At 42.1% G+C, this 72,089-nt stretch overlaps 1 protein-coding gene across 1 annotated transcript; it reads right to left on the bottom strand.

The window, feature by feature from the left end:
* Positions 1 to 20,359: 20,359 nt before the first annotated feature.
* LOC147892759 (uncharacterized) lies at positions 20,360 to 57,714 on the bottom strand. The gene is made up of 3 exons (XM_087387770.1): positions 57,073 to 57,714; positions 56,695 to 56,948; positions 20,360 to 20,625 (listed from the first exon to the last, which is right to left on the bottom strand). The coding sequence occupies exons 1-2, from the start codon at positions 57,451 to 57,453 to the stop codon at positions 56,706 to 56,708; spliced, it is 624 nt and encodes a 207-aa protein (XP_087243896.1). The 5' UTR covers positions 57,454 to 57,714; the 3' UTR covers positions 20,360 to 20,625; positions 56,695 to 56,705.
* Between the last annotated feature and the right edge of the window lie 14,375 nt (positions 57,715 to 72,089).

Below are 72,089 nucleotides of genomic sequence, written 5' to 3'. Positions count from 1 at the left end.
AGGACACTATCTCCACCAAGGAAAGGCCAAATAAAAAATCCTCCATTCTTTTAACATTTGCCCACTTATTCCTATTGGCTTCTTTCTTAATCACATTTCTTAAGGGCCTAATCCAAGAGGCTATTTTTGAGTCCAAAATTCCTCTAATGTCTACTATATAATATACTCTTCTTTGTAATTACTTGTGGTAGCCTTGATGGGAGTATCATCAGATGCATGCCTTTGCTATTTCTCAATTTTGAACTTGGTCTTACAGTTTTTTACATTCATTCTCAAAGTTGGAATACTAGCCACAATGCTTGTAATTGCCCTTCTTTTAAAATCAAATTTTGGAATCTTTGTTGATGCTGATGCATGTAAATATAGTTATGAGTCACTTGATCCTAAGGATGGTAAAGAAAAGGTTGTGTCTAGCCTCCTCTACCTTACCTCTATGCCCCTATTGAAGTACCTACCTCCTTGTCTACCATGTTCATGAGAATAGAAGGCCTAGTAGCATGTGCATATGACTTATTAGCATTTTGTGGCATCTACTCCTCTTAATAAAGCATCCCAATCAGCATGTTTATTGTAGGCATCATGAAACACTACTACACACGCATCCTATTGCGACGTTTACATACCGACGATTAGCGCCTGCTTAGCGTTAATCGTCGGTATAAAAATCGGGTTTCATAAATCGTCGCTATATAGCAACTTTTGCTAAAAGTCGCTATATAGCGACGTTAGTAACAGTCGCTATATAGCGACTTTTAAAAGTCGCTATATAGCGACACTGAGACAATATATTATAGCGACGTTTTACAGAGAGGTTTTTTTTTTTTTTAAGGCCTTAAAAATTATTTTTTTCCAATGACAAAATTTTTTAAATTTTCATACATGTTTGAGCTCATAGAGAATTAAAAAATGAGAGCATGTACATCAAGCCTTTGAAGCTCATATATTCATGTCCAAGTTTGAGATGAGAAAAATCAAATAAGAGCATTTACATCAAAACTGTTTCATCTTGAGCCAAGTCTAAGGCGCCAAGCAAGTCTATCTCCAACTCTATACCGAGTTGATCTCCTATATCATCATCGTACTCTAGTATCGTACGTTCACCTAAAAGTATTTGATCATCTTCTTCAATTAAGCTTAAGTGTGGTGATTGATCTTGATGATTGTTGTCTTCCTCGTCAATATCGTGATCTCCATCCTCCTCCCGTGCGATGTCATTATGGGAATCTTCCTCTTGCCTCATATGGTGATCTACATCTTCTTCGCTAGATTCATCAATTGGATCTGGCATTGGTAGTGGCATCTCCATATCCACATCTCGATCTTCAAAAATCTGCTTACTTCGTGGTGCAACTTGGATCACGTACCACCATCTTGGATCAGAACGATCTAGATGAAAAACCACCTATATTGAAGATGAAAAATCACGTGCCAAATGTCGTCAATTATATATATATCAATGGACTTAAAAAACGAAAGCTTCGACTAATTAAATCATTAGTATGCACCTGCTCACAGTGCTCGAGAAGAACAAAAGTATCACTTTCATCGGTCCAATGTTTGGTGGAGTCTATTGCAAAGAGACCGCTACTATCTTTTCTCACTGTCGCATGGGGACCGTTGTAAGTAGTTCTAAACCATTTTACATCAAGAATGAAAATAGTAAATCGTCTGAAATCAATTTCATAGATGTCGCGTATGGTTCCACAATAATCCAACTGTGAGGAGAGAAGATTGGTATCTGAAGCACTTGCTCGGCTATCTTGTGTGAAGTTAGCCATGACTCCACAATCATACGTGACTCTCTTTGAATCGATGCGTTCCACGCGAAAATGTCGTCCATATGACCATAATGCACTGTACTTTTTGTACTGTAAAAGAGCATCATTAAAACAATGAAGATGCACCTATTTTATAGCATATATTGCCACAAATAATTACTTAATTACGTCAAGAGATAAGAAACTTACATGCACCATACATCCAGATGATAACTCCCGCTCGCGCTCGTTTATTGTCTCTCCATCACGTTCGGCTTTACGTATAGCTAGTTGTAGCCAATCAAGTGACATGTGAGTAGGGAGAAGAGCCAGATCTCGTGGATATGGTTATGATCGCCTGTACATTACTCTGAATCTCGTCCTTGCATTTATTCTTTCTGCTTTGGCCACTTCATATCTCTCAATCCACTTCTGCATCTCAGGGCTATTGAGGATACAAAACTTATTGAATTTCTCCATTTGCTCTTCGCTCATCTTTCTTTCAATCCCTTTTCCTTGGGGGACCTCGCCAATGATGCGATCATCATCCTTGTTGTGCCAAGCTTCTGGCATATCAGGATCCGTGGATGCAAGAAACTCTGTGATATATACTAATGACTCTTGCACAAGCCATCCCTCTGCCATGCTTGCTTCTGGTCTTGCTCTTTGTCTTACAAACCCCTTTAAAGTTTTCATAACTTGCTTTCAAATATGATGGTGGTGGATCAAGCTGACCTCCACGTGCGAGATGGTCGAGCGGAAGGTATCGAGCATGATCTTCATAAACATTTTTCCTCATATGTTTGGAGTAGCGTGCAAGCGATTTCAGAGTGGGTCCACAAACAGGACAAGCATGGTACCCACTTGTAACAAGTCCTGCACGCGTGCATGAATATGTTAGTACAAGACATGCGTGCAAAAGAGAGTAAAAAAAGCATAATCCCTCATTGTACATGTAAAGACATAACCACGTACCTGCGCACTCTCCATATCCTGGGTAGTCATGCATGGTCCACATCAAGATACCCCTGACCAAAATATCATTGGTATGCCTAGGAGCTCTGGAAATATCAAAGACCTGCACTCCTCTCCATAATATCTGTAACTCCTCTATCAAAGGTGCCATGTACACGTCCATGTTTTTTGCCTTGTACTTTCCTGGCACAAGTAGTGCAAGCATGAGGTGTCCCTTTTTTATTTTTAGCCATGGTGGGATATTGTAATTCACCACGACTATGGGCCATGTCGACTATGAGCAACCTATGACAAAGACACTATCCAAATGATGATTCTCAAAACAAACAATATCCAAATAATGAGTCAAATTAATGCAAGGGCTAACCTCATTAAGGCTGAGACACTTGTATCCGACCACCCATACTGTACTTGTAGATTCAAGATTGAGAGACAAGCATGTAGTTTAGACATCCTAGCACCCTCGTACAATTGTGTTGATTGCAACTCTCGCATTTTCACCTCAGACTCTGACATCACATGTACGTGGGATGTAGTGCCCCTAAAAATGGAATCCATCATGTCGACCATACCCTCGTCGTCATCCGGGAGACTATAGTCTTGTTGAAAGTGAGAAGGTATATGTGTACCCTCGTCACCCTCGTCATCCTGTCATAAGCTCATTCGTGTAAATAGAAGATCTTCTATTTCCGGGTATACAATAAGATTGCGAACTTAAATAGCTTTGACTTACCGATGATCCATCAACATGTGCAACACCAACGGGGGGTACTGGTTCCGGCTCCTCCCCATACATCCGCAAGTGGCACATGATAATACGACGTTGATGTCGTACTTCTCGCTTGCAATGAGTGCAATGACAATATAACCTCTCCGTAAGCCACTTCGTGCTCCCGGGCGTTGGCGCATCATCGGATGAGCTTCCACTCGTCCCTTCCATCTACACTTATAAAACCAAAACATAAGCATGAAGAGGAGATATTGACAATTATGAGCATAGCATGTTTAATTTGAGCTTCTCTTGAGGCCATATAAAAAGAATGACGTCGCTATATAGTAAGGATTGAAACAAAAAATCCTATATAGTAAGGCTATATAGTAAGAGGAGATATTGACAATTATAAGCATAGCATGTTTGAGCTTCACAAGAGGCCATACAAAAAAATAAACAGTAAGCGTCGCTATATAGCGACGCTCTGTTCCGTCGCTATATAGCGACGTTTTTAATTTAAAACGTCGCTGTATAGCGATGCAATAAATTAAAAACGTCGCAATATAGCGACGAAAGAGCGTCGCTATATAGCGACGCTGTGGGTTAAAACCCGAAACGCCGAAACGCGCGACGTTTTGCTCAAGCCATTCCTAATCTCTCAAGTAAGCAACCCAAAATCTCCTCCCACCTATTTTCGACGACCTCCCATCTATTCCAAGCAACCTCCTACTCTATTTCCCACTCCTCACCTTCTCCTACCTCTTGTACTCCCTCTCTCTCCTTTTTCCCTCTTTGGTTTCCAGAAAGAAAGTTCTTCAAGAGGTGAGTTTGTTTCAACAATGTAGGTTGTTTGTTTGTTAGCTTTGGTTTTGTGAGTGTTTCTACTTGTATTGCTAAAGTTTTAAACTAGTTTTCATGCTTGATTTGAAAGGATTGAAACAAAAAACGAAATTTCAAGAAAGAAAGAAAGAAACTCACCTCTTCTTCCTGTATTTCTCTTCCTTCTCTTTCTCCTTGTCTCCTCAATCTCCTCCTTTCCTTGTCTCCTCAATCTTCTCTTTCCTTGTCTCCTTTCAAGAAGTTGCTTTTGTGATCTCCTCTTTCCACTAACATCTTATTTGAAAAAATGGGTTGTTTTCTCTCTTTTGTAGGGCCAGTCCACTACACCGAGCGGGACATACTCTCTCTTTTGTGGGGCCAGTCCACTACACCGAGCGGGACATACTTTTACAGGTAAGTGCTTCCTCTTCTTTCCATTTAATATTTTTGTTATTTGCATTGGCCTGCAGCTAGCGCCTTAAGCGCTAGCTGCAGTGATGGGCGTAGGAACCCTCTCTTCCCCTCTCTCTCTTGCCGTCTTCCCCCTTCTCTTTTTCTCATTTTTCCCCCTTCTCTTTTTTCCCTCATCTCTTATTCTCTCTTTCCCCTTTCTCTCTTTCCCCCTCTCTCTTTTCCCTTCTCTCTTTCCTTTCCCTCTTATTCTCTATTTCCTTTCCCTCTTATTCTCTTATGCTTATGCTTCTCTCATTCCCCCTTCTCTATTTCCCCCTTCTCTCATTCGCATAAGCTCTTTTTCCGCATGAGCATAAGCTCCTTCTCTATTTTCGCATGAGCATAAGCATGAGCTTATGCTTTAGCTTAAGCATAAGCATAAGCATAAGCTCATGCTTATGCTCATGCATGAGCATGAGCTTATGCGGAAATAGAGAATGAGAGAAGCTTATGCTTCTCTCATTCTCTTTTTCCGCAAAAGCTCCTTCTCTCTTTCCACATAAGCTCCTTCTCTATTTCCGCATGAGCATAAGCTCCTTCTCTTTTTCCGCATGAGCATAAGCATGAGCTTATGCTTATGCTTATGCTTAAGCATAAGCATAAGCATAAGCTCATGCTTATGCTCATGCATGAGCATGAGCTTATGCATAAGTTTCCACATAAGCTTATGCGGAAATAGAGAATGAGAGAAGCTTATGCTTCTCTCATTCTCTATTTCTGCATGAGCATAAGCATGAGCTTATGCTTATACTTATAAGCATAAGCATAAGCATAAGCTCATGCTTATGCTCATGCATGAGCATGAGCTTATGCGTAAGTTTCCGCATAAGCTTATGCAGAAATAGAGAATGAGAGAAGCTTATGCTTCTCTCATTCTCTTTTTCCGCCTAAGCTCGTTCTCTCTTTCCGCATAAGATCCTTCTCTATTTCCGCATGAGCATAAGCTCATGCTTATGCTCATGCATGAGCATAAGCTCATGCTTATGCTCATGCATGAGCATGAGCTTATGCATAAGTTTCCGCATAAGCTTATGCGGTTACGCATAAGCTTATGCGGAAATAGAGAATGAGAGAAGCTTATGCTTCTCTCATTCTCTTTTTCCCCATAAGCTCCTTCTCTCTTTCCGCATAAGCTCCTTATCTATTTCCGCATGAGCATAAGCTCCTTCTCTTTTTCCGCATGAGCATGAGCTTATGCGTAAGTTTCCGCATAAGCTTATGCGGAAATAGAGAATGAGTGAAGCTTATGCTTCTCTCATTCTGTTTTTCCGCATAAGCTCCCTCTCTCTTTCTGCATAAGCTCCTTCTCTATTTCCGCATGAGCATAAGCATGAGCTTATGCTTATGCTTATGCTTAAGCATAAGCATAAGCATAAGCTCATGCTTATGCTCATGCATGAGCATGAGCTTATGCGTAAGTTTCCGCATATGCGGAAACATGAGCATAAGCTCCTTCTCTATTTCCGCATGAGCATAAGCTCCTTCTCTTTTTCCGCATGAGCATAAGCTCATGCTTATGCTCTCTCATTCTCTTTTTCCGCATAAGCTCCTTCTCTCTTTCCGCATAAGCTCCTTCTCTATTTCCGCATGAGCATAAGCTCCTTCTCTTTTTCCGCATGAGCATAAACATGAGCTTATGCTTATGCTTATGCTTAAGCATAAGCATAAGCATAAGCTCATGCTTATGCTCATGCATGAGCATGAGCTTATGCGTAAGTTTCCGCATAAGCTTATGCGGAAACTTACGCATAAGCTCATGCTCATGCATGAGCATAAGCATGAGCTTATGCTTATGCTTATGCTTAAGCATAAGCATAAGCATAAGCTCATGCTTATGCTCATGCATGAGCATGAGCTTATGCGTAAGTTTCCGCATAAGCTTATGCGGAAATAGAGAATGAGAGAAGCTTATGCTTCTCTCATTCTCTTTTTCCGCATAAGCTCCTTCTCTCTTTCCGCATAAGCTCCTTCTCTATTTCCGCATGAGCATAAGCATGAGCTTATGCTTATGCTTATGCTTAAGCATAAGCATAAGCATAAGCTCATGCTTATGCTCATGCATGAGCATGAGCTTATGCGTAAGTTTCCGCATATGCGTGAGCATATGCGGAAACATGAGCATAAGCTCATGCTCACCCATGAGCATAAGCATAAGCTCATGCAGAAAAAGAGAAGGAGCTTATGCCGAAATAGAGAATGAGTTTCCGCATAAGCTCCTTCTCTTTCTCTTTTGCGTGAGCATATGCGGAAACATGAGCATAAGCTCATGCTCACCCATGAGCATAAGCATAAGCTCATGCGGAAAAAGAGAAGGAGCTTATGCGGAAATAGAGAATGAATTTCCGCATAAGCTCCTTCTCTTTTTCCGCATAAGCTCCTTCTCTTTCTCTTTTGCGTGAGCATATGCGGAAACATGAGCATAAGCTCATGCTCACCCATGAGCATAAGCATAAGCTCATGCGGAAAAAGAGAAGGAGCTTATGGGAAATAGAGAATGAGTTTCCGCATAAGCTCCTTCTCTTTTTCCGCATAAGCTCCTTCTCTTTCTCTTTTGCGTGAGCATATGCGGAAATAGAGAATGAGAGAAGCTTATGCTTCTCTCATTCTCTATTTCTGCATATGCGGAAACATGAGCATAAGCTCATGCTCACCCATGAGCATAAGCATAAGCTCATGCGGAAAAAGAGAAGGAGCTTATGCAGAAATAGAGAATGAGTTTCTGCATAAGCTCTTTCTCTTTTTCCGCATAAGCTCTTTCTCTTTCTCTTTTGCATGAGCATATGCGGAAACATGAGCATAAGCTCATGCTCACCCATGAGCATAAGCATAAGCTCATGCGGAAAAAGAGAAGGAGCTTATGCGGAAATAGAGAATGAGAGAAGCTTATGCTTCTCTCCTTCTCTTTTTCTGCATAAGCTCCTTCTCTTTTTCCGCATGAGCATAAGCATGCGGAAACTCATTCTCTATTTTATGCATAAGCTCCTTCTCTATTTCCGATGCCTATGCTTAAGCATAAGCTCATGCTTACGCTCATGCATGTGCATGAGCTTATGCTTAAGTTTCCGCATATGCTCATGCTTATGCGTGAGCTTATGCGGAAATAGAGAATGAGAGAAGCATAAGCTCATTCTCTATTTCTGCATAAGCTCATTCTCTATTTCCCACTCTATTACCCCCTTCTCTCATTTCCCCCTTCTCTCCTTCTCTATTTTCCCTCATCTCTTTCCCCTTCTCTATTTCCCCCTTCTCTCATTCTCTATTTCCTCATTCTCATTCTTTTCTTTCCTTTACATCTTCTTTCCCTCTTATCTTTCCCTCTTCTTTCCCTCTTTTCTTTCCCTCTTCTTTCCTTTCCCTCTTCTTTCTTCTTGCCTATGCCTATGCCTATGAGAATGCTCATGTTTGTTTTTTGTTTTCTGTTTTCGTGTTTGTGTCTATGTTAGACATGGGATCACGTCGCTCATCGGACGAGTACGGACAGCCTCGCAGGAGGAGAGCTCACGATCTATATGCTCCAGAGGACTTTGATTCCTCTCAGGCGACTACCCCGAGGACTACCCCTGGTCTGACTCCTCTCGGTCCTAGCACTGTGACTACCCCTGGTCCGACCCCTCTTCCACGTAGCACTGCGACTACCCCTCAGGGGACTCCTTTGCTAGCCGCGCATGGCTTTGTCGGGACTCCCGACGAGTTTGTAGTGCAGATGAGCGATGAGGAGGCAGCGAGATTCTTCTCTCTGCTCTCTCAGAGGACCTCTGCAATTCCTTCCCCTACACCGACGGGTGGACGTACTGCCCAGCCATCCCCTCGTGCCCCTTCGACCGCGGGATCATCACCTGCGCATGCCTCCCGCAAGGGAAGGAAGAGTAGGATGGGCGGCTCATGTTGTGCTGACTCAGGAGATGTAGACGAGTCAGCACACTCACGCTCCTTTAGGTCTCCACTTGGTCCGGAGACACAGTATCAGTCAGGTCCCTTTCCCTCTCCTACTCCCACAGCTACTCCTCGATCCGGAAGCGGTCGCGCAGCTTCCAGTCCTTCAGACTCTGCTACCGTCAGTCCCCCTTACTCATCAGGGGATCTCTCCTATCAAATCACATCTACCGGAGAGATAATAGAAGACAAAAAGGGCAAAGCAGTGATGGCCGCCATGAGGCAGTTGATGAGTCATCACTTCAAGAGCAGCATAAATATCGATTGGCGGTATCAAGATGCCCAAAAGAAGCACTAGGCGGTGATCGATGAGTTAAAACAAAGATATCCTAATCCGCCAAATGTGGAGTTTAATAACAATTATATGCTCGAGTGCATGGGTTTGGTCCTAAAGCATCGCAGATCAACCTTGCGTACTTCCATTACAAAGGGGTTGGCTAAACCCAGCTGGGCAGACAAAGCTGATTGGAAGTACTTCAAGAAGCAACATAGGGACCATCCCGAAATGTTCGAGGGTCAGAGGAGGGCTGCGAAGAGACGGCTGGATGTCGTAGGTACTTCGCACTTTGGTGCAGGCGGACGGTATGCGTTCGAGGCAACCGTGGTAAGTCTACTTCTTCCCATTTAATGTATTGTTCTATTTGTTTTACTTACATATTACATGCACTTTAGCTAACTCTAACTCTCGTAAATTGGATCCACAGCAAGCTGCGATGGGTCGTCTTCCTACGGATGCAGAGACGCGGCGCGCATTTCAGATTGGGACAAAGCCGTGGTTCATTGAGCAAGAGGCAATGGGAGCGACAGTCGATTGGGCTGAGGTGGCTGCTCGCACGGCTGCTCGCACGGTATAAGTTTACTCCTACTTGTAATCTCACTTTTTAATTCAAGTTCCAATCTAATTTTTGATTTATATGGTTCACTCTTAGGGTCAAAGCTCAAGCGTCCCATCATCAGAGACGAGCGATCAACAGGGGCAAGGATCGTATGCAGGTGCCGAGGACGAGGGAGAAGACGCAGGTGTCGGGGACGAGGGAGAAGACGCAGGTGTCGAGGACCAAGGAACAGGCCAACAAGACGATTCGGATTCGGATTCGGATTAGTAGTGGTAGTAGCATTTTGTATATCCGCTCGTTAGAGCAATTTTGTATCGCATTTCTTCCTCATCGTTCACAAGAACAATTTTGTATCACCCTGCAAGCAAGGGAAATTTTGTTATAAAAAACTTTCTTTTGTAATTACAAAAAAAAAAAAGGATCAGTGGGGCTAAACAGGGCCAAAAGGAAGCCCTGTTTAGCCCCACTAACCCTTTTTTTTTACTTCTGTTAATCGTCGCTATATAGCGACGTTTACCAGTGTCGCTATATAGCGACGATTAACAGAGTCGCTATATAGCGACGTTTGCATCGTCGCTATATAGCGACGATTAACAGCGTCGCTATATAGCGATGGTTTATAGCGACGCTCCTTTTCCGACGATTTTAATGACTTTTATAGCGACCTTTGCGCCCGTGAAAAAAAAAAATTTAATGTAAAAAGCGTCGGTATTTCCATCGGAAAATGGCCTATGCCTTGTAGTGAAATGAGAAGGCATATTGAAACTCAAATGAAGTTTGAATCAGATGGAGACAAGGAATACATTTCCTTCTTTAACTGCCAACTACTTATCAATCATGATGATAGTGATATGGGCGCATATGCTACCCCCTGGTCACATGTGCAAGCTATTCACACTACATGGTATTCATCGATTTCCAATGCAAATACCCATGATTTTTTTTTTAAAAGGCAAAGCATCGGTAATACCATCAGTAAAGATTAGCCAATATTCGTGTCGGTATATATTGATACTAGTAAAACATCAATATATACCGACACTAGTAAATCATTGGTGTATACCGCCGCTAAACAAAAGCTTTAAAAAAATATTGTGGGGCAAAATAGGACTTGTTTCAGCCCCATTTTACCCCACAGAAGGTAAGTCAGTATTACAACATGCCATCCAAGATAGAAATGCATAAAATTGCATGAAACTCTCAAATCATGTCTCATTACAAAATTTTCCTTTCAAAGAGGGTAGTACAAAATTTGAATAAAAGATATAAAATGGTAAAATTGCTGAAGGTATGCGAAATACAAGGTAAACTACTATGTATCCTCCTCCAAACCACTTGATGATGAAGCCTCCAAACCACTTGACTCATCCTCACCCATGTCCTCGCCTCTATTGGATCCCTCAACATCTCTCTCTCCAAAGTCCCCACCTACAAGCTCCTCTTCTTCTGTGTCACCTAGGTTTTGAGTGGGGTCAAAATTTCCACCCTAAAAATGAAACAATTTACAAAATGAGATTACAAATTAATTGTAAGATCAATGGTACAATGATAAAAAAGATGATTAGAGTAAAATTACATGATGAGTTGCAACCGTAGCCCAATTGACGACTTATTATTGATGTTCCATCTTTGAAGCATGGCTTCTCTCCTACTTCTTGTGCATGTTTGTACTCCTCATTTGTAGGACATCGACCAATGATATTTTCATATGGAGCCTAATAAGGAGAGTTAGATGAAGTTCCATATATGGATAATTAAGCAAATAGAACAAAATTATAAGAGAAATATAGACTTACCACCCATGCCTTGTTGCCTTCCCTTTCATCCCTCCCAACTTCAAAGCACCTATAGTGTTGAGATGTCTCCTTGCCAACCTCTTTTGATTCGCCCACTTTTTTTGCATTTCTCTAATCTATTTCTTGGCAATCTTCCAATCATCTTTATGCACCCATGAAGGCCTAGGCCTTTTGCCTATCTCTGATCTCTAAACTTTGAATGATTAGAGCGCTATCAGAGTCCCATATGTACTTATCATCAAAATTTTATCCCAGGAGGTTTGGACATCTGTCCTTGAGTTACGCTATTAGAGTGCTATGAGAGTCCCATATGTACTTATGATCAAAATCGTATCCTAGGAGGTTTGGACATCTGTCCTTGAGCTATGCTATTAGAGTGATCTGAGAGTCCCATATGTACTTATTTGAGTATGAGTCCCATATGTACTTATCATCAAAATTGTATCCCAGGAGGTTTGGACATCTGTCCTTGAGCTATGCTGTTAGAGCGCTATGAGAGCATCCTTTGTTGTATTATCCTAAGTGGACAAGTCTATAAATATAACTCTAGGAAAATTTGAGGACACCATCCACATCATATGAATGATGATTTCAATCCCCTTTGCATTCTCAATAATCTCGCGCATGTCATTCATCATATAGTGAAGGTCCTCGGGCATGACAAACTCCCCTTGCTGGAGCGAGGGGTAGCAGAGCGCTCCATGATAGGAGTGGAGAAGGAGCTAGTGGCAATCTATGTCTCATCTACATACACACTTTCCTTTGGAACCAAATCAACCATTCTTATTACTCTTCCTAGAGCCAAGCCGTTGGCCCTTAGGCGACGATGCCTCATTAACTATGGTAGGAGACCCCTATCGGCAGATAGGCATACCTGATGGCCTTGGACTAGGGAGAGCCAATGTGGCAAGAGGGACACAAGATGAAGAAATCTGAGACTTGATAAGAGACTAATATCTTTCCATCTTGATTGGGCTCATATGCAAGACAAAGTCCTCTGGACTCATCAATCCATGGCCTCCCCTCAAATGGGCACACAATGGGCATCGTGATTCATGCTTTATTTGAAGATGTTGCCCACATCGAGAGACAAAGCAAAAAGGATGTTGACAATGGTTGGTATGGATTATGACACCATCCATGGTTGTCCTCATGATTGTATTCTCTTTCTTCATGAGCATAGAGATTTGGTTAGTTGTCCAATGCGCGGGGCACAACAATATATAGAGGATTTGTAGAGTGAGAAGATCCTAGTAAAGTTCTTGAGACACTTTTCTGTCATTGCTTGAATATAGAATATGTTCAAATGCAAGGGAATTGATGACATGGCATGCTACAATCTGGTCCATTGATGACACTTTGAGGATTCCTCTAGATTATGCTGCTTAGAAGTATATAAACAACATGTGACCTAACTTTTCAAGGGATCCATACAACTTGCATCTTGGGCTCCCAATGGATGGCATGAATCTTTTGAGTTATGATCAACATCTTCGTCAACATGGCTTGAAGACTTGGTGAACTATAATATCCCACCATGGCTTAATAATAAAGAAGGGACACGTCATGGTTGTCCTACTTGTGCCAGGGAATTTGCAGAAATCCCTCCCATGGTCATTTCCCTAAGGACATGAAAATTTCCCTAAAGATACCAAAGAAAAATACGTTGATGCTTGTAAGTAATTTCGCCCACAAAGCTTTACCTTCTTGTCTCATGACAAAAATTATAGAGAGCAACATGGTAGGATTGGAAGAGCTTAATGATCATTACTTTGGTCTAGCATGCAATATGCCAAAGAAAGCTTTTGACGCTAAGATTGATGTTAAAAGGATGCATTTATTCTTGTAAGGCAGAGCGACAAAATTTATCCAATATGGTTAGGAGTTGCAATGTCTAAAATTGTTCCAATATGGTTAGGAGTTGCTAGAAAAAGGACTTGCTATGTAACAAAAAATATCCACAATGATGGGAGCATGTTAACATGATTTTTGGAGCTAGATAGCTGGCACGAAAAGACACAAAAATGCACCTATGAGAATACCTACTAGGGTGTGAAGAACGCACAAGAAAATCTTTGGTTGCAAGGGAATGATGACATTACAATAGAAAGTTTATATGCCCTAATAAAAACAAAATTTTGAAACACTTTCCAAGATTTGAAACTTTTATGACAAATTTTAAAAGTTTCACCATGATTTACATATTTTATTAGAGAACATATAAAATAATACTATGTTTTGTCAATGTCAAGAAACTAAAAAAGTTGGCTTGATAAACTTTTGCCATGATTTTATAATAATATAAAAGTATAGATTCAATAAAATATCCATGGATCCCTCATGGATTTCTTCTGCCATCGCCAAGATGTGCCTCTTGGCTTGAATCTCCTACTCCATAAAGTCTATGGCCTCCTCAAGGACCTCCACATCACTCTTCTCCAAGTCCTCTAGATTCATGTCAATGTTGAGAATAATAGGAATTAGGTGTGACCTAGGAACTAGAGCCCAATGTACCTCAACATTCTTGATCCCACCATATTGCCTATACAATGACTCTAACTAGCTCCATACCAATTTTCCTTTTGCATACATAGGGGCCTTGCTACTTTTGGTACATGAATTCCAATGCCATATTTACAGCACAAGTCCTCTTACTACTCTTCCACTTGTGCATTGCTAAGGTTACTTCCATCCATTCCTAAGAAAGAGTAGGAAATGTAAGTCGCCTTTTTCTCAATCTCTCTCTCCATTTGTGCCAATAACTAAAATAACCATATAGATGGTGGGTTGAGGAGACCAAAGAATGCATTGTGGAGATCAATCCAATCCTATTGATCAGAGAGGGGGAGAGAGACAAAAATTTCAAATCAAACCCGACCAGTAAGACTTGGGAAGGAAAATCTCACACAACGCGGTTACTCCAATGACAATAAGGGGTGGTAGATTAAGGGGGGATGGGCTTTGGAGGGAGGGCTCCCAGTAGATGGCATGCATGCTACAAGTAGTTTCCAATTTAGGCTAAGAAAACAAAAAACTAACCAAGTCATATATTTATTTCCTTTTGATATTACTGATTGTCTATTCATCATGTTGTTTTTCTTATTTTTGGCTTTTATAACAAAGAATCACTAGTGACCAACCCTTTTTAAAAAAACAGCAAAAAGAAAAAATAAAAAATTCAATGTTGAATATGAAATTTGATATCACATGATATGTTTTAATCCAAATAACTTTAATAATTTTAATTAATTCAAATTCTAATGTAATAATTAATTAATCAATCAATCAATAACATATTATTGATTAATTATTAAGAGCTTGACAAACCTATTGGTAGCTATTTTTTGGGTGGCGTGGATGGGAGTGAGAGGGTGAATTTAAGTTGTCCTTGGTATCACAAATGATTCTATCAAATGTTTAATGCGGGAAATATAAAGAATGGCACTAAAATATGAGGAGACTTGCTCTAATCTCATAGATAATAAGGCCAAGTGTGACTAGTATATCAAACAAAGGTCTTGAAGGGCGTTGGCTCCATGTTGCTACTCAAAAAAATGTCACTCTGTCTAGGAGGAGGAAAAGCCTAATAGATGTGATTATGTCCTAATGATTGGGAGTGTACTTGGCATATCAATCAAAATTTATTTTGTACTAGCCACTTCTTCCAAATAATTGGAAGGTTGATGTGTGAATGAATTTTACATCTTGAGAGATACATCATTTGCAAAGAGTTGGGGTTCAAGCTACAAAACATGAAAACACACAGGATTAGGTCATCTCTTCAAGTGTACCAAAGACCGTGGCATTCACATATTCAATTTATGAGTTGAAAGAAATAATCAGAGGTCAATAACTAAGGTTGTGTAGGAGGCATGAATAAATAGATTTAATACCAAGTATATATCACTAAAAACATATATTAACCCAATTTATTTAAAAATAAATTTTTTTTTTTCAAAACAAGGGGGATGCACAAGGGGAAGAACGTGAGAGGGGAGGTATATTTATCCAAAAATTCTAACAATTTGCAATGCCCTCTAGGGAACTTACAAGAAGTAGCATATGTCACCCAAAGGGAGCCATCTTTATTAAAAATCTCAACTAAATGAGCTAACTCCATCGAAGGGACTAATAAAGACAATTCATAGTAATCTTCAAAAAATGGTATTATATGGATATTAGATCTGGAACATCAATTAAAAATGGGGAACCAAGGTACTAATGTCCACCATGTATCATTCTTCCATTAATGAGGGGTTGGGGGGGGGGATATTGTACATACCTAACTAGTCATTGTGCCAACTAACACAAATGGTTTTCCCAAGCCTTTATGGCAAAAAAGATGGGAACATTTCTAAGCTAACACCCATGACAAGCCATACAATTTCATCAAAATACAACTATAAAGTTTTTAGAGCAGGAACCTCAAACAAACAAGTAGGGAACCAAAAATTATTATCATTCATATATATATTAAGGCATATGTCTACCACCACCAGCAGTCCCTAGGTGGTACTTTTTCTAGATTTTGCTTGTGTGTGGTTGGGTGGCATCAACGGCATACATTTCTTGAACACCATGCACTATTTTTGTTTCTTCCTTCTCCATTGTTTTCTCGTTTCTTTCTCCCTCCACCTATTGATGCATAGCTTCCTCACTTATCTTCAACTTTCACTCTGCCATAGCACCTGCCGATTCCTTGGTCTGACTTAGCCATCTTTTACTACCCCATTGATCGGTGGACTTACATGCAGTCTGGTTCTAATACAATACCACAAATGACTCCCTTCGCACAACTTTTACTTTCTCCTCTATCTTTTGATTGAATCTCTTTGTTTTCAACCTCGCACCGTTAAGAACTCCTTCTTGTGATTTTTTCTCTAGAGTAATGTATTGTTTGACTATCTTGGCCACATCTACATCAAATATAGGTATTACAGATGGGTTTCTTCTTAGAAAGCTTTCTTCCTCATCCTCCTCAAGTTTAGCCACCATGTTTACACCTTCTGCTTCCAATGGCTGAATATGCCAAGGAAAACTTCTTGTAGATGTTAGGAAAATTTTGAAGTTTTTATTTCCTTTCTTGACAAGGGTGTCACCAACCGAAAAAGATGGACAATAATGTTCAAGGTATGTTGCAGTAGAGGAATATCTATCATATGATGCACAATCAAAGAGCAATCAAAGAAGACTGCATAATTAGGGTTGACAGAGTGATCCAATGGCTGAAAATTTGGGGCCAAAGGTATGATATATTGATTTGTTAACGAAGAGGCCCATAAAACTGATAAAGTACGACAATCGGTCAAACTTGTATGCTCAACTATCATGAGCTAAAGGTGGTCTAATGTGTGCATTAATAAACATCCATTGGCATGGGATGTAGTGTCAATCATTGGCCCATCAAGAAGGATTTGAAAATATAAAGGCCCAAAAGCCTGAAATACAACTAAAAATGTATACAATATCCTTGAGGTTTATGAGGTGCCAAATGTTGATGTAGGGACTTATTTGAAGTCCTAGATCCAACCACTAATTTGCATCAAGTATGGGTTGTATACAACAGCCATAAGTGCATGCGGGAACACTGAGTTTTCCCAAGTTGCGAACATGATGATGTCCACTACACTAGGATAGGACTACACATTTTGATGCATAAACGTCCTTGTTGAGGGTTAACTCCACAACCCAAGTCACTACTTCCAAGAATAGAATATAGTTTGTAACTAAAAAATGGTTATAACTATTTCAAGCACTCTATTGGATTTTGTCTCTATAATGATGTATGCAACCGATAGTTATTAGACTACTGACGGAGGATTTAGTCTGTTTTTGGCTCAAGATGAGCTGATTTGTTGTTCAAGAAAATATCAAGAAGAGAAAATTTTGTGTTCAACTCTCTTGTACTTGTGAATGTCTAGAAATCTATTATCTTTAGTCCTCTTTTGAGATAACCTGACTGGGAACACATTTGGTAATCCTACTCAAGGTTCAAACTCACAACCTAAGAAGACTCGTGCAAAAACGTGATAGAGGACAATCAAGAGATATTCTGATTCAACACAGTGCGAGGTGACCAATAGACAGCTTCGCCACACAAAAAAAAGACGAGAATGACAAACTAGAGAACTACAAGACAAGGAAAGCACAGAAAGAAGAAGACAATTGGTACTACAAAAACAACAAATCAAGACCAAAAAAGAGAAACAAAGATACGACTTCATTCCACCACACGGTGAGTCGAGCCAAAGAGCAACACGATTCAAGAACTGGATGAGTCGATAATCAATAAGCAAAAGAAGAGGAAATAGCAAATTTGACAGAGATCCGACAAGCAGTCATATACTAACTAGTCGGCACTATCAGTAGGTGAGCAAAGACCCCAAGCCACTAAAAGAAACAAGCACGAAGGTGACAAAACTTGCTACAACATTTCCAAAACATGATGGACAAGCGGAAACAGCTATAAAGGTGTTACGAGATGTGCTGAGAAACTATCTCAAGCAACAAGCTGCAACCAGACGGAACAACTACTCTACTCCAGAGCAAGAAGACCATCCGAAATACAAAAGGCATGGAGTAGGCTAATAATTTCTTCAAAGAGCTATTACACTCCAAAGTGCAAATCACATTGGATCAACTATTAAGTCTTGTACCAGCATTCAAGGAACAATTGTTGCAAGGTTGGAAGCAGACAACCAACCCAAGGCACCAATGACTATGATAGAGGAAGATGCAGAGGAGTCTCGACTCCCCAGATATATTACATCAACCATATAAGAGGTGGATTACAGAGTTCCCACAATTAATGTTGAATACAAAAGGCAAAGAATACCAGATGTCCTGATTGATGGAGGATCAGGTGTTAACATATTATCTGAGGAATTATTCAAGGCTACAATGAGTTAGGTCCAGCACCATCCCAAGTGAGAATGGTTGATCAAAGAAGAATCCAACCACATGTTATCCTCACAGGCCAAGAAATTAGCATTTGGAGATTGAGTTTCACTGTTACATTTGTTGTACTCAGGATGGAAGAGAAAGATAGTTCCTACTCCATGTTACTAGGTAGACCTAGGCTAAGAGCTACAAGACTGAAATAAGATTGGCGAGTTGAAATAATCACTACACAGTCCATGGCAACTTATGACATGTTCTGCATGTAGCCATACATCTCGGGGGGTTCACCTCACAAAATTTTAGTATACCACGGGCATTCAAAAAGTATTTTAATTTAGCTTTTAAAACTAAATTAATAGGATTACAATAACAGAATGGGTTTTTTGAATTCAACTTTAGAAAAAAACCACTTAGTTCATAAGTAAAGAGGTGTTTTTTTATTAGGGGGAAAATTTTAGTTGAGGGGTTTTTTAAATGCCTCAACGCACGTGATATGTAGGTTTTCTTAGTAGTGCACCCTCCGAGCCATACATGTAGTCATGTATGTAGACATCTTTAGATGGGCCAATCTTTGATCCAAGTGGACTTTACTTTATGCATATTTCCTTTCTCTTTCATTTGCCCTATCTTTTGGGTTTTATTCCCAAAGGTGATGGATGACCAACAAATTAAGAGGGGAAAATGCAAGTTATGTACAGGATGTAATAAGTTGTACTCATTGTACATGTATATGCTACATAGTCACTATGCTCACACATGCACATACAACTCTGATTCTTTCAATTTCCTTTTTTAGTTATGGATGCTACTTTATGCACCATTGAACAAAATCCACAAAAAGTTCTTGTACATGCACCCTCTACTTACCCAATGCAATTTAAGAGGGGCTATCTAGAGGCTGGTGTACATTTCACCATACCTTAAGGCCATCAAAGAAAACCCTATCCCTAACCCTAATGGATTATCATGTATATATTCATGTTCATGTTCAATACAACATAGTGTATAGGTAGCTATATTGTGTGCACTCCTCCCTCTCCCTCTCTCTCTCTCTATCTCTCTCTCTCTCTCTCTCTCTCTCTATGGCTCTATGACTCACTCACTCCCCACTTTATCAATATAGGCCTTAACAAAGGCAAAGAGATTAGGAGAGCTACAATGAAAGAGGAGAGGTAGGGGGAGCTAAAGCTATAGAGTAAGTGTTAAATGGACTAGAGAGGATGGTGGAAGGGGTGTCTCTGCGTAGGTGAAGTTGGACTCCATTAGACCATATAAATAGTAGATGACAAATAAGTCACTTAGGGAATTGTCTGCACTTTTGGAGATGGTACCCGTGTAGATGGGGCAACTTGGGGAATCTTGGAGTCAGTTTTTGAAGCTAGAAATACTTCTAGAAATCCTTTGCAAGAGTTCTGTTACAACCGATGATACAGATTCTACTATATGCGGATGCCATGGTCCTCTTGTCATCTTCAACAGAGGGACTATAGAGACATCTAGATGCCCTAGAGGTGTTTTGCAGAGAGAGAGACTACCACATACCTCTTTCTAATCTTCAAAAATCACATCTTCCATCTCATATTCTTGCCTACCTCATAGTAGGGACCATCCACAACGAGGTTGTGTTATAATCCATACTATCATCAATATCTTTCAAAATATATAGATTTGCATAAAAATCACTGCTCCACTTGCTCAAATATCGATTCTTTATCTTCTGATACATTCTTATTTGCAAATGATATCATTTAATATCCCAAGAGATGCACTTTGTATTCTTGATGACATGTGTTGGATAAGTCTCGTCTCTACCCCATGCAATGATATTTCTTGATGTCATGATAAGTCTCTTCTCTTCCCCATGTAATGATATTTTTATCGAGTCTATACTTACATATTAATATAAAATCTTGGCAAAAGTTTATTTGGCTAGTTTTTTTAGTTTCACAACATTGATAGAATACATTACATTGTCCTACATTTTCTTTTGAATTTTGATGTAAAAGATATAAATCCTGGTGAAATTTTAAAATTTTCACATAGAATTTTCAAATCCTGGAAAATGTCTCAAACATTTATCGTTATTAAGGCATACACACTTTCGACACCAATATAAAAGTTTTGCTTCTTAACAAAACTTACATGAAAAGTTCATCCATGGTTGCATGCAATAAATAATTTGTTGGATATATTATAGGGCATAACATCTCCTAGTATTTCCATATCTCCTTATTCATGCTCTAGCTCAACACTTGCATAGAGAAGCTTTAATACAATAACTTCCATCTTATGTTCACCAAGTATTCTAAAGTGGAAATAGAATTTGGATTACTATCATGGATTATAGAAAATGAAATTATACTTCTCTTTTGCAACATAAAGTCACCTCCATCCTAGGACTAAATTTGTAGCCATCTCCTTTGTGATCCTCCTTTACAAGCAAGCTATAGAAACAATTATAAGAAACATTAGTCTCTTTTCAACAAGAAAATTTTGTTCATCTCCAGTTTGCTTTGTACTCTCTATTCTTTGTTCAGTTTTTGTTCTACTGCACTGTAATTATCCACTTACATGCTTGCCCCAAGCACCGTCCCCCAAATACTCCAAATGCACTTTGATGCACTCCGTCCATGGAACATGATCTTTCACATAGACCTCGCCATCCCTCTTCTGCCCAGTGCACTCTAAACCATCCTTCGCCTACAATCCCAACCATTTCAGGCCCATCCTCATCTCGCCATGTCGTATTTCTCCCTCGGCCTTTAGCCCACCAGTCTCTCCCTCCTCCGTCCTTTCGATCTTCAGACCCTCACTGCCCACCCCATCCTACTCAACTTCTAGGCATGGGGTTGGGTCATCACAAAGTCCATAAACTATCCATAAGACGATGAAGTGATGCAACAATAGCGAAGCCTGATGAACTCATCCCATGGGTGTGCCAAGTGAAATAATACCTTTAGAGAATCTTTATGCCATCATGTATTATAGTCATACCAAGTTTGGTCTTGTTTCAACTGCATAGATGCCCAACATGGGTATGAAAAAATGACGTTGGACACCCACACATGTTCTAGTGCATGCAATGGGCTTTTTTAGCATTAAAAATTATGCATAAACTTATTTATGTCATAAGATTTGCTATAGTGCTTGGGTCCAATGTGACTTAGAGGAATACCAACTATTGTTCCATTACGATACATAGAGCCATGGATTTGACCTTGCCCTACTAAAATGTTTTAGCTCAAGGTGTCAGAAAAAAGGGCTATCCATGCTAAAACAAGATTCTATGCTACCCCAAATCTTTATACCATCATGAATTAGATTCATACCACGTTTGGTCTTGTTCTGACCATGGATGTCCAACATGGATTTGAGAAGATGACATTAGGGCCCTACATGAGTATGAGTCCCATATGTACTTATCATCAAAATCGTATCCTAGGAGGTTTGGACATCTGTCGTTGAGCATCTCCATCTCCACGACCCCCTCTCCCTCCCCCCCTCCATCTCCACCACCCCCTCCCCCCTCCATTACCACCACCCCCTCCCCCCTCCCCCTCCATTTCCACCACCCCCCATTTCCACCACCCCCTTTCCCCTTCACCCTCCATCTCCACCAACACCACCACAACCCCCTCCCCCCCTCTATCTCCACCACCCCCTCCCTCTCCCCCCCCCCCCTCCATCTCCACCACCCCCTCCCCCCCGCCCTCTCCACCACCCCCTCCCCCCTCCCCCCCCTCCATCTCCCCCTCCCCCCTCCCCCCTTTCCCCTTCCATCTCCACCACCCCTACCCCCCTCCGCCACCCCCTCCCCCTTTCTCTCTTTCTCTTTTTGGATCTCTCTCTTTCCCTCCCCCTCTCTCTCTCTCTCTCTCTCTCTCTCTTTCCCTCCCCCTCCCTTTTCTCTCTCTCACTCTCTCTCTCTCTCTCACACACTCTCTCTCTCTTTTTCTCTCTCTCACACACTCTCTCTCTCTCTCTCTATTTTCTCTCTCTACTCTCTCTCTCTCTCTCTCTCTCTCTCTTCCCCCCCTCTCTCTCTCTCCCCCTTACCCCCTCTCTCTTCTCTCTACCATCCCCCTCTCGCTTCTCTCTTTCCCCTCTCTCTACCATCCCCCTCCTGCTTCTCTCTTCCCCCTCTCTCTACCACCCCCCTCCCTCCTGCTTCTCTCTTCCCCCCCTCGCTCTCCCACCCCCCTCCCCCTCTCTGCTCTCCCCCCTCCCCCCCATTCTCTTCCACCCCCTACCCCTCTCTGCTCTTTCCCCCCCCCACTCCTCACCACCCCGCAGTGGCGGCGCACTAGTGCTCGCCCGTGGTGCTTGCTAGTGGTGGCGCGCCAACCTTGCCCGTGGCGCATGCCGCACCGCCCCCCACCCGCCACCCCGCCCCACCTTCCACCTTGCTCCGCCACCTTGCTCCCTGCCCGCACCCCGCCCCCCTCTCCCCTTTCTCCCCGCCTCCCTCTCCCTTGCACCACCGCCCCCTCCGCTCTCACTCCCCACCCTACATCCCTCTGCCCCACCGTGCCTACCCCCGACCTACCCCCCCGGTGCCCGTGCCCCTCCCTTCCACCCATCCCCTCCTCCTCCCCTGCACCCCCCGCGTCGCTGCGTGACACAAAACCCCCCTGCGCTGCCATCGCGGCAGCCCCCCTCTTACAGTTGAGGAAAAAAAAACACACCTAACCTAAGGTTAGTTACGAACTGAGGTTAGGTTAGTTGGTTAGCCGATGTTAGGTTAGGTTAGTTGGTTAGTTATTGATTTCTTGCATGGAGAAGCCCACTGTACAACATGAAAAATTTAGTCATAACTTCTATCCAAAGAGGCAATGGAATTATGGTTTGGATGATGACGCAGTGAATAAAGAATATGTTGAGACTATAAGTTTGGAAGACCTAGAGAACCATTAGTGTGGCCTTGCATGTAATAACAAAGGGAAGAAATCAAACCAAAGGTGGATGTGAAAAACACTAATTTCATTTTGGTTAGGCACATGTATAGATCTATTTATGGGACAATATTTAATATGGTCCTTTGGCCTCCACTCCCCAAATCGATAGCCCACTGGCCCTCTAAATCCTAGAATACCCTTAGGCACAACCGGATGCTCTTTGATGTTCCAATAAAGGAACTACAAATAGAGGAGGAAATCTTGACACAAGAGGCCACTCAAGAACCATCAAAAGTGGCTATGACCACCCCCTCCAAGACATCTAGGAAGTGTACCCTAGCTCCAATGTAGGGGGAGTACAAGATTGTGTGGTCCAAGATGCACTCGCTGCTCGAAGAAGCTTGGTTGCAACAACTGAATGGTGGCTGCATGATCCACTTCAAATACTCCTATGAGGGGCATGATTACACCCTCCACTACCACAACACAGCCGCGTACCAATCCCTCAAGGAGCCAGAGGTGCAAACCTCCCTAGCACTGATAGGCCTTTGACCTGTTGCAGACCGCCTTCCTTGTTGTCACCTCGACATGAAGCTACTAGGGGAATTCCTGCCGGCCTACAACTCGAACACCAACATCGGTGTCCTACGCGACACAATTGGCACCACCCACTTATACCACCTCAATAAGGATGTGGTGCACTGCTACCTTCGACCTTCCCGTCATTGCATAAAAGTATTCCCCTAAGAAAAAGCTACACGAATCCCTCATCCAAATTTGCAACTATGACCAAAAGAAGAGCAAGGGGCGCATCCACTACTCAGAAATCATCAAGCCAGAGTTGGAGAAATTGGCGTGTGTGCTCTAGTGGGGCTCAACCATATGGACCATCACCAATCAATCGTTCCCAACATCCTCACAAGATTGGCAGTGCCACAGGTGACCAACTAGGTGGATTATTTATGCACTCAAATGTGGAAAGACCTCAAGACTCATGGACAAGTCCTCGGCAACCCCATGCTATATATGATGGTGCTCTACCACATGCTATGGAGAAATAACCAGCGATCGAATATGGGTTGGCCGACAAAGAATCCATCTAGGACCCCCAACCCCAAGAGACTGCCTCCTTCATCACCAGATCCTCTTCATCCCCATGGACTAGGCTTGTAGGACAATCCCTCCAATTTTGCAATGCATCCCACTACCAGGCCCTGGGCAGCTTACAACACCATGTCAGCTGAGTAGCTCTCACCCGTCAATCAGATGGAGCTCCAGCTACTGCTGCAGGATGTGATGACCAATCTGCCACAGGTGGAGTGAATAATTTTGCATAGGAGGAAAGAGCACGCCTCCCAACTATCATCCTCTCTCCTCTAGGAAAACTCAGCACATGCGACAACCACACGCTTATGGTCGAGCACAACCTACAGGGCAAACCGCCCTCAACAAACTGGAGGAATACTGGGCAAAGGCCGAAGAGCTAGAAGTCTCCCTTGCCAAGTTCAAGGATGAGCTTTTTACTAGTGAATCCCTAGTCTGAACCCTCATGGACCAATTAGATAAGGCAGAATCTATCCTTCGTGCCATGGAAGAACGTAGGGTGCAAGCCAAGGAGTAGCAAGCTATACTCAGGGATGGATATGATAGATAGAGCCAAGCCCTCTACAATCTCTTAGAATAGGAGTGTGCCTCACAATCATCATGCAGGCAGAGAATGAGAGCCTGCGTTGTTGAGATATGGTGCCATGTGCACATAATTAGAGGCTAAGGTATCGTATAGGAAAGTATTAAAGTAGCCACCCTAGGATGTGGACTACATGATGTGGAGATGTAGATCAAGGATATCCACAAGGAGAGATGTGGATCAGAGGATCCCACAAGTGTTGACTATTCAAAGGGCTCTCTCTACATAAGAAGCCTTCTTATATTGTTGAACACACACATTTGGAATAGATTGAGTATTGCCTACCGTATGTCTCTCATGGAGTTTCTTCTATGGTTTGATCCCCCTTAATCTTTTGCTAATTCCCGTTGCACTACAAGAGCACGATCCGCACTTTCACATGGTATCAGAGCTTAGGCCCTAGCTCTCTTAGATTAGTTTTAGACATAGTTGGGTATTCTCGTTTTGATTCATTGAGTGAGAAGTTGTCGTCCAATGATTCCATCCATGAGAGAGAAGTTTTTTTTTTCAAGTCTTATGATCTCTGACATAGTCACTTCACAGTATCCATGCAACCTTGGATGACTTCCTCTGTATACTATTCCAAATTGTCTTGTCCCTCTAATGTTCTCAAGACTCTTTTGGTTGCATTCCATTGAGACTCTTTTGTATCTGACATAAACTGTGCTAGTCAACTTACTGCATAACAAATATCTAGCTGTGTGATAGTCAAATAGATAATAGATCCAATGAGATGCCCTCATTGATCATAGGTTTCTCTGAATCTTTTGTAAGTTTTAAACTATGTTCCATGGGGTGGCTGCAATCTTGCAATCTACCATATGAAACTTCTTCAGGAGACTATCAACATATTTCAGTTGACCCATGAAGGTGTTGTCTGAATCTCTCCATAACTCAATTCCAAGACAATAGCGCATAAGTCCAAGATCTTTCATTTCAAATTCTATAGATAAGTCTTGTTTTAGCTTTTTGATGAAGTTATGATTGCTTCGGGTCACAATTAGATCATATACATACAAAAGTGCAATAGTAATGTCTTCCCCTTGAACTTTGTAGTAGAGAGTATGATCCGCATTGGATTTCATGTATCCCAAATTAGCAAAATACTTGTCTATTCTGCTATACCAACTTTTGGGTGCTTGTTTTAAGTCATAGATGCTTTTTTTGAGATGAAAAACCTAATTCTCTTTCCGTAGTTCAACATAACCTGCCACTTGTTGCATGCAGACTTCCTCGTCTATGTAACCATTGAGAAAATATTCATTCTTGACATCGAGCTAGTAAACATTCCATCTGCTGAGTGTTGCTAGTGATATCAAGAACCGTATGGAATCAATCTTTGCTACTAGAGCATAAGTCTCATCATAGTCTTGCCATATTGCTATGCAAATCCTTTTGCAACTAGTCTGGCTTTGTATCTTTCAATGCTTCCATCTGGATTATACTTCACTTTGTATACCCATTTGTTTGTTATGGCCTTCTTTCCTTATGGAAGGTCGCATAATTCCCAGGTTCTTTTTTTGTACAAAGCTTCCATTTCTTCATTGATAACAGTTTGCCATTATCGCTTGTCAACTGTGTCTTCAAAGTACACTAGCTCTTCTAGAGCCATGATGGTAGTCGTAAGAGCATAATTCGTGGTTTCAACTTGAATTTCTTTGCCTTTCTAAGAATATGTCAATCTGGTTGGAGGCCTGCTTTTCCTAGTAGACCATTTGAGTTGTTGTGGCACTTCTCGAGCTACTTCCAACAATTCTTGCTCTTCTTCATCAACCTTTTATGTAGGTGACTGAGTAATCAGTGTGTCTATCTCCTATGTATTTGAGATTTTCCATTCTCATTCCTCATCAAAGATTATATCTCTGAAGATAATGATCTTTTGGTTGATGGGATCATACATCTTGTATGCTTTGTTTTTTGCACTATAGCCAACCATAATGCACTTACATGACTTCGCATCTAAGTTTTTGCGATGGTTGTCATGTATGTGGGAATATATTATGAAACCAAATAAGTGGATATTACCAATGTTTGGCTTGTGTCCAATGAATGCTTCATAAGGTGTCATACCTTGAATTGGTTTGGTCGGAGGCCAATTAAGAAAGTAGTTTATATTGGCTATTGCTTCTACCTAATACCTTGCTCTAGCACTATTTGCTAAAGTACCATTCTTCCTTTCAGCTCTTGCATTCTTCTGAGGAGTATTTGCACATGTGAATTGTCTTCAAATTCCGTTAATTCTATAAAAGTTCATGAATGATGAGGATCTGTATTCACCTCCTCTGTCTGATCTCATGACTTTGATCTTTCTTCCTGTCTAGTTCTTAACCATGGCTTTGAATTCTTGAAATCTGGAAAAGATTTCAGATTTCTCTTTCAAAAAGTAGACCCAATGATATCTAATGTAGTCGTCGATGAAAGTCAAGTAATAAATTGAGCTATTGATACTGTGGGTCTGGGCATAACCCCATACATTTGTATGTATCAAATGAATAATACCTTGTGCTTGAGAGGAGGTACTTCTACCAAAGTTGTTTCACCTTTCTTTATTGAAGCCTTTACAAACCTTTCCAAGAAATTGAAGATTTAGAATTCCAATTGCCATATTTTCTAATTTCTGAGCTCTATCATGCTTTTGAAATTTAAAATGTCCATATCTCTTGTGCCATTTTGTGAAAAGAGGCACAGTATTACGGTTGAGTTGAAATGGCATGCAAATCTAGTATTGAAGCTTCTAAATAAGCATCCCTCCTTGACTACTTTTCTTAGCTAATATCATTTGGATTTGTCTCTGATAGTGCATTCATCTTCATCAAAGATGACTCGATAGTTGTGTTCCATTGTTTGACCAACTGATAAGAGGTTCTTGTTGAATTTTGATACATAGAGTACATCTTTCACCAATCCTTTCATACCAGTGAAATTGTTCATAGGGACAATGCCTTTCCCTTGATCTAGATTCGGTGTGTTATCTACAGTGTAAATAGTGTTCTTTTGTTCTTCTAATGGTTTCATCTCTGTAAACCATTCCTGATGCTTTGTCATATGAGATGATGCTCCGTTGTCGATGTACCAAGGATCCTACTTTGCTTGGTTGACTTGATAACTGAATTCCACTTTCAAATTGCAATCAATGTCAAGATTGATTATTTCAATGTTCTCCATATCCTCACTTGTAAGAAACATGTTCTCAGATTCATTGGCATAATGATTATGACTGGAGTGTCCACCATGACAATTTTCTCTTCCACAAAAATTCCCTCGATTACTATTGGATTAACTGCCTTGGTCATACTACTTCTTGTGACAATCTCTTTCATAGTGTCCAAACTTAAATGACAGTAATTGCACTAAATGTTTGACACATTGGTGGATGCAATACCTCATCCTTGCAATCTTCCTCGATTGGAATGATTCCCTCTTTGCTATTGCTAATGTTGCTGAGGATGATGTTGATGTTGATTTTGACATTGATGTTGATTTTGTTGTTGATGATGACCACTTCGCTAGAATGATCTACCTCTCCCTTTGCTTCTATCTGAAGCTATGAATGCTTGATCATTGAAATGACCTTTGCATGAGTGAATGGCTTGCACCCTGAATTCTTCACCAAGTAGAACTGATTGGAGCTCTTCTAGTGTTGGAATTTGCCATTGAATGGCAATACTCTGGACTATATTCTCATATCCCTCTCCTAGTTCATTTTGGATGACTTGAACCATTTCTACGAGATTCATAGTCTCTCTTACTTTTTTGTGTTGATTGTTGTAATTCTTCATTCTGAGTACGTAACCATGACCGGTTTCACTATTGTTGTGGAAACTCTGGTCGATTTGGTTTCTCAGTGTGAGAATCCTAGAAGTGTTCTTAGACTCATAAAGAGTTGCGAACATATCCCATGCTTCTTTTGATGTCTTGACTATGTTAAGCTATCCTAGCATGACATCTTGCACATTCTACTTGATCAGATGATATGAATACTTGTCTTTCTTGTCCCATTCTTCCTGTCCTTGGGCAATGGCAAGATCTGCTATAGGTGAGTCACTACTAGTGTAGCTATAGATCCCATTGTAGATCTTGTTGCTGGTGGTGCTTTGGCAACAACAGGTGGAGTAGAGCTATTGCTAACAGGATCGTCTAATGGTCTAGGTGTAGATCCATTGACATACTCCCATTTGTCCTAAGTACAAGAATGGTCTCCATTCGGTTTTTCCATGTGCCATAATTGGAGTTGTCTAGCTTAGCAGATGTCTCCAAATTGAGGTTGCTAGTCATAGACATGGTGCAAGAAATGTACTCAGAGTATCTGTGAAATCATTGTCTGAATCAACTGCAAAACACTAACTATATCAAGTGAAATTTGAATTGTAGGTGAAGATAGAACTACAATATATAATCCAATTTGTTACAAGGCATGTGGCAAATGATGACAGGAATAACCAAAAGGCTTTACAAGGCTTTAATAAAGTGCACAATGCTAGACTTTACAATGATGGAATGTGTGTGTGAAATCAAATCATGTGCAATCTGCTTATACTGATTAGTCGGTTAATGCCTTTGAACACTCTGAATTCTGCTCACTGAACTATGAAACTTCAAGTTTCAGGTAATGTGATGATGTGAAACCGCATGTAAGAGTAGGGACTAACTCCAAGTAGGAACTATTTATGAATTTTTTGACATGTCTTTGATTGGCTTCTTTGGAGTTCTCTCTGCTATGGATGATCTAATGTACTTTAAACTAGATCTAGGTCAACTGTAGAGCGATGAAAAAGCAGCAAATAATTCATTTTTTTTGTTCGTTTTAGGTGCTGGGTCAAATGCGTCGATGTACAGGTTGATGTGCATGCAAGAAGTGGATTTGTTGCCCAGGCAAGTGTGTGATACTTGCACCAAAATGTCTGTGTGATGTAGCGAGCGCCTAGAGCACGAAAAATCAAGCGTTTTTTTTTTTTGGAGTGCCCTCAAATTCTTCCTGGATCAAGAGATACGGCTTGATCTATGTGGAGGGGCAAAAAGGGTTCTAGTGATGATGTGACACTTAGGGTCACATGTATAGTCTGTTCTTGGTAACGGGTGTGCTAGTGGAGCAGTGTGTTGAGGTGTCAAGAGGGTGCACATGCAATGTGCATAGTGTGCCTACGGAGGGGTGACTGTGCCTGGCAGGGGTCACTCCTAGGTTGGTACATGGTGACATGGCACACTGATTGTAAAAGATGACATGGTAGTGCTGGCGTGGCTTGATGACATGGATGTGCTGATGTGGATGTGCTAATGTGGGAGTAATATCAACTAATGACATGGCCCGAGTGACGTGTCTTGTGTGACGTGGTAGCTCATGTCAGCTGCTGATGATCAGTGTACGTACAGGATGAGTTGGCAAGCTAAGGTGATGTGGCACTCCCTGGCCGTGATGATGTGGTAGGGGGTGAGGTTGGTGACGTGTTGAGCTGTGTGGTACCAAGTGGCGACTAGAGGACCAACCAGAGAGATAGGGCTCGACGGAATCTTTGAGATTTCGACAAAATCTCAAAGATTCTGGTATTGTTTCCGGCGTGAGCGAGCTGGTGCGATCAGAGTCATCGCCGATTGAGGTTGTGATTGTGCAGCTCATCGTGGCATCGGTTTTAGGAAGAGTTCGCTAAAGGCCATCGAGTGGAAGCGACTACAAGCATCGCTGGATGTGCTGTAGGTGTGGTCGCTACTGTTGTAGAGGTAGCCGTCGTCGATGGAGGACCTACAAGGACGAAGAGGAGTAGGCTGTTGTTGCCGTAGTGGCTAGCAGCAGGAGGGCCCAAAAAGGAGATAGGAGGAGAGCATCGTCTGTTAGCAGCAACTTAGGCAGGTTGATGAAGGTGCTCGTTTGGCAGCGCAAGCCCGTGGAGGCTGTTCAGTAGAGGCATTTCCAGACCTTGCTTGGATCTGTTGAGTTCAAAGTCGTTGGAGACTTTTTGGCTTGTTGCCCATAGAAGAGAGCCGGTTGTCTTGGAGCATAGAGAGGCGTTGCATGCGGGCTACCTTCTTATAGAGCTTGGAGCTATGGCGGCTGAAGCTCCGTGGAGAAGCGGGCTGGAGCTGGGTAATGAGTTGGTGAAGTTGTGTGAAGAAGCAAGCTAGAGCCGGGTAATGAGTCGATGAAGGAGTTGTTGGAGGCTGTGTAGTAGATATTGGGCTGCCAAGGGCCTTAGATGTTGCGCCTTTGGAGGCGGCTCGCCGTGAACGTCGTGGGCTAGAGGCTAGCCATTGAAGGGTCGAGTTGGAGTTTCGACGGCGGATGATGGCGGGTGAGAGTTGCCGGCTGGAGAACAGGAGCTCTGGCAAGCTGGTAATTCGTGATTCATTGCAGTTGAGAAGTCGCCCTCGTTACAGCGGTGCAGTCTGTAAGCCTTAGTCAGTGAAGAGTAGAGCCGTGTGCCTTAGTTAGTGAAGAGCAGAGTCGCTCTGTAGAAGCTACATGTGAGTTGATGTTGCTTGCGTTGGCAATTTCTTTGCATTGTATGGCGTTACAGTCTTCAGGTCCCTTGTTCTAAGTTTGGAGCGTGTAGCTTGAGTAGCTAGGCACCTATCTACTCGAAAGCATGATTACAGAAACCTTGTAGAAGCCCAAAAATATATAGAGAGACTCTCTTGAAAACTGAACCTTAGAGATTGAAACTCTCTTCTCTCCCTCAAAGTCAAAATAGTTTTTCACAGCGTTTGGAAGCTTAGTCTTTCATAGCTTTTGGAAGCTTTCCCTCTCCAGAAGAATGAAAACTTCTCTCACAAAGCTCTTACAAAACAGAATGAGCAGAATGAAGAGGTCTCTCAATGAACGGAAATCTCTCAAATGAATCGATTGAAACTCTCTCAAATAGATAGAATTTTTCTCTCAATGGAAGTGAAGATCACTCAACAAAAACTCTCGATATCTCAATATCTCTCATGCTCTCAAGGAGCAGAATGCCTCAACGGAAGGCAAGGGAGCTCTAATACCATGAAAAAATATAAAGAGGGGAGAGGATAAGAGTGGAGATGAGGAGAGAGGAAACAACTAGAGAGCACACCACAAATTACTAACTGTATACTAGACTTAGTTGAAAATGTAGAATATATACAAACCCTTTTAGGGTTAGGGTTAGGACATCTAACCCTTTCCTTTATAGCACTCTATTGGGTTAGTGCTATGCACATATGATCACATGATGTTGAGATGGTTTTGTTGGTCTTGTTTTGACCATTGATGCCCATGATAGTGATCCAACATGGGTATCAAAAAGTGACGTTGGAGACCCACACATCTTCCATTATAATATATAGAGCTATACCCTAAAACCTATACCATTGAATTTGAATTGTAAATCCTATTCGCTAAATGCTAAAGCCTAACCCTTTATTGGAAACCCATATTTCTAAAAATTTATATCACCATAAAATTTAAACTAAAAGAAAGTAGTTTAATAAATATGCTCCCACAGTGGAGCTTAGATGGCGATCTAGACGGATACTCGGTGAAGAGCTACTAGATGCAAGATCTCTGCTCGAAGATCTGATCTGATGCAATGGATTGGGAAGGTCGCCGCTTTATAGCTATGAGGGCGGTTGTCGGATCAATGTAGTCGGTGGAGCCGACCAATCAACCTAGTTGGTGGAGCTGACTAGTCAACCTAGTCAGAGGAACTGACTAGTCGTCCATGGAATATTCAAGGAATATTTCCTATACCTTCACCGGGGCGAGAGCAAGGGGCTCCCACAGAATCAAGACAATGTGCCTCGTTGTGCTACCAGCTTACCTACCCTGCCTAGCCCATAGGCTAGACTCACATAGATCACCTTTCTACCATCAACGGTCTCAATGATAGACCTCATCTGACATGCAAGTCAGGATCCCATCTAGTGTCCTAGGCCTTACAATTTGAGCACCTTGGACCACTGGTGGTTACCCAGGAGTCATCCCACCGTACTAAACAGTCTTGGGTGTCCTAGATTGCATGTTATGCCTAGTATAGGCATGTCTTTACTGATGTGATAAAGAGGATGCTTGGAAGAACTTCGTTAGAAGAGATTGTAGCCCGTTTAAGAGAACTAGAAGATTGTAAAGGTGATGCTCAAGCTATTCGCACGGTCATCATGATCATGTCCTTTATGTTTGCACTCTTGGATATGTTGGTGAATCGACAATGCCATCAGTAGGCACAATGATAGATTGGGAATTGTTTCATGCACTAGCAGCTTGGTGTGAAGAAGAGTTGAGTCTTTGGGTAGTTTTTGGCTATAACAATGGAGTGGTGATTCTCAATGCTTTCAACTTCTTTTGCTATGAAAATGATGAAGAGTACAATATCTTGAAGCTGTTATGTGCACTTCCAATTGTGACAAGGGTGATCCTTGAATGCATGTATACACAATGTTTTCATGGTGCTGGTTGGTCACATATTTTTGAAGATTTTGTTGAGGATCACATTGTGAAGGGTTTTCAACAAGTGGTTATGCATAATAAGTTGTTCTTGGTATAGTAAGGCTCTGTGGGATCTTGTTTGGATCTTGTTTGGGATATTATTTGAATCTTGGTGTTTCCTTTTTGTGTTTCATCATGGTGAAGATTCCAGTGTTTTGAGGGACCCAAGGGAAAGACTCGAAGTCTTATCTTCAAGATTTTGTTTGAGGATGCCGGCTTTCTGGATGGTCCATCAAGGATCAGGTAGAGATTTTTCCTAATTTTCTTGAAGGTGTAGCCTTGAGATGGCATGAGGCCTTGTCCGACTCTACCAAGGAGGACTGGGACCAACCAAGTGGTGGCTGCAATGAAGCAGAGATTTGGGGCAGTGCAGTCACCAAATGCTTTGATATCAAGGAGAGGGTGAGATGGTCTCTGCGTTGGCTATCCAATATGAAACTTTATGAACAAAGTATGAAAGGGCAGCTTTGCGAGCTATGGCATCTACATCATCGGCCCCTCAAAGTCTCATAGGGATGGAGCACTTAAAGATGAGCAAATTTGTTATGGCTTTGGAGTCTCGTATTTGCTCAAAGTAATAAAGATCCAACAACATACGTGGAGGCACTTTGCATTGCGACCAAGAAAGAAGCTTCTCTAAAGATCGAATCCTCTTTTGTGTCTTCAACAGCTTCAACTTCTAAGGTGGAGGTAATGAGCACTCCTCAAATACCAAAGTCCTTTGAGTTAGATCATAATATCTCCCAATTGATGGCAAAGTCTGCTGATTTGAAATTGCATTTGGTCAATGCACGACAACCTAGAGCACCAAAGAGTGAGGATAGGCCTCGAGATAAGAGTGGGATCACTTGCTATGAATGTAATGAAAAGGGTCACTATCACCCTGAGTGTCCTAGATTGAGAAAAAAAAAAGAAAAACAAGTATCCTTGTTAGAAGCTTCTTCAGGGGATGAGAAAAGAGAGGTAATGATGGCTAAATGGGGGCATGGTAAAGTAAAAGAAGAAGAAGAAAGCAAGGAAGAAGTAGATGAGGTACATCAGGAAGAGGAATGCCCTAGTAAGAAAAAGAAGGCATCTAGAAGGAGAATTAGCCAATCCGACTATCCTTTAGGACAAGGCGTTGGAAGCTATGACTTCTTGTCCTTAAAGAAAAGGAAGCTCATATCACCTTTGGTCAATTACTTGCTTTGTCTCCAAAACTACGGAAGGAATGGAAAAAGCTAGCAAGCACAAGAGTGTCAAAGAAGAAAAGGAAGAAAAGTGCCATTCCTATTGTTCAAAAGGTAGATATAGATGTTGGTGATGATGTACATGTGGTTGATGTGATGATTGATGGTCAAGCAATTTGTAACTTTTACATTGATGGAGGTGCATCAATTAATGTCATGAGTGAGAAGACCATGATAGATGCTGATTTAAAATACTCTAGTACTACCTCTCCTTATCGCATCAAATTGGTTGACAACACTAGGGTAAAGACCTTGGGAGTTGTGAAGAATCTAGAAGTGGATGTATGTGGAATTTCTATGCCAACTACTTTTCAGGTGATCCCTACCAAGCCAGATGCACGTGCCTATCCATTGATTTTGGGAAGGCCTTGGCTATGCAAGGTGAAGGCTGTTAAAAAGTGGGATACTAGAGAATTAATTTTGTAGAGAAATGATAAGAAGGTGTGCTACAACATCAAAAGTTGCAAAATGGAAGTTGTCAAGGAGGAGTCTTCAACATCAGAGAGTTCGAGCTCTGACTTAACTGATGAAGAAGAAGAGACAGGGTGTAGCTCTGAAGAGTCCAGCTCAAAGGGTGAGGTGGAAGGAGTGGGCTTTGGTCTTTCTCTTGGTGCTGATCGGGATGAGTCAGGAGGGAACAAGGTGGTGGTACAAGAAGATCCTGTAGAGACATTTCATGTGGAGGATGTGGAGCACACTAAACGACGCCAATGCAATGAAGAGCTTCTTGGTGATTCCCTATCAGGTAGTGAAAAGCTCCAGTACTTGGATATGTTAGATGATTTTTCATGTCTCTTTGCAACAAGATATTCAAGGTTCAACCAGTCTCTCTTGTGGAGCACAAGATTGAGTTGAAGCCAGAAAGCAAGCCAGTTGTGCAACACTTAAGGCGATTGGGGGTGATCCAAGCTGAGGCACTAAAGAAAGAGGTAACACAAATACTTGAGGCGAGATTTATCTTTCCTATTGATGATTCAGAATGGATATCTCTTGTAGTTGTCACACCAAAGAAAGGAAATAAGTGGCGGGTTTGTGTGGACTTTCATCCTTTGAATGCATGCACTAAGAGGGATCGTTTTTCTTTGCCATTCCAAGATGAAATACTAGACCAAGTAGCAAGGCATGAGATGTATTCTGTATGTGATGGGTATTCTGGGTACTTTCAAATTTGTATTCAAGAGGAAGATCAAAAGAAAACATCATTTGTCACACCTTGGGGAGTTTTTGCTTACAGAGATGCCTTTTGGGTTGACCAATGCACCAGCTACATTTCAAAGGTTCATGAGTCAAGTGCTCGAGCCTTACTTGGTAAAGTTCATAAGGGTTTTTTTGGATAATTTTTGCATTTATTCTCGGCGCATAGATCACATGGAGAAGTTAAAGATGGCCTTAGCTAGGATTGATGAAGCAAAAGTGTGTCTAAATCCTAGCAAGTGTCATTTGGCTCAAACAAAATTGTTGGGGCATATTGTTTCTGAAGAAGGCCTTCAAATGGATCCTGAGAGTGTCACTGGTGCTCGCAGAATTCTAGGAAAGAGCAAGTATTATCTACGCTTTTGTGATGATTTCACAGAGATAGTGCATCCCATGAACTTGTTGAGAAGAAAAGGACTTTCTTTCCAATGGGGTGTAGAGCAACAAGAGTCTTTTCAGCAACTTAAGGAGGCCATGAGTAAGGGCCCAATATTGAAGCCCCCTGATTGGTCTCAAGACTTTTATGTAAATCCAAGTGTATCTTTGCATTCAGTTGGTGCTATATTGCTACAAAAAGGAGAGGCAAGTAGAATGCAACCTCTATTATGCCAGTCGACAGCTTACAGAGGTGGAAACAAGGTATGAAGAAATGGAGTAGCAAGCCCTCTCTTTGGTGTTTTCAGTCAAAAAATTTCACTCCTATTTATTACCTCGACCATTTTTCTTCCTTAACTCTCAGTCCGTATTAGCATATCTAGTTCGCAAGCCTAATCCTGGGGGGAGATTTGCAAAATGGTTGTCAGAGCTTCAAGAGTTCTCTCTCTTTTGTCACTGAAAATACCACTAGGTCCACTATGGTAGATTTGCTCACAAGACGGCGAGATTTAAGAGAAGAAAAGAAATATAAAAAGGACATTAATGATGAAAGGGAGACACCACCAACAGCTTTTGTCTTTCATTTTGATGGGGATTTTAGTCTTTCATGCCAACAAGGAGCTGGGGGGATAGTCTTGATGAATTCTGAAGGTCAAGAGGTGTGGGCAAGAGGACAAGAGCTTTAGGTATCACAACTAACAATGCAGCTGATTATAATGCTTTGATTCTTGGTTTGGAGGCTTGTCTTCAAAGTCAAGTTAAAGAATTGGAAGTAAGAGGAGATTCTCAGCTTATTATAAAGCAAATGCAAGGGCATTATAACACAAGAATTCCTCATTTGAAGGAGCTTAATCAAAAGGCTATGGCACTATGTAGTCAATTTGATTTTTGCAAGTTTGTTCATATAAACAGAAAAGAAAATCAAAGGGTGGATGAGTTAGCTACTCAAGCCATTGTAGTACAAGACCAGGGGGTGGTTTCTTTGGTAGACACTGGATGGCCAGAACTGCAAGATGTTCAGCAATATGTGGAAGAAGGCATATTTCCTCGAGGGTTAACTCCACAACAGAAGTAGAGATTGGTAAGGAAGGCTTGTCCCTATACTATTGTTGATGACATTCTTTATAAATTGGGAAAAGATAAGGTGCTCCATCGGGTCATCCCATGGAGACTAGGAGAATCCTAGAAATGTGTCATAAATGGTTCGATCATTTTGCTTCAGCGAGCACAGCTAGGAGAATTCTTAATGCTGATTACTTTTGGCCACGCCTCCATAAGGATGTACATGAATGGTGTCAAAGTTGTAAAGTATGCCAAAAGTTTGGAAGGCGACAGTTGATTTCTGGCCCCTTGAAGCCTATTCTAGCATATGGACCATTTGAGAGGTGGGGGTTGGACTTTGTGGAACCACTCCCTTGCTCATCTCATTATTTATTGGTGGCCATAGATTATGTAACTCGGTGGGAAGAGGCCAAGGCCACAGTCAATAGCAAGGCAAGCACAGTTGCAAAATTTCTCTTTGATTAAATTTGCTCACGCTTTGGCTATCCTTTGGAAATTCTCACTGATGGAGGAACCTCTTTTAGAAATGAACTAATTGAAGATGTGGTGCATAAGCTAAAGATAAATCATAGCATGTCCATGCCATACTATCCCCAATGTAATGGCTTGGATGAGAAAACAAATGGATTGTTGTGCAATTCAATGGGAAAGCTTTTAGACACCAAGAAAAGGCATTGGGATAGGCACTTGGCAGAAGTTTTCTGGGCTTACAGAACCACACACAAGCTAGCTATTGGGTTTACACCATTCCAACTAATGTATGGAATAGAAGCCATTTTGCCCATTGAATTGGAGATACATAGTCTCTCCATAGTCTTCGCACTGTTATTGCAAGAAAAGAAAGACAAGAGGATGCCTATGCGCAACGCTTGGTATAGCTAGAAGCCTTGGATGAATGCAGATTATAGGCCTTACAAACTTGCAAGGTTCTACAAAAGGCGCAAGGGCCGTTTTGACACCAAATTATGCAAGAAGAAAGATATTGCATAAGAGATTTGGTCATGAGATTTGATAGCTGTCTGGACAAGTGGCTAGACAAAAAGTTTATCGGCTGATGGGAGGGACCATATCGAGTCAAAAATAAGTTCACGAATGGAACCTATCAGCTTGAGGATGTTGATGGCATAGTGATACCTAGACGCACCAATGAGTATCGCCTTAAATTCTTCTATGCTTAACCACCTTCAGTAGACCCTCTCTGTCACTAGAGAGGATCTACTGGGGGGGGAAGATGTGACACCAAAAAATGATATTTTTTAATTTGCATTGGTATTGTTTTCTTCTATTTTGATAAGAGTTTGAGTATCAAATCATAGCCTAGCGGCTCTCACGTATTTCTATTTTCTAAGATATTGTATGGGATTGAGAGGATGAGTGGAATGGATCATTGTAAATACCATGTGTATGAATGATAAATACCTTGGTATGGGGTGAGAGTTATTTGTGTATGGGATATTATGGGGTTTTTAGAAAATAGGAAGAGTGAGTCATATAAAGAGGTGGGCTCATGTCCATGTGTTCCAATAATATAAGAGAGGCCACATGCTAAGCATGTGGAAGGCATGTGGAGGAGTGTGGAGTCAAGAGAAATCCTTCTAGAATTCCTATGTGGAATAAGGAGGATGTGGACATATGGAAAAGAGAGGGTCCCTATGGGCTCCATATGGGGAGACTCTTAACTTTCTCATTATTTTAAGAGTCTTTAACATCTTTTGATGGGACACATGGCAAGAGTAGCCAAAAAGGACATGGATGGTGACATACGGGCTTATGTGATTGATGGGGAAAGGAATCTACAAGCAACAATTGTAAATGGGTGAAGGAGGGTGACAAAATCTCTATAGAAGGAGCCCTGCTCTCCGTTGTTCATCACCTTTTCCACCATTAGGCCTCATGTTGTTGTAGCTCTACTCTCCTCAAGCCTCTTCCATGAGCCTTCTCTCCCTCTTGTAGATATTCTCTTATGTAGACTCTTGAGTCCATCTCTCTCTAGTTCATTCTCTCTCTATGAGTAGTCTTGGAGCTTCCGCTCCCTCTTGTGCGTATGAAACCTCTTCCTCTCCCTTGTGTTTATAGTATTTTGAGTTACATTGGAGTGGAGTCTCACTCTATTGGTAATAAAGGTCACTTTAGGTTCTCTCTCTTGAGTGTCTCTTCCCTTTTTCCATTGCTTTCTCTTCCAAAGTGCTCAGAAGTGTTGTCTATTCGACTGCTCATTGCACATACATGGTTTACCTATTTCCCAAGTCATAAAGGGAGCTCTTCCTTCCCTCCTAGGCGATCTCTATGGGACTTGGATCGTGGATGAAGTCTAAGCATGGAGGTAGTATTCTCCCAAGTCGGCACCAGTAGAAGGAGTAGGTGTTTTTCATGACAATTTGACCCCCTGTCAGTGTTTTGCTCATAACTTTTTGCTTTGTCATCCGATTTGAACGAAACTTATATCAAAGAGAAGCTCTCTTCAAGAAGCATCATCCTATTGTTCAATTATTGTATTGAATTTCAAACAAAAAATCTATGACTCTTTGTGTGTGACTGTTTCTTTTTCAGACAGTTTTTACCTCAGTCCAGTAAACTGCCCATATCTTTCAGACCGAGCGCATTTCAAGGCGCATCTGGATATGTGTTTGAATATTTTATATCATGTCTCTGCTGAAAGTTATGGGTCTCGAGCAAGAAGTCGTTTGAAGCTTGCATGCGCTATTGGAGAAGGTCGACGGTCAGGGACCTCATTGGTCATCTCTGGGAGATAAGCCGGGTCTGAACTTCTAGGAGGCTTGTGTTGGAGCGGCTGTTGTTCGATGGTGCAGGTCGGCAGTGGTGCTTGGCACTAGTGAACTGCTAGTGGGTATGTTGAGGCTTGTATAGAGTGGCTCACAGAGCTGCGTGGGTTGAGTGGATGTGGTGGTGTGGCTTGCACAGTCCATTGAAGTAGTCGGAGGGAGCCCGTGGGTGTTGTCTCCTATGGGAGCCATGGAGAGCACGCGTGGACTATAGAGGCTTGGGTTGGCGGTGTGCTAGTTTGCTGGTGTTGCGTACTGGTGCAGTTGGTGGAGTAGTGCAGTTGGAAAGCGAGGCTAGAGTCGTCTCAGGAGCTGGAGTCGCTAGATGAGGCGCTGCTGGCTATGGTCGCTAGCTGTGTTGTGGGAGAGCGGTCTTGTTGTTGTGAGAGGCTGCCAAAACGTTGGAGCCTGGATGGACGTGTTATGTAGATGGAGGCGACTGTGTAGGCTTGCAGACGCTGCTATCGATGGAGGTCCATGAGACTGGGTGCAGTCCATGGAGGGCTCATGGAGCCGATTGCAGCCCTTGTAGTAGTGCTCAGGGCAAGGGCGGTTGCAGCACTTCTCTTTGCTAGTCCCTTTGTTGAGCCGGTGGTGTTATGCAGATTGGAGACGAGCCCATTGTTGGGTTTTAGATGTGGCTGGAGCTCCGAGTAGCTCTTTGGAGCCACCGTGAGTCGTGGATGCTTTCGAGCACCGTAGGGAACCTCAAAGGAGTTGTGTCGTATGCCATGTGGAGTAGATTGATCTACCCCCTCCAGTTCTTGGTGGCAAATATCTTCATAGAACTGGAAATACACAATGAGACTCAGAAATATCTCAAAGCACTTGACGAAACCTAACAAAGAATCCTTAAGAAAGAGAATACTAAGAACACTCCCTATCTCTCTCTCTCAAATGAACGGAAACTTTCTTTCACTCACACTCAAGAATATGTCTCTCTCTCTCTCTCTCAATACAAAGGAAGAAGAATGGATGGAAACTCTTTCTCTTCCTTAAGCAATGAGCCGAAATATGGAAGGAACTTTTCTCTCAAATGGGCAGAAATTTCTCTCAAGGGAAGAGAATGAAAAGCGCTCACTATCACTCGAGAACTCTCAATTGATCTCTCACACTCTCTCATGGAACACTCCCTATCTCTCCCTCTCAAATGAACGGAAACTTTCTTTCACTCACACTCAAGAATATGTCTCTCTCTCTCTCTCAATGCAAAGGAAGAAGAATGGATGGAAACTCTTTCTCTTCCTTAAGCAATGAACCGAAATATGGAAGGAACTTTTCTCTCAAATAAGCAGAAATTTCTCTCAAGGGAAGAGGATGAAAAGTGCTCACTATCACTCGAGAACTCTCAATTGATCTCTCACACTCTCTCATGGTCTCATATTACAATGCCTCAACGGAAGGCAAGGATGCTCTGATACCATGACAAAATATAAAGAGGGGAGAGGAGAAGAGTGGAGATTGGAGAGAGGGCACAGCTAGAGAGCACACCACAAATGACTAGCTGTACACTAGATTTAGTTGAAAATGTAGAATATATTGTAATGAAGGTGGGAAAAAGAAGGATTTTAAGGGGGAAATAGATGGGAGAATAGTAGGGGAAATTTGGGAACTGTGGGGGACTATATAAGTCAACCCAAAAGGATTGTAAGGGACTTTTTGATGTGACATCTAATCCTATCTACTCTCCCTCCTGCTACCTGCTGCCTACGCTCACACTCTCTCTCTCTCCCTCTCTCTATTCCCTCAGCCTTCTCTCTCTTCCTTTCTCCTTCCCCTTCTCCTCTCTTCTCCTCCCTTTCTTTTGCTATTCTCTCCCCATCTCCAAATCTGCCCCTTCCCCCTTCTCTACATTGGTATCAGAGCTCCTCTGGCACCTTCGCTTCCCCTCAATCCCTTATCTACATTGTTGGACGCCAGCATCACCAAGGGCTTCTTGTTCCCAAGAAAGTACATGACTACCAGACAAATCGATTGTGAGCAGCCCGTCTGTTCAAGAGCTGCGCTATAAGGGTGTACCCAATGGTCTCGATCTGCAGCCCATCCTTGCTTAGGCCCTCAGTTCGTCAGCCGCCATAACCTGCCATGCACGGGTTTACCCAATGATCTCGATCTACAGCCCATCCGTCGCCGCTCAAGCCCTTAGCCCGTCAGCCGCCATAGCCTGCATCTCTGGCATTGTTGCCCATCTGTCGCTCAGGCCCTCAGCCCGTCAGTCGCCAAAGCCCGTCACCATCCTGGCATCGTGCCTGCAACCCGTCACCATCTTGGCGCCCACGTCGCGCTCGTGCCTTCTCCGCCCGTGCCATTGACATCGCCTTTCGTCAGCACTGCGTTGCTGGAGACCTTAGCAGTTGCTAAGGTTCAGCTAGTTGGGGTTTAGGTTGGGTTGGTTAGCTACTTGGGTTTGGTTGGTTAGGTTAGTTTAGGTCTGGTTAGGTCTAGTTAGGTTAGTGATTGGATAAGGTTGGGTTTAGTCAGTTTGGTTTCGTTGAGACTACCCTAGGTGTCTTAGTTGTCCTAAGCTCAAAAAAAAAAAAAAAAAAAAAGCCCTCCTTTAGGGTACTCCTACAGCCCTATTTTGGGCCTTTCTAAGCCACCTTCGTGGCTCATTTTGAGCCCCGTTTCCAGCCTCTTCACCGAGTTTTCTTCGAACCTCTTCAATGACTGCATTTGAGCCTCTTTACTGACACCTCTCGAGCCTCTACATCGAGCCTTCGACACTTGGCACATTTTCCTCGTGTCACTCATGGCACCCAAACGTGCACCGCGGTCGGATGAGTCATCTCAGCACGGTGGCGATGTTGCTCAGTAGGAGCAGATGCCGGTCCCAGAGGGTGCATCTCCTTCACAGCCAGTTTCTGCTATGCCTACCGACACACAGTTTCTAGATGCATTGGCCTTGATGCTTCAGGGGGCTTTTCAGCAGATGGGTCAACAGTTGGGGCAGCAGCTCACCACTGCTATGGCTATTCACGATACAGCTATCACCCAGATGGGTAAGAACCTTGGGCAACAGATCACTACCGCCATCAGTATGCACGATAAGGGTAAGCAGCCCGCACCCCAGCACGGGGATCAGTCGGATAGCCAGGGTGATTTTCTTGACCCACACAGGGGATTTATGGCTGATGGCCGTCGCACTTATGATGTTGGTTCTATGCATGCACCCCAGCATGGGGATTATGTTGATTTTGGTGATGCCTTGCCCGTGCCGCCGAGCACTTCTCTTATTGATTCTAGGCCTCCATTTGGCTCGCATATTTCATTGGCTGAGCCGTCCATTTTGGGCCGGCCCATTGGCACATTTTTGCCAACGGCGAGCATGCCTGGATTGGGTGTTGGGTTCCAGGGCAGTTGGGAGAGGGGCCAGTCCTCTTCTCAACCTTTTTCTATGCCACCCACCCACCGCGATGTTTATGGCAGGCAGACTCAGCAGGGATTGCATGCTTCGATGACACCTCCTGTTAATACATTCAGTCAAACTCAGCCTGCGTATCAGGGAGGTAATGCTTTCAGTCAGACGCACTTTATGCATCAGGGGAGTGGTTTTCCTAACCAGCATGATGCTGGAAGTGGGTAGCATGCAAACATGGATGATATGCTTTCAGATGCCTTACGTTCATATAGGGCTTTGCCTGAGGATGTTCGTAATGAGATGCCCTTTTCACAATATGTGAGCTTCAAGCGTGAGTATGCTGGTAGTCACTATAGGAATAACGCAGCCAAAGATGTGAAAGATAAAATCTCTGTGCATAAGTTTAAGGGTGACACTCACACTCCCAATGAGTTGGAGGAGTGGCTCACGAAGCTTGAAGATTATTTCCGCTTCTACCCTAATAATGATGAGGAGAGGATCATTTTTGCTGGCATGCATTTACAGGATTATGCACATACATGGTGGCGTTACATGCGAGAGTCACCTCAGAAGCCTACCACCTGGAAACAGTTCAAGGAGCTTATGGTCACGACCTTCGTCTCTGATCCTTGAACAATACCTTGCTGAATTCTATGCACTGTCACAAATAGGTACGGTCTAGGAGTACTTGCAGCGTTTTTGGAGACTTTCTTTGTTTGTACAGGATATTTCTGAGAAAGGGAAGTTGCTATGTTTTATACAAGGCTTAGATCCCTCTCTAGCTGCTGATGTGAGAGCTCACAATCCTCTAACCATTGAGCGAGCAGCCCAGCTTGCTAAGGTGTTTGAGGCAAAATATGCTGGCAAGTACAAGCATGTGTCACATAGCTTCTATGGTACTGCTTATGATGCTGACAGGAAGACAAATTCTGCTGATTGGATTAATAAGAAACTAGCAGCTGCTTCCTTCCCACGATATCCAATGGTTTCTGGAAGTAAGATGCCATATGCAAAGCCATATAGGCCCATGGATGCAAAGACAGGTGTCAAACCCAGCACTGGTTTTGGCAAATCAGAAGTTAAACAACATTCCAGAGCCATAATGGATAGTAGGAAGAAGGCAAATTTATGCTTTAGGTGTGGAGAGAAATGGACACCTGAGCACCGAGATGCAAAATGAAGAATGTCAGCTCAGCCAAACTCAGCATGATAATTGAATTATTTGATGATGATGAAATGGCTGATGTAGCAGACCCCCATGATGTCTCTCATGAGGAATTGACAGGAATTCATGATGTAGATGAGTCTCCTGACACAGATGCCACAAAGGGGACTGTTTTTCCTTTTGATCCGGGTGGGGCTATTGAGCAAACCACTCATGTGATGCATGAGATTGATATTCAGCCTACATGTAGCAGGAAAGGCCGTAAGCCAACACTCTTTGTGTTGGAGCATCAACCTACAATGCCTTTTCCTATCAGAGGTGATGCTAATGGTAATGTTCCTGTGGATGATGAACAGATTTATTGGGATGCCCAGTCTACACTGTATACCATCTCACTACATGCCTTGATGGGTGCCAAAAGTGCTGACACAATCAGGTTGAAGGGAATGATTAATGGCAGATCTGTCCATGTATTGGTAGACAGTGGTAGCACTCACAGTTTCATTAATTGTAGAACATTGCAAAGATTGGGATTAGTTGCTACAGAGATAGACCATGGTCTGAAAGTGGAGATTGTGAATGGACAGCACATGATCAGCAGACATTGTTGCCAGGATGCCAGGATCAAGTTTTCTGATCATTATGAGTTTGCAGGTGATCTTTTGGCATTGGATATGGGACCCATAGATGCTGTCCTGGGTTGTGATTGGCTAAAATCCCTGGGGAAAATCAGTATAGATTTGAATGCTTTATCTCTTGAGTTTTGCCACAAAGGTAGAACTGTTACATTGCAGGGCATTGTGAATCAGAAATTGCAGGTCATTTCAGCAAGGCAGGTAGCTAGGGAGCTCAAGAACGAAAGTGCCATTTATGCATTGAATGTCTCTGTACCTCAGGAGGGTGGTATTCCCCATGTGGATAATTGTGAAATGCAGAAATTGCTCTTAGAATTTGGGGATGTGTTTGCTGATATGCCATCTCAGTTGCCCCAAAAAGGGATGTTGATCATGCCATAGTCCTGGAACATGGTAGTAAACCAATAAACAAGGCCCCGTACCGACTCTCTAAGGTTGAATGGGAAGAAGTGGCAACACAGGTGCAAGATTTGCTTCAGAAAAACTTCATTGCTCATAGCACCTTGCCATTTGCATCTCCAGTACTCCTGGTGAAAAAGAAGGATGGCTCTTTTCGTATGTGCATTGATTACAGAGAATTGAATAAGACCACCATTAGGAACAGGTTTCCTATTCCCAGGATTGATGACCTGCTGGATGAACTCAAGGGTGCTCAGTATTTCACGAAGATTGATTTGAGGTCAGGTTACCATCAGATCAGGATGAAAGAGGGTGATGAGCATAAGACTGCCTTTCGTATAGAAAGAGGATTATATGAGTTCAAGGTGATGCCTTTTGGTTTGACTAATGCACCAGCCACCTTCCAGGCACTCATGAACAAGATCTTACACCACCTTCTTTTCAAATGTGTGCTGGTATTTTTCGATGACATTCTCATTTATAGTAAGGATGCATAGGAACACATTGACCATGTCTGACAAGTGCTAGAAATCTTGAGAATGCATCAGCTTTATGCCAAGGCCAGCAAGTGCACATTTATGGCAGAGGAGGTTGAATATCTTGGTCATGTTGTAAGCAGGCACAGAATCAGGGTAGACCCAACTAAGGTGAAATGCATTAAGGAGTGGCCGCAGCCACAAAATACCATGCAGCTCAGAGGTTTCTTGGGTCTTGCTTCTTTTTACAGGAGATTCATTAGGCACTTCGCCAAAAGGGCTGCCCCTCTCACTGATTTGCTGAAAAAGGATGCCTTCCAATGGTCAGAAGCAGCACAACTCAGCTTTGATAACCTCAAGGATGCCCTTAGCAATGCACCTGTATTGGTGTGCCCTGATTTCTCACGGTCTTTCATTATTGAGACGGATGCCAGTGGCAAAGGTTTAGGGGCTGCCCTAAAACAAGAGCATGGTGTGATTGCTTTTGAGAGCAGGAAGTTTAATGCCAGAGAAACAAATTATCATGTTTATGATCAAGAGATGCTGGCAATCTTGCATGCTTTTGCAAAATGGCACCACTACCTGTACGGTAGCAAGATTAAGGTCAAAACGGATCACAAGACACTCAAGTACTTCTTAACGCAGCCTAATTTATCCATGAAGCAGAAGAGATGGTTGGCTGCAGTTCAGTCCTATGATTTTGACATTGAATATAGAAAGGGGAAAGAGAATGTGGTTGCTGATGCCTTGTCCAGGATGTGGTCATGCAAACTTCTGCCATTTCCGCGCTTCATCAGGAGTGGATACTTGGGATTCAGGAGGAATACATGCAAAATTCTAATGCAGCTCCTATTTTTGTGGAGTTACAGAGTCCGTCCAGCCAAGGACATGTTCGATTTCAGCTTCGCAACGGACTGTTATGGTGCAGGGATAGAATTTATCTTGTGCCAGACTCCAAGTAAGGTTGATGGTATTACAGGAAATGCACTCATCCCCTATGTCAGGGCATACGGGTATCACAAAGACATATGAAAAAGTCAAGGAGAGCTTTATTTGGGATGGTTTGTGGCGAGATGTGGTTAAGTTTGTCAGTGAATGTTTGCCCTGCCAACAAAATAAAGTGGACAGTCGGTTACCCGTAGGCCTTCTGCAACCGCTACCCATTCCTGAAGGCAAATGGACTCACATTGCCATGGACTTCATTACAGGCTTGCCTTCTACAAATAAGGGTTGGGATAGCATGTTTGTGTTGTTGACAGGATGACTAAGCAGGCCCATTTCATACCGACACAAACTCGGTACTCCGCTTCATAGGTTGCCTGGCAATTCATTGAGTATGTGTTCAAGCACCATGGTTTTCCTCAGGAGATTGTCAGTGACAGGGATGCTAAATTTATGGGTCACTTTTGGCAGGAGTTATTCACTGCAGTTGGTACTTCCCTTGCGCCTAATACTACTTATCATCCACAGACGGATGGACAATCAGAGAGGGTGAACAAGTGGTTGGAGGAGTATCTAAGGCATTACTATCATGACACGTAGAAGTCTTGGGACAAATGGTTAGCATTGGCTGAATTTTGCTACAACAGCACCAAACACCTCTCTATTGGCATGAGTCCATTTGAGGCTATGTATGGATGCAAAGTGGGAATGCCTTCTAGGGTTGCAGACTTGGCTGTGAAAAATCAGCAAGCAAGGAATGATTTGGAGAGTATGAATGCCCTTCTGCAGTTGGCTAAGAGAAATATGCAGGATGCCCAAGCCAAGCAGAAGAAGTATGCGGATGAACAAAGGAGGTACTTATCTTTTGAAGAAGGGGATTATGTGCATTTACATCTCCATAAGAATCGATATTCCTCACTGAAAGGTAATACCAACACAAAGCTTGCCCATAGGTATTATGGCCCCTACAAAATCATCCGCAAAGTTGGGCAGGTAGCATATCAGTTGGAACTACCAAGTACCTCCAAGATCCATAATGTTTTCCATGTATCCTTGCTGAAACCACATGTCGGATAGCATGTCCAGGTTCTTCCTGAGCTGCCTCCTATGGATGAAGAGGGCCACATAATCTATGTGCCGGAGCAAATCAAGGGCTTCAGAGATCATGTACTCAGGAACAAAGCCTACACAGAATACCTCATCAAATGGAAAGGTTTAAAGGAAGATGAGAATTCTTGGCAACCTGAGAGCATTGTGCAGGACTACCCCTATCTCCTACAGAGCTGATCAGTTTCTATTGTATCCTTCTCATCCAGGCAACCTCTTGGAAATTTTGAGGGCAAAATTCTTTGGGAAGGGATGGCTATAATGAAGATGGGAAAAAGAAGGATTTTAAGGGGGAAATAGATGGGAGAATAGTAGGGGAAATGTGGGAACTGTGGGGGACTATATAAGTCAACCCAAAAGGATTGTAAGGGACTTTTTGATGTGACATCTAATCCTATCTACTCTCCCTCTTGCTACCTGCTGCCTACGCTCACACTCTCTCTCTCTCCCTCTCTCTATTCCCTCAGCCTTCTCTCTCTTCCTTTCTCCTTCCCCTTCTCCTCTCTTCTCCTCCCTTCCTTTTGCTATTCTCTCCCCATCTCCAAATCTGCCCCTTCCCCCTTCTCTACATATATACAAACCCATTTAGGGTTAGTGTTAGCACATCTAACCCTTTCTTTTATAGTACTCTATGTGTTAGTACTATGCACATGTAATCACATGATGTTGAAAGTGGTCTCTCAACATGATCTTGACATGCCAATCTTGGACACTATGTGACCTAGAATCACATCATGTTTGACCCAAAATTGACACTACGTGCATCTCTCCACGACTAGTTTCATGTATCTCAAGTGGTCGATTTCATGCACACGTTATCCAAGTTCCCTTAGGTACTCCTTGAAGACGATGATCATCAACCACTAAAAATGTGGCGCGCACATTGGTAAGCCCAAATATCATTACTTTGGCCGCATACACATCCTACTCGATTGTGAAGGAAGTTTTATGTTGGTCTTGCAGGGTGGTAGATATCGGGTTGTATCCCGAGAATCCATCTAGGAAGCTGTAAGCTTCCTTTCCTGCTATTCTTTCTAGAACATGTGCCATGAAAGGCAAGGGATAGGTCTTGTGATCATCGACTGTGTAGGCCTTTTAATGGGAAGGTACCTATCATAGGTCCTCCTTTTCTTCATCCTCCTCCTCTACTCCCCTTAGGGTGGTGTCCCTCTTAGACCTAGTGGGAGCCTTTGGGCTTTTGGAACTTGGTACTTTAGACCTGAGGGGGGCTCCTTCATGGCACTTATGGAGCCAACTGGAGAGGTAAACTTGCTCAACCATGATTCCCAATTGGAGGAGAACTCATGATGTGCAGCCCTTGGCATTTAAAGTATGACATCGGAGGGTTTATTGAGCCCTTATATGGGCATTCACTTGCCCTATGTGGAACTTCGCAAGTATAGCATTGAATCAGAGGCCTTTGCACCATAGAGTTCACATCTCTTGCCCTCATAGTCATGAGCATTTATTGGAACACCAGGATATGCTAATCCTCATGGAGGAGGTAGTGTCCTACGATGCCACTTCCCTCCTCACAAGGGAAATAGTTAGGGTATCTGTGATCCTATTTCGGCTCCTCCCAATCATTGGGTAGTTCCTCCACCATCACTTAGTTGACTAGAGTTATAGAAGGTGGGGGAGGTTGTGGACCCAGTATGGGTGGAGGTAAGGGAGCCTATTGTGTCCTATATTGCCATGAATTGGCTAAAGGGACACCTTATGCATTCATCGAGTTGGGTGGGTTGTCAGGGCTAATAGGGGTCTCGCTTGATAGATCAGTTGGGGAAGGACTCTCAGGAAGCGACATTGGGAGTGTCATAGTTTCCCCATCTATATCAATGTGCATAGTAGAGTGCTTTCCTTGCTCTAAGGTGGGGTCACTCATTGCAGGGGTGATTGCAATTGCATACCTTGCACCAAACATTGTCTCTCCGGAGAAACAAGTGGGGGTTACTTGGTGTCTCCTTGGAGGTTCCTGCATTCCACTGCTGGCCCAACTGATTTAGTAGGTTATATCCAAACCCTTAGGTTCGTTGTTCTCCTTCTTGGTAGACTCCGTACTGGAATACCTTACCGATTGTGATACCTCAGATGGAGTTATATTTTTGTCCTGGACAACCTTATCCATAATATGATCACGTAAGGCTACCTTGCTACAGATTTGAAGGAAGTGGGATTCATAACCATTAAGTATTCATGCAGTTTTGGGTCTACCAATCCGGAGAGGAAGCATGGCGGCAAATGTTTGTCGCTCATCCTCTTATGCAGTTCGCAGTGGAAATTGAGGTGTTTGATCCTAGCAATGTAATTACATAGGGATTCCTTGTCATTTTGTTTCACCTCATATAAATGATTAATTGGACTCCACTTATGGCCACTGGGGGGGAGCCCTATAATTAAATATAACCTCAGATGGAGTTATATTTTTGTCCTGGACAACCTTATCCATAATATGATCACGTAAGGCTACCTTGCTACAGATTTGAAGGAAGTGGGATTCATAACCATTAAGTATTCATGCAGTTTTGGGTCTACCAATCCGGAGAGGAAGCATGGCGGCAAATGTTTGTCGCTCATCCTCTTATGCAGTTCGCAGTGGAAATTGAGGTGTTTGATCCTAGCAATGTAATTACATAGGGATTCCTTGTCATTTTGTTTCACCTCATATAAATGATTAATTGGACTCCACTTATGGCCACTGGGGGGGAGCCCTATAATTAAATCTTTTCGTAACACCTCCTAGTTGACTTTTATTATGAACTTCTGACCTTTCACATGCCCCTGACATTCATTGGCCTTATTGTCCAATGAAAGGAACCTCCATGCAGATGTCTAGTGACCCACTTCCTCTTAGAAGCTAATAGTTTGCTCTTGCAATTGCAGCCCCAATGTATGGGGGAGTAGGCTTCATAGCCCCAACACCGATATTGGCAACCCAATGGATCTCGCCACAAGGGCCAGGCTTGAGGCCACCTCTACAACCCATTAGTCCCACAATGGTGCCACCTCCACCACCTTCCCAAACAATGCTATTGGATGAGGCGATGCACATCCTAGTGAATGCACTTGGAAGGGGGAACACCCCACCCCTGATTGCACCTATATTTCTAGCAGGGATCACCAACCCCTATAGGAGTCGACCCATAACCATTTCCAAGTTTACGTCTAAATTTTATGGGAAAGGAGATCTAGACTCCCATGTGGATCATTGGGTGCTCTTGGAGATCTAGAAATGGATAATGCTTTTGACCTCAGCCTCGATAAGAAGCCAAGCCAATGGTATAGGGCCCTTTCTTCCTTAGAAGTCTCATGCATCTCCTTGGCTAGGGTTTTGACCTACGAAGTCCCTCATCTATGGGTCTTCGTCATCCACACGGTCTAAGTCATGGTTCCTTGTGAAGATTATGGGTTCTGAGTCCACAAAAGTGGCCTCAGTCTTTACCTGTGGCTCAGGTGTTGGTTGCTGCTGACCTCCTTTTTCTACTGACATACTGGCAAAAGAGTTTTCCATAACTACTGATTCCATTTGGCCCAAACATCCAAACATGTTGGATATCGCACCTCTTAACCTAGCGGCTACGGATGTAATCCAAACTTTTGGTACAAGAATGAGAGATTTCTACATGTGGGACTATTGACACTCAAAAATCACTGAATTTGAGCTTCCATCTTCATTTTTTGGTGTTTTTGTTGAAGTTTTCTATCACGCACACCTTAGCAATCCTCTAACTAGCTTCCTATCAATTCCAAACACACCAAACATAAAAAACAAGCTTCACATGATCAAAAATGCTTTCCAATAGAAAATGTTAGTTTTCATCCTTTTTCCATCCAAACACACACTTGTTCACTCATTACTCTCCTACAACTCCACTATCAAAGCTCTAAGTTAAGCTTGAAACAATGAACAATGGGTAAATGATGAGAGAAGGCAAGTGCAATGCAAATGCATAGCTTAAACTCCTCGGTAGTGGCACCAAAGATGTGTAGTCTCAATGGTGACTCACATGTTATGGGGATCTTGAAGGAATGCCAATGGAGCCTCCACCCCAAGCTACTCCTTGTGAGAGAAATGCAAAGCAAGAGCCATCCGCAAGTGGCACTCAAACAGCTCCCAGAGTGTTGCAATGTGTTTCCACAAGAGAAAGAGGGAAAGGGGAAATGGGAGAAGAGAGGGAGAACGGGAGGAGAAGAGGTGAATAAACGGGGATGGAGTGGCAAACACAAAGGCACTACAGGGAAACAAGAGAACACCCACAAACACTCTTGCAAGAGAAGAGGGAACTTGTGCATACAACAATAAAGACCAAAGTCAACCATTTGGCCTTTTATACAAGTCACCTTTTGAAGGGAGGGCCAACCCTTTTCCTTATACCAATCTCTCTCATATCTCTTTTGTTACAACCACTTGGGCTCATATGGTGCCAAGGCATTCTCTCTTGTCTTCAAATGGCTCTTGTGTTATCGATATACTAGACCCACATGGCTCTTGTGTTATGCTTGCCAATTTGGATGGTCCCAATGCCTACCTCTATCTTAAGCCATTTGAGGCTCAAAACATGTAGGACTAGGTTGATGTTGAGCCATTTGTGGCTCAAACCCCATCGGCCCAGCTTGGTAGTGAGCCATTTCTGGCTAAAAACCCATTATATGGCCAGATCCGCCACCGTGCTCCATGGTTGTGGCTATTAACACACACTCTCTCTCTTTCTCTCTCACTCACTCACTCTTTCTCTTTCTCGTCTTATCTCCCTCCTCCTCCTTGCACACGGTTGTGGCCACACACATTGAGGAGGAGGGGGATGAGATGAGGGAGGAAAGAAGCCCAATCATCCTCCTCCATGTGCACAACCATGCCCTCCCTCATCTCATCCCCCCCCACCTCGATGCACATGGCCACAACCGCATGAATGGAGGGGGAGGGGAAGCATAGGGGAGGAGACTCCTCCCTTCCTCCTCAATGCCTACAACCATAGCCATTTACATGGAGGAGGAAGGGAGGACTCTCCCCTTCTCTTCAACTCCCCTTCCCTTGTGCCTTCCCCTCCTTCCGTCCGTTGGGCCTCCCCCTCCCTTGGACTACCCCCTCGTCCCCTCCCTCGCACCTCCCCTTGTGTTGTGCCACCCCCTCCACTTCCTTTGCCTCCATCCCTCCCTTTACATCCTCCCTCCCCTCCCCTCGCCCCCCTCCCTTCCTGATCCTCCTCCTCCCCTCGCCTCCTCCTCCTTGTCCCCCCCTTCGCCTCCATATCCTTCAATTCTCCCTTTGTGTGTACCGAGCCCTCTCTCCTCTTTCTAGAAAGAAAAACTTTACCCTACCCACTTTGATTTTTTTTTAAAAAAACCTTACTCTGAATCAAAATAACACAACCAAAAATTTTATGGCAGATAGAAAAAAATTCTTACCTCTAATCCCTGTCTCTTGCTCCTCTAAGCTCGTGCATGATCCTCTTGGCTCTTCCACTTGGACCTCACCTCTAGGAAAAGCTCCATCCTTTTGGATATTCTTTATTATGAATTAATTTCAAAAACCCCCTCCCTAAATCTATAATTGTATCCTTACCTAAATATAATCTACCCTCTTCACTAAATATATTCTAGCCCCCCTAAATCTATACACTTCACCTACATGTCACCTCCCACTCCCACACATATACACATATGGTGATGGTGACTACATGACCTTGGCTTCCCCATACACCTCAAGTTCACATTCATCAATGCAACTTGGCTACCCCATCGGCTTTCATGTCATAGTGGTTACACCACATTGGTCACCCCATTGGATTCCACACCATTTGCCTCTTAGACTTACACACATATCCCAATGAACATGCCAGCTTGGCCGGTCAATTACTTAATCTAGCCTGGCATGGCCTAGTCATCATGATATTATAGCATGCGTGTGTGTGTGTGTGTGTGTATAGTTAGTTAGCGAGAAATCCCAAATCACATTACGATAATTGAAGTTAGAATAATAGTCAAGTGCATTGACAATTATGGATCTTGTAGCTAGGCGAGGGTTGAGATAAAACAAATCTATTTTTGTGGATTTAGAAGCAAAAAGCTAGATCAAGCATAGAAATTTGTGCATATTTTGAAACATTCATTAAGCTGAGAAGCTTGGGGAGGTCACTCACAAATATGTAAGTATAGCACATGGGTTCAACAGAAGGGATTTTAAATAATATTTTTTTCCACATTTTTTACATACAAAATGCTACCATATAAGGGGGTATTCATAGATTGAATAGGAAAAGGGTGTGTTTTATTCATGAAAATTTCACAGATTATGGACTTTTAATTAGGCTTTGAATTCATGTGATATAAAGGATTTACATATATTGAGCCCCCTGAGCTGAGAAGTAGCAATTTGTGTGCATTGTGAATCAAGTTTTTGAATGGAGAATGGGTCAAGATTGCAATAGTAACAAGACCAAGAGGATCCTTTTTGGTCATGTATATGTTTCCAAGTCTCTAATCTATGTGGCCAAACATTTTCTAGAAATTATCAATATTAGAGTTCACGTTACCCGTATTCCTAAAATTTCAACTTAGATTAATGATCTAAGTAGCAATGTGTGAGAATGGGGCCAAAATTTCTATAAAAAGCAAGAGAAAGTAAAGAGAAATAGATGGACAACAATCATAAAAACAAGGTGAATGATATATATTTATCATTCATTAGGCATGCCTGTGGGTGAGTGAAATGCTTAAGAGAGAGCATAAAATTGAAGGCATGAAAAGGAAAGAGCATACAAAGAGTAGTGAATGCAAAATGGTCCAAAAGTCAACAAGATGAATTTTATTCATGTGGCCTGGAGAGGGAGAGGGAGGGAGAGAGAGAGAGAGAGAGAGAGAGAGAGAGAGAGAGAGAGAGAGAAGGGGAAGAGAAATGGGAGAGGGGAGAGAGAAGAAGAATGAGAGAGAGAGAGAGAGAGAGAGAGAGAGGGCAACGGGGAGGCCAAAGAGGATGAAGTCATGCATACTTGGACCAATCACCTTAAAATAAAAAGAAATGTCTAAAAATACCTATTTTACCTTTAGGAAGTGGCCAACCTTCCCTACACCCTTCCATAGGCAGGCAAAAAATGATTGGAAGTCTCCCAAATACTCCATGAGAGTTTAGAGAAGAGAGATTTTATACTAGGTAACCTATAGTCACATTAACAAACGAATGCAAATGCTTGGCCATCTATTTTCACTACATTACTCCACCAGATCGATTCATTTAGGCTGGCATCGCCCCTTTGGCCTATCCAACCCCACGATTCTCAGGGGAAAGTCTGGATATTCCCACCTTCATTCCTTTCCCTTGCTTGGACTGAGCCAATCTCCTCTTAGCATATCTCCATTTGGTAGTGACAGCCCATGCAGGGTGCCCTCAAGCAATCTTCTTCATCATCCTGCAGCAAACCCATCTGGCACTTCTCCTTTGACTTCACAAATCCACATTGCTCTCTGTCAACCACCTCACCTCCAGTCCCCAACGCATAGGCGATTTGGTTTCTTTGGAAAAGAAACAATTCTCCCATCCGGGGACTTGCTCCACAGTGGATAGCTAAGGGGGGTTGGATGCCTCTAGTAGAGATCAGCTACTCCTTTTCTCTTTCTGTCCAAGAGACTACTCTAATGCACAGGATTCTCAAGGAGATTCCAGAATGTTGGGCATCAAATTGCATAAAGCAAAAAAGTAGGAGGACTTCCCAGAGGTATCTAGGTAAAACTTGCTTAAAAAAGCTCTCAGCAAGAGTAATTTACAGAATTCTACAAAGCCAACAGCCACTATACCTAGAGTTAAACAGAAAATGATGGCATCTCCATTGTACAGCTAGTTGGTGGAAAAAAAAGACTCAAAGAGATCTAGAAGGGGTGCAGGCTTGGTAAACTCAGTTTTATGGCATGGAAAGATCTACACCAATGGGTTCCCGTGCACGCTAAATTGGCCAAAAGGTTTGAAGTTAATTCTGTATGCCCACTATGCAATAGAGCAATAGAATCAATAGTCCATCTGATTTGGAGATGTACTTTGGTTCATCATGTCTGGATACAAGTCGAAGCAGCCGTGAGAAAGAGTGGCCTGATGGGGAGGTTTCATCTAGGCCAAAATTGGAGAATGGGTCTTTTGAGTGACGTGACAGGAGTCACATCCACTGTCAGTGCGCGATGGTCATACATTCAGACCTCAGTCCTGTTGGTGGGGGTATGGAATTTTTGCAACCAGATTGTCTTTGGGAGGAAAGGGATAGTAGGGTTTAGGGATGATGCCCTTTGGGGATGGGTGAAACAGCTTGTAACAGACACAGCCAAAGTGCTAGAGCTATCGGATCCAGTTGTGAGCCAGGCAATGATAGCTGTGGCGAACAGTGTCTAAGTTCTACCACCGAGTAGGTTCCCATCCGCTTCTTAGCATGGGCCTAAGGCTCCGGCCTAACTAGAGGCCAAGTTTTGTACTATTAGGGTCTGGTTTATTTTCTAGAGGCTGACCCCCGCTAATACAAGTCGGCAATTTATTAAAAAAAAAACAAAAACAAAAACAAAAAAAACAAACGAATGCAACCATGTTCAAATTGAAACTTAGATGCGCAAGATTTCTTTTCGGAATAGCCCCAACAAGCGCTAAAAGTCTTGGGGATTCGAATGCCGACAACCTCATGTATAATGGATTTTTAAAAATCACACTATGAGTATGCGAAAGCGTGGCCATAGCTAGATGGCGCAAATAAAGTAAGATAAATTCAAATCATCTCTCCATTGTGTGCGTCTACTTACCACGCTCCATCTTAGAAGTTCCAAAGGTTGAATGGCTCTGCAGGAATCGCTCCCTCATCGCCAGTGAACTGCAATCCCAGCGAATCAAATGCAGGAACCCTCACTCCGTTGCTAATGTCACTCCCACCCTGCATAGTAATGTCCTCTTGCAGCGTTCGTATGGAATGTAACATAACAGTCGCTTTTGTCGACCTCGATGACTTCGATGCATCTGTGTCACCCCTTGGAAGAGTTGCTTCAAGTACGCTCCTACCCTGGAAAGTGATCAAGAGAACTTCATCATTGAAACTCGATCAACAGAACCTATAGACTAGCATGCAAACAAATAGAGAGAAACCTGCAGAAAAATGCGTGTGTGTAACCAGATAAGGATGCAACCTTCTCGCTGCCACACTTGGAGGAGGAACTAGAACCAGGGTTGCTCCGAGCTGACGAGGCTGATGGGTGGGGCATCGTAGGTGAAGAAGCGGCCGCTCGAGCTGCAAGAATCTGAATCTCTTTGGTGGAGAAAGAACAATTTGCGGGCACTTGAGGAGGCGAATTCGGAAAATTTAGATGCACATCGGGGCCTCGAAGGCAGACAAGTGCGAAATCATAAGCACGAGCTGCAGCGTCAGCGGTAGTATGAGAGCCGAGCCAGATGCGGGCTCGTTTTTTGGGTTGTCTGATTTCGCACACCCATTTTCCCCAGGAACGCAGGCGAACTCCTTTGAAACGTTTGTTGTTATGAAGCAGGGAGCTTGGGGTTCGAGAGTGCATGATTTTCTTCTCTACTTCTGATGAAAACGGTAAAAGGCCGATAAGTTATTAGTATGGAGAGGCATCTTGGAGCCCCGAATGGCTCTGATAATCAAGCAGTTGACGTAATTTTCAGTTCGGACGAGAATCATGCGTGGGTGTTCGTGCTGCAAGTCAAAAGGAGGCCTGGACTTCTCTGAACAATCGCTAGAAAGTGTCCCTCACGGCAACCGTCCATACCAGCCACGAGCTTTTGTCAATGAGATCGTTGACAATGCATCGTTTAGATGAGTGATACCCAATGAGGACAACCCTTTAACCCCTCTTCAAACAAGGTGGGACAACCACTATGCACATTGGCAATGAAGACAACCCTCTTCAAACAAGTGGACGAACCCTATCCCCTTGTTTAATGAAAAGAATTGAGTCGTTGAGGTCACAACCTTTAATGCACATTAAGAACATTGTGCCCTTTAACACCTACTTTCTAAGCTTGCTTTAATGAAAAGAAGAGTAGTTGACATAGTACTAAAGAACGTGAATCTTTAATGGTTGTTAGCTTATGATAGGTTAACACTGCCATAATGAAAAGAAGAGTAGTTGAGGTAGTACAAAAGAATGAGATCCTTCAATGGTTGTTCACCACTTATGATAGGTTAGGGTTACTATAAACAAACTAACACAATACTTAATACTAACCTCCATTTTAGAAAAGTGACATTTTTTTAATATTCAAGGTTAAATTTATTGGTGCAAGCACTTAAATTAAAATTCCACAAGTCTCGAGTGGCTGACGATCAAGACATAATAAATAATCAAAGGTAAGAAAAATTTGCCTTGAATTTGGAATACAACAATGAAGTAAGGTTACTAAAGAAAAGTAAAATTCATTACATGCATTAGTTCAAATGGATTACAATGTTGTTTTGCATTTACTATCCAATATGATTTATTATCGTTGTTGGAAATCATCTTTAAAATGGATTTTCCTTAGTTGAACTTGAAAACAAGGTGGAAAGGTGACAAGATGCCTTGTTAATTGATAATGATTAAAGGCATACAAAGGATGTTATGGTATACAAAAGGGTACTTTGTTAAAGCCTCATGATAGCCTCACCTTACCTAGAGTGCTAGTAATCAATTCAAAACAAGAGCAACGAGGCCTTAGAACCCCAAGGAGTCATGCTAGGCTCTTATCAATAATTTCTTCCAAGTAGGTGCCAAATTGTCACAATAATAGCTTGAAAGATGGGCCTATGAATGACAAGGCCCCATGGTTGACAAGTATATTCTTAAGAATAGATGCAAATAGTATATCTAAGAGTGCAACTTAGATGGACAATTAGTTTGCATGAGGTTGAAGAGTTTGAAGATCTTGGGGGGGTCACTATATATAAACCCTCTATATCACGTGCGTTCAAGGCCTATTTTTAAAATCCCTTATCTATAAATTCTCCATTAATAAATGTACCCCCTTTTTATACAAATCAGTAAATTTTTTCCAAAATTATTTTAAATAGTTCCTTATCTATATTTATTTTAGTAAATTTTAGAAATAAAAAATATCCTTTTGTTGAACTCATGTGACAGGGTTACATATGATGAGTGATTCTCACTCATTTTAGATTAAATGTTCTTGAAACTTTGTAGGTGGTCTCTTTACATTATGTAGAGCTTAACTTGATTTACTGGTAATTATTTGAATGATTTATCTAATTACAAATAATTATTTATAATAAATAAAGTCATAAAATACATGCATTTTAGTAGCACACCACATTTTTTAAGTATTTTGAATAATTAAGCAAATCCAATTCGGTGGAAGGTTAGTAGGCACATAAGGGTGTGTGGTTTAATCATCAAATCCCAAATCGAACGGTTAGATTTAGGAAGATTGAAGTTTAATTTTTAGTTTTACTCCTTAGAGGATCAACAAAGAATATTAAAAATAAATCTAGTAATTCTCAAACATGACCAAACATTTCAAAAATGCCAATATTTTTAGTCCTAACACCTATTTTGGACTTTTTGTGTTGTTTTTGGATGAAGCCCAAAAATCCTTCCCAAATGAAAACTTTACTTTGTGAAAATATCCTTTCCAAATCAAAATTTTACTTTTGGAAAATATTCTTCCCAAATCAAAAGTTCACTTTGTGGCACTATCATATTCACATAAAAATATTGTTTTTTCAATCTATACTTTTGCACCAACATGCAAGAATTTGAAATAATCCTATATTAGAAATTCTAGCTATATCTAAGTTATTTGTTAATTTGATTATTTTCAATATTTTTCCTTGACGTTTTTCCTTGACGTGATAAATTTATAAATCCATGAAAGGAGACTTAAATATTTCATGAAAATAACATTGTCACTCGCAATATGCACAAAATTTTTAAAACTTTTAATAAATAGAAAAAAGACATGATGCCATAAGACCTAAGTTTTGTATTGAACCAAAGAGGTATAATAGCAATTATAGCTATTATTATATGATTACACTGAGAGACGTTGCTCTCAGCTAGAGTCTTTATATCCAAAATGATATAGATTGAACATATGTTTACAATTTAAATTGTTGCTCTTAAAGAGCCTCAATTCGTGCCATCTGCATAATTTGACTCCCCATTGTCTTATTGCTCAATGTCATGACAGTCCCTTGCTAGGTGCCATCTGCATAATTTGACTCTCACTTGTCTTGCCAAGCCTTGCCCCTTGGGTGCATTGACTCCCCATTGTCTTATTGCTCAATGCGATAGTCCCTTGCCAGGTGCCATCTACATTAACTCCCTATTGTCTTGCCAAGCCTTGACCCTTGGGTGACATCCAGTGCAAAATACAAGTGGCATCTGCATTAACTCCCACAAGTTATCTTGCCAAGCCTTGCCCCTTGGGTGCATTGACTCCCCATTGTCTTATTGCTCAATGTGATAGTCCCTTGCCAGGTGCCATCTGCATTAACTCCCGATTGTCTTGGCAAGCCTTGACCCTTGGGTGACATCCAGTGCATATTTTGACTCTCATTTGACATAGGAGGTGATGAATTGGCTTGAATTGGCTTCTTGCCTAGTACCCCAAAAAAATCCTTCAATGGACTTCAATACAAAGCTTTAATCATGGACATTCTTCATTTGCGCTGTCTCCTTCTACTTCCTCCATGGCGAGCATCCTTAAAAATTCGTGTATATGCAAAATACTTTGCTATGGTATTTTTATTTTTCCTTCTACCTCATATCCCATGCGCTTCTTTGATTTCTTTGCCCTTGAATGCCAAGACACTATGATTGTCTCCGTGGAAACTTGAGAGACCGCTTCATCATTTGGACCCACTCCTTCATTATACAATTAGTATACAATGTGTTATTATCCATATTCTCCTTCCTGCCCTTTGGCTCATACCATACCGCTATAAATGTTGTAGCTCTCCCTTGGTCATCTCTTTGCACATCAACTACTTTTGCAACCCAAAACTTCACATTCTCATATTCATCATCCGATGTCCGAACCACAACAAAACAATCGACCTCTATATCTACTTGTGGCATAAACTCTCTCTTCTTCGGTCCACAATATGGATGTGGGAGTAATGATACAAATTCATTTTCAAAGACTGGAGCTGGGCGCAAATTGTTATGAGCATTTGGCCAAAACATATTGCATTCTTCCTTGACATCCTTTGAGCCTCACATTCTCTCAAGGTCCTTTATTAAATTTCATGTCTTGTTAATTACAGTGGTAGTGTCTTCTCTCCAAGTAGGCTTCGAATCAGGATATCTGCGGAGCATTTCCTCTTTGTATGCAATAAATGCTTTTAATCCTTCTATTTCACAGTTAGACCTCTCATTGAATTCTTGTATAGGAGCCCATGTTGGATACCTTTCCTTGTTGGGAATTGAAGTTAAGAGACTGTAAAGTTCTTCAGGTTCCCATTTTGAATCATGAGAATGCTGTTGCCATTGCATTACGGGTTTTTCATCTTTTAAAAAAAAACGAAAGTAGTGTGGATTGGTATGACCTATCAATGCATCACCACCCATTTGTATGAAAGGTAGAATGAAGCTCTTCCAATCATACATTCTTTCGAGCCTCTCACATACTGTACTTTCCTTATGACCACCAACTTGCCTGCCACATCTTCTTACCAAGTCATCTATTGTCTCCACATCCTTGCATTTAAGCTCCCTTGAGACTATGCTAAAAACCTGATCAATATCCTCATGTGTATGCCCAACATACAAAAATCCACATTTGACCTCATTGAAGATTCGATGAGCAACTAGCATGGAGGAGAATGCAAACATGAGTACATTCTTATTTTCTCGCCAGCAATTATCAGCTTGTATTCTCAAAGTCGGTGGTAGGTGACCTTTTTCTGCATGTACATTGCGAATTGCCTTCATAATAGATGTTACAACTTGATTGCTATCATGTAGATGCAAGGAATCAATCCATATATCTGCAAAGAACTTAATTCCATGCACTAACACTCCACATAGATGTGTCTTTAGAAAGTGCTTTCCTTGTAATTTAGGTGGAGTGGCAACAAAACGAGGCAATGTTGTTGTATTCTGATCCATGCCATCTACAATAAGGCACATGTAGTCATCGGGATGCAAAATAACTTGCTCCTTCCAATATGCATATTTTTGTCTGGAATGTCGAATAAGGTCATGATGAGATTTTTGGTTTTTTTTGTATAATTCCCTTTGATTTGGACATGTTGCACTCTCAATCGCTCACTTTAAATCATCACAGACATTGCACTTTGACATTTTTTGCCTCCTTGGGATTTTAACATATCCAAAGTTCTTCTTCCAAAGAGTATACAAAGTATGAGAAGAAGCTACGGCATCCCCTCTTTGCCTTTGCTTTTCTGCAATAGAGTCAAATACTTCGAGCTTTGTCAAGCACATTGGAAGGTGCATTTCAGTGATCGCGTCACCGTTAGGGAGTTTGGTAGATATATGGGGTTGAGGTAAAGCATTTTCATGTATGGTCTTGCAAAATTGCTGCTGCCCTGATAGTTCAGATTCTTGATTTAGACGTTCCTCTATTACCGTGAATGCTAAATTTGTTGCCGCCCTTTGCCTTGGTGACTAAATCCCAATATGTACCATGGGATAATCCAGTAATATTGCGATATGCCTTATTGCAAATCCTTTTTCCATTTACGAGAGGTTTTACCTTTTGTCTTGAACTTAGCCTTTTATTGCCATTCTGAAGAAAGTAAGAGAGACTTATGAGAAGGTATTTATTTCTTTCGCTTCCTCTTCTTTGCCACACATGTCCTCTACATTCCCTGATGTCTGCAAGATCAATGAAGTGCATACATCTTCGCTTGCAACATAGATATCCCAATGCATTTAACATGTTCTCCTCCTTCATTACTCTCTTCCTCTTTGGTTGCTTTTGTGGATCTGCCTGGATTCGCTTTTTCTTCATGCATATGTATGACCGTTTTCGTTCCTCGTGCACGTTGTTATCTGTATATATGCACTTCTTCTCCTCACATTTGTTTGTAACCAAGCATCCATGATTGGTCGTTGCATCCTTGGCCATATCATAATCAAAGTTAAATATTGAATAATCCTCGGTTGATCTCATCCTCGTTTTTAACATACGCTTAGGACCATTCAATGAATTCAATATTCTACAAGAGTATTGAGAACCTTGAAACTCTTCCACTCCTGAGAGAACATCACTCATTGGGACATCTTGCATGGCTTTCACAAATCCACAAGCTTGATTGACACTAGGTTTGTTAATATGCATGAACTCATCCACACTTGACAAGACATCGCTATTGAAACCTTTGCCCTTCTCACTGTGTAAGAATTCATCCACCCCAGATAAGGCTTCGCTTCTAAAATCATTTTGTTTCTCGAAACCAATGAACTTATCCACTCCAGATAAGATGTGACTTCTATAATTGAGTATATTGAAATCATCCACATTTGAAGTGATAGAGCCTGGCACATGGGCATGCTTTTTAGGTCCTTTGATATTGTAGTATACCTTGTCTTTATCATTGAAAACCACGTGCCTCTTTCTCATGTTTAAAAATTGCATGCTCCATCTCATATTCTTGCCTACCTCATAGTAGGGATCACATAAGGATGTTATGTTATCAACCATACCATCATCAGTGACTTTTAAAATCCTCATCTGTGCAAATGACCATTGCTCCACTTGTTCAAATCCCAATACTTCACCTTCTGCTATAGTCTTATTTGCAAATGATCTCATTTGTAAAATGTCCCCTATAGTAAAATCCAAGGTGGTGCACTTTGTATTCTTGATAATGTCTATTGCATAAATCTCATCTTTGTCCCATGCTATAAATGATTTGTTGGATGTATTGTAGGGCATAACATCTCCAAGTGTTTCCATATCTCTACATTTATACTTTAGCTCAACATGTGCGCTAAGAATCTTTGATACAGTAACTGCCACCTTATCTTCGCCAAGTCTTCGAAAGTGGCAAACTGAATTGGGATCACTATCATGGATTGTAGCAAATGCAACTACTTCTCTTTTGCTACATAAAATCACATCCATCCCTGGAACAAAATCTATAGCCATCTCCTTTGTGAGAGTCCTTCGAAAGCAAGCTGCAGTAGCAACAATTACATAAATATTAGTCTCTTTTTAATAATCTACTCATTTATTATAATTTTTAATTAGTACTTAATTTATTGGTGGGAGACGTTATCCAATCAAGTACTCATCAGATGGACACACCAAGTTATCCTTTGCATGGTCGATCGAGCATTAAATACCATTTTTGCTCTAGTGTCATGCACATCCGTAAAAAAACACGCTGCTAGGTATGTTATCCAATCAAGCACTTATGGGATGGGCATGCCACTTTGCATGTAAGTCAATTCCACCTAGTTGAAGGTGTGTGCAAATTATTGTGCCCATCGGATATGCTTTGCATTGTCGATCAAGCATAAAACACCGTTTTTGGCTTAGTGTCATGCACAACCATGAAAAAACACGGTCCTAAGTGTGTTAATCAAATAAGTATTTATTGCATGGGGGCTCCACTTTTCACGCAAGTCTGTTTCAACTAGGTTGAGATGCATGCAAAGTATTGTCACCATCGGATATGCTCTGCATGGTCGATTACGCATTATACAACGTTCTTCCCGTAGTGATAGACCAAGTACTTATCGGATGGGTGTGCCTCTTTGAGAAAATTTCAATACCACCTAGGTTAAGGCGTAGGAAAAGTATTGTTCCCATCGTATATGCTTGGCATGGTCTATCGAGCATTAAATACCATTTTTGCCTTAGTGTCATGCACATCCATAAAAAAACACGCTGCTAGGTGTGTTATCTGATCAAGTGCTTATGCGATGAGAATGCCACTTTGCATGTAAGTCAATTCCACCTGGTTGAAGGTGTGTGCAAAGTATTGTGCCCATCGGATATGCTTTGCATTGTGGATCAAGCATAAAACACCATTTTTGCCTTAGTGTCATGCACAACCATATAAAAACACAGCCCTAGGTGTAATATTCAAACAAGTACTTATTAGATGGGGGCTCCACTTTGCACGCAAGACAGTTTCAACTACGTTGAGGTGCATGCAAAGTATTGTCACCATCGGATATACTTTGCATGGTCGATCATGCACTATACACCATTTTTTCCCGAGTGATATGCACATACGCAAAAAAACATGCCCTTAGGTGTGCTATCTGACCAAGTACTTATCGGATGAGTGTGCCTCTTTGAGAACATTCCAATACCACCTAGGTTAAGGCATACAAAAAGTTTCGTGCCCATCGGATATCCTTTGCATGATCGATCGAGCAATAAATACTATTTTTGCTCGTGTCATGCACATCCGTAAAAAAACACGCTGCTAGGTATGTTATCGGATCAAGCACTTGTGGGATGGCAGTGCCACTTTGCATGTAAGTCAATTCCACCTAGTTGAAGTTGTGTGCAAAGTATTGTGCCCATCGGATATGCTTTGCATTGTCAATCAAGCATAAAACAACGTTTTGTCCTTAGTGTCATGCACAACCATGAAAAAACACGGTCCTAGGTGTGTTAATCAAACAAGTACTTATCGGATGGGGGCTCCACTTTGCACGCAAGATTGTTCCAACTACGTTGAGGTGAGTGCAAAGTATTGTCACCATTGGATATGATTTGCATGGTCGAGATGCATTATATACCGTTCTTTCCCTAGTGATATCCACATCCGTAAAAAAACACGCCCTTAGGTGTGTTATCTGACCAAGTACTTATCGGATGGGTGTGCCTCTTTGAGAACATTTCCATACCACCTAGGTTGCGGTGTAGGAAAAGTATTGTGCCCATAGGATATCCTTTGCATGGTCGATCGAGCATTAAATACTGTTTTTGCTCGTGTCATACATATCCGTAAAAAAAACACGCTGCTAGGTATGTTATCTGATCAAGCACTTATGGGATGGGTGTGCCACTTTGCATGTAAGTCAACTCCACCTAGTTGAAGGTGTGTGCAAAGTATTGTGCCCATCGGATATGCTTTGCATTGTCGATCAAGCATAAAACACCTTTTTTGCCTTAGTGTCATGCACAACCATGAAAAAACACAGTCCTAAGTGTGTTAATCAAACAAGTACTTATCGGATGGGGGCTCCAGTTTGCACGCAAGTCTGTTTCAACTAGGTTGAGATGCATGCAAAGTATTGTCACCATCAGATATGCTCTGCATGGTCGATTACGCATTATACAATGTTTTTCCCATAGTAATATGCACATCCGCAAAAAAACATGCCCTTAGGTATGTTATCTGACCAAGTACTTATCGGATCGGTGTGCCTCTTTGAGAACATTTCAATACCACCTAGGTTAAGGTGTAGGAAAAGTATTGTGCCCATCGGATATGCTTTGCATGGTCGATTCAGCATTAAATACCATTTTTACCTTAGTGTCATGCACATCCGTAAGAAACCACGCTCCTAGGTGTGTTATCTGATCAAGTACTTATGCGATGGGAATGCCACTTTGCATGTAAGTCAATTCCACCTATTTGAAGGTGTGTGCAAAGTATTGTGCCCATCGGATATGCTTTGCATTGTCGATCAAGCATAAAACACCGTTGCCTTTGTGTCATGCACAACCATATAAAAACACGACCGTAGCTGTGTTATTCATATAAGTACTTATTGGATGGGGGCTCCACTTTGCATGCAAGTCCGTTTCAACTACGTTGAGGTGCGTGCAAAGTATTGTCACCATCGGATATGCTTTGCATGGTCGATCACGCATTATACACCATTTTTTCCCTAGTGATATGGACATCTGCAAAAAAACACGCCCTTAGGTGTGTTATCTGACCAAGTACTTATCAGATGGGTGTGCCTCTTTGAGAACATTTCAATACCACCTAGGTTGAGGCATACAAAAAGTGTTGTGCCCATCAGATATCCTTTGCATGGTCGATCGAGCATTAATTACTATTTTGGCTCTAGTGTCATGCACATCCGTAAAAAAACACGCTGCTAGGTATGTTATCCGATTAAGCACTTATGGGATGGGCGTGCCACTTTGCATGTAAGTTAATTCCACCTAGTTGAATGTGTGTGCAAAGTATTGTGCCCATCGGATATGCTTTGCATTGTCGATCAAGCATAAAACACCGTTTTTGCCTTAGTGTCATGCACAACCATGAAAAAACACGGTCCTAGGTGTGTTACTCAAACAAGTACTTATCGGATGGGGGCTCCACTTTGCACGCAAGTCTATTTCAACTACATTGAGGTGCGTGCAAAGTATTATCACCATCGGATATGCTTTGCATGGTCGATCACGCATTATACACCATTTTTTGCCGAGTGATATGCACATCCGCAAAAAAACACGCCCTTAGGTGTGTTATCTGACCAAGTACTTATCGGATGGGTGTGCCTCTTTGAGAACATTCCAATATAACCTAGGTTATGCTGTATGAAAAGTATTGTGCCCATCGGATATCCTTTGCATGGTCGATCGAGCATTAAATACTATTTTTGCTCTAGTGTCATGCACATCCGTTAAAAAAACACGCTGCTAGGTATGTTATCCGATCAAGCACTTATGGGATGGGTGTGCCACTTTGCATGTAAGTCAATTCCACCTAGTTGAAGGTGTGTGCAAAGTATTGTGCCCATCGGATATGCTTTGCATTGTCGATCAAGCATAAAACACCGTTTTTGCCTTAGTGTCATGCACAACCATGAAAAAACACGATCGTAAGTGTGTTACTCAATCAAGTACATATCGCATGGGGGCTCCACTTTGCACGCAAGTCTGTTTCAACTACATTGAGGTGCGTGCAAAGTATTGTCACCATCGGATATGCTTTGCATGGTCGATCACGCATTATACACCATTTTTTCCCGAGTGATATGCACATCCGCAAAAAAACACACCCTTAGGTGTGTTATCTGACCAAGTACTTATCGGATGGGTGTGCCTCTTTGAGAACATTCCAATACAACCTAGGGTATGGTGTATGAAAAGTATTGTGCCCATCGGATATCCTTTGCATGGTCGATCGAGCATTAAATACTATTTTTGCTCTAGTGTCATGCACATCCGTAAAAAAAACACGCTGCTAGGTATGTTATCCGATCAAGCACTTATGGGATGGGTGTGCCACTTTGCATGTAAGTCAAATCCACCTAGTTGAAGGTGTGTGCAAAGTATTGTGCCCATCGGATATGCTTTGCATTGTCGATCAAGCATAAAACACCTTTTTTGCCTTAGTGTCATGCACAACCATGAAAAAACACGGTCCTAAGTGTGTTAATCAAACACTTTACTTATCGGATGGGGGCTCCAGTTTGCACGCAAGTCTATTTCAACTAGGTTGAGATGCGTGCAAAGTATTTTCACCATCGGATATGCTGTGCATGGTCGAATACGCATTATACAACGTTTTTCCCGTAGTGATATGCACATCCGCAAAAAAACACGCCCTTAGGTATGTTATTTGACCAAGTACTTATCGGATGGGTGTGCCTCTTTGAGAAAATTTCAAATACCACCTAGGTTAAGGTGTAAGAAAAGTAATGTTCCCATCGGATATGCTTTGCATGGTCGATCGAGCATTAAATACCATTTTTGCCTTAGTGTCATGCACATCGGTAAAAAAACACGCTCCTAGGTGTGTTATCCGATCAAGTACTTATGCGATGGGAATGCCACTTTGCATGTAAGTCAAATCCACCTAGTTGAAGGTGTGTGCAAGGTATTGTTCCCATCGGATATGCTTTGCATTGTCGATCAAGCATAAAACACTGTTTTTGCCTTAGTATCATGCACAACCATATAAAAACACGGCCATAGGTGTGTTATTCAAACAAGTACTTATCAGATGGGGGCTCCACCTTGCATGCATGTCCATTTCAACTATTTTGAGGTGCGTGCAAAGTATTGTCACCATCGGATATGCTTTGCATGGTCGATCATGCATTATACACCATTTTTTCCCGAGTGATACGCACATCCGTAAAAAAACATGCCGTTAGGTATGTTATCTGACCAAGTACTTATTGGATGGGTGTCCCTCTTTGAGAACATTCCAATACCACCTAGGTTGAGGCGTACAAAAAGTTTTGTGCCCATCGGATATCCTTTGCATGATTAATCGAGCAATAAATACTATTTTTGCTCTAGTGTCATGCACATCCGTAAAAAAACACACTGCTAGGTATATTATCCGATCAAGCACTTATGGGATGGGAGTGCCACTTTGCATGTAAGTCAATTCCACCATGTTGAAGGTGTGTGCAAAGTATTGTGCCCATCGGATATGCTTTCCATTGTCGATCAAGCATAAAACACCTTTTTTGTCTTAGTGTCATGCACAACCATGAAAAAACACGGTCCTAAGTGTGTTAATCAAACAAGTACTTATCAGATGGGGGCTCCAATTTGCACACAAGTCTGTTTCAACTAGGTTGAGATGCGTGCAAAGTATTGTCACCATCGGATATGCTCTGCATGGTCGATTACGCATTATAAACCGTTTTTCTCGTAGTGATATGCACATCCGCAAAAAGACACGCCCTTAGGTATGTTATCTGACCAAGTACTTATCGGATGGGTGTGCCTCTTTGAGAACATTTCAATACCACCTAGGTTAAGGTGTACGAAAAGTATTGTTCCCATCGGATATGCTTTGCATGGTCGATCGAGCATTAAATACCATTTTTGCCTTAGTGTCATGCACATCAGTAAAAAAACACGCTCCTAGGTGTGTTATCCGATCAAGTACTTATGCGATGGGAATGCCATTTTGCACGTAATTCAATTCCACCTAGTTGAAGGTGTGTGCAAAGTATTGTGCCCATCGGATATGCTTTGCATTGTCGATCAAGCATAAAACACCGTCTTTGCCTTTGTGTCATGCACAACCATATAAAAACACAGTCGTAGGTGTGTTATTCAAATAAGTACTAATCGGATGGGGGATCCACTTTGCACGCAAGTCCATTTCAACTACGTTGAGGTGCATGGAAAGTATTGTCACCATCGGATATGCTTTGCATGGTCGATCACGCATTATACACCATTTTTATCCTAGTGATATGGACATCCGCAAAAAAACACGGATGGGTGTGCCTCTTTGAAAACATACCTAGGTTGAGGCATACGAAAAGTGTTGTGCCCATCGGATATCCTTTGCATGGTCGATCGAGCATTAAATACTATTTTTGCTCTACTGTTATGCACATCCGTAAAAAAACACGCTACTAGGTATGTTATCCGATTAAGCACTTATGGGATGGGCGTGCCACTTTGCATGTAAGTCAATTCCACCTAGTTGAAGGTGTGTGCAAAGTATTGTGCCCATCAGATATGCTTTGCATTGTCGATCAAGCATAAAACACCGTTTTTGCCTTAGTGTCATGCACAACCATGAAAAAACACGGTCCTAGGTGTGTTATTCAAACAAGTACTTATCGGATGGGGGCTCCACTTTGCACGCAAGTCCCTTTCAACTATGTTGAGGTGCACGCAAAGTATTGTCACCATCAGATATGATTTGCATGGTCGATCATGCATTATACACGATTTTTTCCCGAGTGATATGCACATCCGCAAAAAAACACACCCGTAGGTGTGTTATCTAACTTGGAAGTACTTATCGGATGGGTGTGCCTCTTTGAGAACATTCCAATACCACCTAGTTTGAGGCGTACGAAAAGTGTTGTACCCATCGGATATCCTTTGCATGATCGACCGCTTAATAAATACTATTTTTGCTCTAGTGTCATGCACATCCGTAAAAAAACACGCTGCTAGGTATGTTATCCGATCAAGCACTTATGGGATGGCAGTGCCACTTTGCATGTAAGTCAATTCCACCTAGTTGAAGGTGTGTGCAAAGTATTGTGCCCATCGAATATGCTTTGCATTGTCGATCAAGCATAAAACAACGTTTTTGCCTTAGTGTCATGCACAACCATGAAAAAACACGGTCCTAGGTGTGTTATTCAAACAAGTACTTATCGGATGGGGGCTCCACTTTGCACGCAAGTCCATTTCAACTACGTTGAGGTGCACACAAAGTATTGTCACCATCGGATATGATTTTCATGGTCGATCACGTATTATAAACCGTTTTTCCCCTAGTGATATGCACATCCGCAAAAAAACATGCCCTTAGGTGTGTTATCTGACCAAGTACTTATCGGATGGATGTGCCTCTTTGAGAACATTTCAATACCACCTAGGTTGCAGTGTAGGAAAAGTGTTGTGCCCATCGGATATCCTTTGCATGGTCGATCGAGCATTAAATACTATTTTTCCTCTAGTGTCATGCACATCCGTAAAAAAAACACACTGCTAGGTATGTTATCTGATCAAGCACTTATGGGATGGGTGTGCCACTTTGCATGTAAGTCAATTCGACCTAGTTGAAGGTGTGTGCAAAGTATTGTGCCCATCGGATATGCTGTGCATTGTCGATCAAGCATAAAACACCGTTTTTGCCTTAGTGTCATGCACAACCATGAAAAAACACGGTCCTAAGTGTGTTAATCAAACAAGTACTTATCAGATGGGGGATCCAGTTTGCACGCAAGTCTATTTCAACTAGGTTGAGATGCCTGTAAAGTATTGTCACCATCGGATATGCACATATGCAAAAAAAGACGACCTTAGGTGTGTTATCTGACCATGTACTTATCGGATGGGTGTGCCTCTTTGAGAACATTCCAATACCACCTAGGTTGAGGTGTACAAAAAGTTTTGTGCCCATCGGATATCCTTTGCATGATCGATCGAGCAATAAATACTATTTTTTCTCTAGTGTCATCCACATCCGTAAAAAAACACGCTGCTAGGTATGTTATCCGATCAAGCACTTATGGGATGGGAGTGCCACTTTGCATGTAAGTCAATTCCACCTAGTTGAAGGTGTGTGCAAATTATTGTGCCCATCGGATATGCTTTGCATTGTCGATCAAGCATAAAACAATGTTTTTGCCTTAGTGTCATGCACAACGATGAAAAAGCACAGTCCTAGGTGTGTTAATCAAACAAGTACTTATCAGATGGAGGCTCCACTGCATGCAAGTTAGTTCCAACTACGTTGAGGTGTGCGCAAAGTATTGTCACCATCGGATATGATTTGCATGGTCGAGACGCTTTATACACCGTT

The sequence above is a fragment of the Dipteris shenzhenensis genome, chromosome 16 (assembly GCF_047967505.1).
Source record: "Dipteris shenzhenensis isolate YYH24624 ecotype China chromosome 16, Dip_SZ_1.0, whole genome shotgun sequence".
NCBI lineage: Eukaryota > Viridiplantae > Streptophyta > Polypodiopsida > Gleicheniales > Dipteridaceae > Dipteris > Dipteris shenzhenensis.
The sequence above is the reverse complement of the archived record's forward strand: the minus strand, read 5'-3'. Positions and strand labels throughout refer to the sequence as shown.

Coding starts and splice junctions, on each gene's coding strand:
- LOC147892759 (XM_087387770.1), bottom strand. CDS start 57,453: ATGCACTCTCGAACCCCAAGCTCCCTGCTTCATAACAACAAACGTTTC. Junction 56,949..57,072: donor CCAAGTGTGGCAGCGAGAAG/GTTGCATCCTTA, acceptor ATCACTTTCCAG/GGTAGGAGCGTACTTGAAGC.